At 40.6% G+C, this 72089-nt stretch overlaps 1 protein-coding gene and 2 pseudogenes across 2 annotated transcripts; all 3 read right to left on the bottom strand.

The window, feature by feature from the left end:
• Nucleotides 1-32815: 32815 nt before the first annotated feature.
• On the bottom strand, nucleotides 32816-44198 carry LOC148030200 (uncharacterized). 2 transcript variants are annotated; one of them, XM_087686465.1, is made up of 4 exons: nucleotides 44069-44198; nucleotides 33269-34195; nucleotides 33071-33172; nucleotides 32816-32978 (listed from the first exon to the last, which is right to left on the bottom strand). In XM_087686465.1, exons 2-4 carry the CDS (start codon nucleotides 33506-33508, stop codon nucleotides 32922-32924), a joined length of 399 nt encoding a protein of 132 aa, XP_087542591.1. In that variant the 5' UTR covers nucleotides 33509-34195; nucleotides 44069-44198; the 3' UTR covers nucleotides 32816-32921. The 2 variants fall into 2 exon arrangements, with proteins under 2 accessions (XP_087542591.1, XP_087542592.1); XM_087686466.1 differs by lacking the exons at nucleotides 32816-32978; nucleotides 33071-33172; nucleotides 33269-34195 and adding exons at nucleotides 34204-37031; nucleotides 37123-37769 and having other exon boundaries at nucleotides 44069-44140.
• On the bottom strand, nucleotides 44009-60989 carry LOC148030199 (ubiquitin carboxyl-terminal hydrolase 6 pseudogene; annotated as a pseudogene).
• Nucleotides 60990-67140: 6151 nt separating this feature from the next.
• LOC148030198 (autophagy-related protein 8C-like pseudogene) lies at nucleotides 67141-67499 on the bottom strand (annotated as a pseudogene).
• Nucleotides 67500-72089: the final 4590 nt, after the last annotated feature.

Genomic DNA, 72089 nt, shown 5'->3' with positions numbered 1-72089 from the left:
ACCAATTCTTTGGGTTTATCAGAAGTGTTGGGACATTTACTAGTGATATGCCCTGTCTTCTTGCATTTGTTACATTTCATCTTCTCGGGATACTTCTTCCAACAATTGTTTACAAGATGTCATTTTTTCGTACAGAAAGAACATCTAGTGAGAGCTGTATGTACCAATACTTGATCATGGGAAGTTGAAGACACCTGACTATTGCTGCTTTCTTTGTGGTTCCTCTTTTCTTCATCCAAACACGATTGAATGGTACTTGCCAATATAGGATCTAGAATGTTGGTGAGAGTGGTTACAAGAGTAGGAAACACCTGTTTTACGGCTTTTAGGAGAATAGCAATAGCATCTTCTTCATGTATTGGAGCTTGTACAGAGGCAAGCTGTGCCATAAGTCCCTTCATGTAAGAGATGAATTTTCGCCAAATCTTCTCCTGATCGATATTCCAAGCTAAAGAATTCAATTTTAAGGAATATTTTAGTATTTTTACCAGTGGCTCCATAGAGCTTTTCAAGCTCATCCCATTTTACTTTTAGCAGTGTTTAGTTGATCAACATGATGAATCAGGGATTCATCGAAGTGTAACATTATGATTGATTGAGCATGTTGGTCATCCTCTATATCAACCAGATTTGCAGAGTTTACAACTCTATTGCCTTAAATGAGAGGCCAATATCCTCTCTCCGTCATTTTGTATTTTATAAGTACCTGCCATGGGTGGAAATCTTTGCCATCAAACTTTCGAATTTGAGGACGGATATCAGCATATGTTGTGGTCATTGGGAAGGTCTTACCACTTGTTAAGGCAAGGGCAGTGCCTTGTCCCTTACAATTTTTCCACGGAATGCGGAAGAGGATCAAACAATTTGAACTCAAAGTTGCAATGAAGAGAAAGGCTGAAAATCATATAAATGTAATATTTCAAAGTATGAATGTGGTAGTCCTTTCTTATGTGCAAACTTCTTCCGAGGTTTAATAGTCTTTTTAGGTTTGAATGAAGTAAACCTAGATTGGATTTTAGGCTCCTCCTTGTGATATGGCTTAGTGGATGAAGCTTGTGTTGGACAAGGTTGGTCTATGATCTCAATGCTTGCCGATGATTCCGAGGAGAGTACAATGACACTCATCCTTTTGATTTCATTGACCAGTGTACTTGAAACAAATTCACTCAAGGTATGCAATACACTTCTAGTGTATGATGGTCTATGTGTTTATAATTGTACACATAACCTTACAACAATATACGAAGAGGAATAATACTCACTAGATTTTAGTAAATACCCAGCAAAAAAATGATTAGATGATTAACGATTAGTGTTTAGAAACACTAATGTCAAGCTTAGTGAAATGCTTGAATGAACCCGGTTGGAAGTCGGCTTCCCGATGCACTTAGTGATGTCCATTGAGCATGCCCAAGAGCTTTTAGATTTGGAATAAGATTTAGAGAATATGCTTCAGTGATTAGAATCACTGTTAATGAAGCTCAGAGTGAAAAAAGTGACAAATTTCCAAGCTTAGAGCTTGCTGGCTATGGCTGCCACAAGATACATAGTTAGGGTTTCACAGAGATCTCTCTCTATGGGTGGAATTTCCAAAAGCCCTATTGTGCGAAGATAGCCCACTAGGGGGGCTATTGAAGCCCTATGATGGTGATTGAGATTGCACCGCCTACTGCCCACGCCACGCCCGAAGACGCCACACTGTCAAAAACTATGCCATTTCTGAGATTTTGACAATGCTACCCACGATGTTGACTAATACCGAGGTTTATTGTACCAGACTGATTTGTCTTGGGATAGACAAGAAGTCCCCAGAAGAAATCAGAGGGAGATATGGCCTCCTTTGTCCTCCCCAAGTCCTCCAATGTTGGTAGGTTGCAGGCAGCTATGGAGGAAAGAAGGATAAGATGAAAGAGATGATAGCTCATGTGCACTTAGTGATAGCTGAGGCTGAGGGAAGCTGAGGAGATCAAAGATGTCTCTGATACCATGTTGGAAACTACAGTTACAACATTGGAATGTACACAAGAGGGAGAAGAGAGCTCAAAGTACAAGTACAAAATCTTGCTTACTAAGTTGCTTAGAGTACAACTTGGATACACTCTCCCACACATGATAGTGACCCAAAGGCTATTTATATAGCCTCTGCCAAGCTAGGGTTAGGGTTTCTCCTTCCCATAGGGCTATTCACACTCATCTGCCCTTATACTCCCTTGCTTATAGTGGGCTCCTATGCTTGTCTTCTAACAAGTTCAACTCAAAGGAGTTTGAAGACTTTTGCAAGAGCAAAGGGATCAAGTGTCAATTGACAAAGCCTCACACACCTCAATAGAACGGTGTTGTGGAATGGAGGAATCGCACCATTGTGGAGATGGCAAGATGCATGCTAAAGGGCAAGGCATTGCCTACTACAGTCTACATTTTAAATCGGAGCTACAAAAAGGCTCTCAAGAGAAAAACACCTCATAAGGCTTATACTGGTAGGAAACCATCTGTCTCACACTTCAAAATTTTTGGATGTGAATATTATGCACATATTCCAAATGAGAAGAGAAACAAGTTACCAAAAAGCAAAAAATGTATCTTCTTGGGTTACAGTGATGAGCATAAGGCTTACAAATTATATGACCAAGAGGCAAAGAATATCATTGCAAGCCATGATGTGATGTTCAAGGAGTAGCTACATATAGTGGAAGAGGAGAAGGCAAGCTCTTCCACTTTATCATCAAGCGAAGAAGTAGTCCACTATGAACCTGTCCCGAGAGTTGTCCCTGTCCTTGAGGAGGTGGAAGCATCATCTTCAGATGATGAGGAAAAAGTTCACCAACCTGACATCACCCCACTGAAAAATCCATTCCCGCGTTGGGTGAAGCAACTCTATGACCACAATAATCCTATGCCCACATCTATTGAGGAGAAGGTAGATGGACCAAGGAGATCTTAGAGAATAGAGGAGCAAAGGAGGGCTTCTGCTCACATAGTCAATATGGCCTTGATGGCTGAGATTATGAGATAAGTAAAGGAGCCAACTGACTTAGAAGAAGCACTTGCAGATCCATCATGGAAGGCAGCTATGCAAGCCGAGTTTGATAGCATAATGAAGAATGACACTTGGGAGCTAGTGGATCAGCCAGCAAAACGGAAGGTTATTGGCACCAAGTGGCTCTAGAAGGTAAAGTACAAGGCTGATGGTACCTTAGAAAGGTACAAAGCTAGATTGGTTGCACAAGGATTTTCATAGGTTGAAGGGTTTGATTTTCAAGAGTCATTTTCCCCAACTGCCAGAATGACCACTATTTGCACAGTACTTGCAGTGGCCGCTCACAAGCAGTGGCTAATTTACCAAATGGATGTTAAGTCAGCGTTCTTAAATGGTGACCTCAAGGAGAAGGTGCATGTGGCTCAGCCACCAAGGTTTGACGCTCCCCATTATGAGAACAAAGTGTGTAAGATGAAGAAGGCATTGTATGGGCTGAAATAAGCCGCCAAACCATGGTACAAGCGGATAGATAAGTTCTTTTTAAGCTTAAACTTCAAAAGATGTGCCTTAGATGCTAACTTATATGTTTATAGGGATGGTGAAAAGACTGTAGTGATTTTCCTATGTGTGGATGACCTTCTTATTACAGGTGACTATGAAGATATGATCAACCAAACTCGAAAGGCTTTGAGTTCTGAGTTTGAAATGACAGACTTGGGCCTACTACACTATTGTTTGGGAATTGAAGTCTGGCAAGAGCCATGAAAGATCATCTCTTAGAAGAATTATGTATGGGAGATCTTGAAGGCATTTGGCATGACCGAGTGCAAGGAGATAGTTATATCTATGGAGGTGAATGCAAAGTTATCCGTTGAGGATATATCAGCACTGGCAGACATTGGGAGGTACAGAAGGATGGTTGGTAGTCTGATCTACTTGTGTAATACTAGACCAGATATCAGTTTTGCTATTGGTGTTTTGAGCAGGTTCTCAAATAAACCTCATGAGAGTCATTGGAAGGCTGGGATGCGAGTGCTGAGATACTTAAAGGAAACTCTTGACTATGGTATCACATACAGTTATGGAACTTCTCTTGTGGGGAATTGTGACTCAGATTGGGCAGGAGATAGTGATTCCAGGAAGTCAGTTTCTGGTTATTGTTTCTCTTTGGGTTCAGGAATTTTCTCTTGGATTAGTAAGAAGTAGCCAATAGTGGCATTGTCTTCTACCAAAGCAAAGTACAAGAATGCAGCTTGTTTTGCTACGTATGAAGCAGTATGGTTGAGAAGGATCTTATGGCATATGGGAGTGCAGGATGAAGAACCAATTGTGCTGAGATATGGCAATCAGAGTTGCATCACCATTCCAAAAATCTAGTGTTTCATGCACGCACCAAACATATAGAGATCTAGTATCACTATGTGCGTGATTTGATGGAGGATGGGATAGTGGAACTGGTCTACTATACATCTACTGTCCAACAGAGGAGAATGGAGTAGATATCTTCACCAAAGCACTTACGAAGGATCTGCTTCAAGTTCATCTTCAGAGACTCGATATTGGGTCGAGGAGATAGTTCACCTATGGGTGGACATGGAGGGGATGTGTTAGATATGCTCAATGCCCCACCCTCATAAGGTGCCACCAATGATCCATGGTGCTCAAAGTTGTAAGGCCCCCATTATGAAGAGAAGCCAAATGTGAGCTCAAACATTGGTTGAGTCCTAACTTATATACCAGATGAGGTCTATGTGGCCGGATGGCAAAAAGGTGACCACTGTGGGTCTAATCTTTGTGTTGGACTGAGTAGTTAAGCTTGTAGCAACTTGAGGCGCATTGCATCAAGTTTCGAGGTAAGGGAGTTAAAAGGGGCCCCTATTTTGAGGTCTGGGGGCTACGGAAGCGGCCTTGGCCCCGATGGTGGAGTATTCCCTGGAATATTGCCTAGCCGACTAGTGGAGGCTCATATGGTAGGTTAGTCATGCCGACCTAACTACCTTCACGGGCTATAAAGAACCCCTTCACATCCATCGATTATCTATCTTTCACCCAGTCAGAGTTGTTCCAGCTAGCCTTAAGCTCTTCACCTATCTTCTGTCTAGATCGCCATCTAAGCTTCACTGTGGAAGCACACGGGTGGACAGAGCCATCTGTGTATCAATTGTTTGGAGCTAAATAAATTTTCCAATTCTCCTCTTATCTATTGTGTACTACGCCATGTAATTTTTACATTTACTTCCCTACTTGCTTGTAATGAATGATGCCTCTAATATAGGAACTATTATCATAGACAACAGATGTGGACAACTACCTCTATCTGAAGGGAAAACTTGGTACAACTAGGTTAGAGAAGTTGTGGGTGAGTGGGATGATATGAACAACACATGATATAATGCACATTTCCACACAAATAGTTTGTCTCCTATAAATTTGGTGGAAGGTAGATCTATAAGTCTAGCTATAATTGATGAACATACTCTATAGATTCTTCAAAAATAAGTTCATAAAATTCCTAGAATGAGCCTTGCTCAATTGATTGGGCTAGCAAAAAGGTGGCGTTGAAAAAAGAGATTTGGGATAAATGTAGAGGTTGTAAAGGATTACTTTGGAAAGAATATTACACCAATATGGATTCAGAAGCTAATCATAGCTAATCATGTAAGTATATGTGTATAACAAGTTAATGTCCTTGTTATAATCATTTTATGAGTTTCCAAAATAGTATTGACTCTATAATCTTATAATTATGTTTTTAGCAAACACATTCTAGTATTATGACGAGAATATTATTGTTACAAAGGCACTAATGGAATCCAATGTATTTAAGTAGAAACTTGATGTGAGCTTGTTGTAATTTATTTACATACTAACAATAACATTAAGCACTCATATGCCATCGGGCATTATATCATGAATGAATGCCTGCATGTCATAGTATTTTTGATGATGATACAAATGCTCATAGTATTGGTTTCCCTTATATTTATGTTCTGGTTGGTATCATATGTTAATGGAGTAAAGTATTTCTTGAATGAGGGGCTATATAGTTGACTACATCATCCATGTACAAAATGACAATTCTATTCATTGGTATATTTGATCTATGCATTATAATATAGATGCTCATGGTTTGGTTCTTTTTTTATTTTTTATGTGGCTTTCATAAAATTTTACTAGAGTAAAGTTTCATGAAATTGGTATATTTGATCTCAAATGAGAGAGGATTGATATAAGCTTGAGCATGTGGCCAAGATCTCCAAAGCATGTGGCCAAGCTTGAGCACATGCACTACAAGGATTTGAGCTAGTAGCGACGCCGATTAGTGACGGTGGATAGCGGCATCGCTATTGGCGTTGCTATTGGCGTCGCTAATAGCGTCGCTATTTGCGTCGCATTTGCGACGCAAATAGCGATGCTCCACAGGGAAAAAAAGTGGCCGAAACCGAGCGCAATTTTCATTTCGCGTTTACGACTTGTGAGTTTTGAGAGCGAGAGCGAGGGAGAGAGCGACCGTCGTGAGAGAAGGAGAGGAAGAAGACTTGCCGCCGCCGCCGTTGTTCGCGAAGGAGAGGAGGAGCCTTCATCGCAAAGAGCCGCCCCACGCTCGCCATATCTCATCAGTGAGTCTCCCTCTCTCTTTCTTTTGCTTGTTTAGGAGAGGAAATGAGAGAGAAAGAGAGGGAGAGGGAGAGGGAGAGAGAGAAAGAGAAAGAGAGGGAGAGGGAGAGGGAGAGGGAGGGGGAGGAAATAAGAGAGGGAGAGAAAGAGAAAGAGAGGGAGAGGGAGGGAGGGGGAGAGTGGATTCTCTCTCTCCCTCTCCCTTTTGCTTGTTTAATGTTTAAATCACTTTCTTTTTTGCTTGTTTAGGAGAGGAAATGAGAGAGAAAGAGAGGGAGAGGGAGAGAAAGAGAAAGAGAAAGAGAAAGAGAAAGAGAAAAAGAAAGAGAAAGAGAGGGAGAGGGAGAGGGAGGGGGAGGAAATGAGAGAGGGAGAGAAAGAGAAAGAGAGGGAGAGGGAGGGAGTGTGCATTCTCTCTCTCCCTCTCCCTTTTTCTTGTTTAATGTTTAAATCACTTTATTTTTTGCTTGTTTAGGAGAGAAAATGAGAGATAAAGAGAGGGAGAGAAAGAGAGGGAGAGGGAGAGGGAGAGGGAGAGGGAGGGGAAGGAAATGAGAGAGGGAGAGAAAGAGAAAGAGAAAGAGAGGGAGAGGGAGAGGGAGAGAGAGGTCTCTCTCCCTCTCCCTTTTGCTTGTTTAATGTTTAAATCACTTTATTTTTTGCTTGTTTAGGAAATGAGAGAGAAAGAGAGAAAGAGAGGGAGAGGGAGAGGGAGAGGGAGGGAGAGTGTATTCTCTCTCTCACTCTCCCTCTTGCTTGTTTAATGTTTGAATCACTTTCTTTTTTGCTTGTTTAGGAGAGGAAATGAGAGAGAAAAAGAGAAAGAGAGGGAGAGGGAGAGAGAGGGAGAGGGAGGGGAAGGAAATGAGAGAGGGAGAGAAAGAGAAAGAGAGGGAGAGGGAGAGGGAGAGGGAGGGAGAGTGCATTCTCTCTCTCCCTCTCCCTTTTGCTTTTGGAGAGTGTTAAGATATATTGTGAGAGGGAGAGGAAATATGAGAGAAAGAGAAAGAGAGGGAGGGAGAGGGAGAGAAAGAGAAAGATAACATATATTGGAATGATAGCATATCCATGATTATGGTAATGGTATCCACTTTACTTTTTTTATGGGTACCATTACATCGACTCCTTAAGGGGGCTAAAAATTAGTCATACCATTTATAAAGTCTAATTAGGAGATTTAAGATGCACGATAATGTCCAAGTGGGGGATCTAATTGTGATATGCATAATTCATTGTTTTTGTATTAACTTTATAGGCATAACAAATTAGAAATCATGCTAACTAGTCAACGGAAGGACTAAAAGAAGATGATACCCTAGCTAATGATTGTTACGGTACTTTATCAAAATGAACCCAAAAGTATTGTTATAGAAGAAGAATCCCTTAAATTGAGTATAGGATATTTTCCCTCAGGTCTTATGACTATGAGTATAATTGATTGAAATAAATTTTATCACTATAGTTGATAAATTTCATAGATGGCTTTAATTTTAATACGCGATCCTAGGACAAAAAAACCACATTTCTAAGATGTTTTTTGTTGAGACTGATTTATTATTAGACTAAGAGATCCTCAATGATGCTCATAAATGGATTACTTATACTCAAAGCCCTCTAGTGCAGTTTTTTACAATAACGAATAATTATCTACCGGGACAAACAAATCCTTGAGCATGATACAAGGCCGAGATATAACATCAATAAATCTCTCAACTACTATGTACAATGCAAGATTTATGGTCAACTTACAACTTGACGTACATCTCCATAAAGCTATCCATTTAAGCCTCGTTTGCTGTAATGTAGATAAGATGGAAAAAGAAGAAGGTCTTATTGTTCAAGATCGCGAGACGTATCTTAATCAGCGTGTCCCATGTCCTTGCTCTCAATGCAAGTTGGCAATTAAATGAAAACACCGATTGTCTATAGAACACATACGACGATTTGGCGAGTTTCAATCTGAGATCATTGATCAGGCGATTGCGGATTTTCAGCAAACGGTAATTTGAAGTTAATATTAATCATGCATTGTACTCGCAAGCTAATTGAAAACCATACACAATAAGATTGGGTCTTGTTGGCAAATTTTCTATCCAGGGGGGTGATGTCTCGACCCAAGGGGGAGTGCACCCTTTGCAGCCAATTAGAAGAGTTCATGGACATGCGATGGATGGATTGCAGAAGCCAATCCACCACTCGCAAGGCCCATCTATACCGTCAATGCCAGAGGAGACAGACAACCTTCCCGACCTACCTACAATCTTGGAGCCTGAGATGGAGGCAATGATCGATGCATTGATTTCCATGGATGTTGAGACATCTGACCCGCTTAGAGAGGAAGCATCCATACCATTATATGATGGGTGCCAAGTATCTCGGTTGAAGACATTGCTTGCACACTTAAGTGTGCAAGCAAAATACGGTTGGAGCGATATGAGTGTGACCGAATTATTCAGGTACCTTGCACATAGGCTTCATTGATTTTTTTTAACAGTATTATTGCAAACATTTGTGCTTTTTAAAGGTGTTTTATGATTTTTTTTAGGTTATTGAAATATTATATATTACCACTTGCAAATACCATGCCTAAGTCTCGTGACGATGCACGACATGTTTTACGGAAGCTTGGCATGGACTACAATAACATCTATGCATGTATCAACGACTGCATACTGTTTCGAGATGAATACGAGACTATGGAGACATGTCCAAAGTATGGTGCTCACAAGTATCGACAGGACTTGCAAGGGCAAACCATCCCTCAAAAAGTTCTCAGACACTTTTCGCTCATCCCCCGCATAAACCACATGTTTTGCACGTCTGGCATGGCAAGCTTGACAACATGGCATGTGCAGAACAAGTCCACGGATGGAGTTCAACGAATATCAGCGGATTCGCGCGCATGGAGCCACATTGACTCCACATTCCCAGGCTTCAGTGCAATCAGATGCTTCAGCTTCGAGCAGACGATCTCGACGCTGATGACTTGGGCCAAAGGGAGGGACTGCAACGGGATTAGGGGGATGCTACTGTGGAGACATGGTTGTGGTGTCTCCGTCTCCTCATTCAGCTGGAGCTGCGTCACCTCCAGGATTTGTCACACCTATGGGGACGTCTACTCCAGTTACTCCGACTTTTGCGCAGCCGTCAGCACAGGTGGCACCCGTTTTGGTGGCACCCCCTTTGGTGGCACCCCCTTTGGTGGCACTCCTTTGAGTGCCACTCCGAGAGAGGTTACCCCCGTCGGTACACCGGATGTAGAGGGGTCTCCTGGATATGCCCAGGAGCGTGGACGGAGATGGGAGAGGACCCATCTTAGGTAGACTCCTAGGGGTTATGGATACCTGGTTGATAGTAGGTCAGGAGCCATCATCATGAATGATGAGGGGAGGAGGGTGATGGCTTGCATGAGAGAGTTGTGCCAACAAGTTTTTTGGCACAACGTCCTGGATTATTGGAAGAACATACCAGAGGGGAGCAAGGACTACATAGTAGCATCCTTGCACGAGGAGTTTCCGGTGCCAACTGCAGTAGATAGATTCTCTACGGGTTGGATGATGGATTGCATGCGTGTATACATGTCACATAGACGATCCGACGCACGCAAGGCAATCAAGAGTGGGGCTGCAAAGCCCGAGTGGTTAGATGCAGACGACTGGTGCCGACTGAGGGAGGAGGCTACAGATTCGCCAGGACGTTGGAGTCAGCAGAGCTGGAGGCGGCGAGGGCACGACTCGAGGCGGAGTGGTCCATCATCTTGGGAGTGGCGGCCACATGACATATTTGGAGGACTTTGTTTCTCTTTTGTTTTGCTTGTTTGTTTTTTTGAAATATTCTTTGTACTGACAATCATGTTTCTAACAGTTAGCATTTTGTTTTCTTTGCAGCACTCCATTACAAATCGTGATCCACAAGGCCTTGAGACTCGATATGCAGAGAGGCACGGTCTCAATGCATTGATCGACCGATTGCATAGACGCAGCGGTCCTGTAAGTCACTCATCTTTCTTGTCTGTAGTTACCATGAGATATTTGAATGCATTATTGTATGGTGGATTGATGTGTTGTTTCTTTTTCTGCAGAATCCGTTCAATGCTCCTTTGCGGTGAGACGAGCTTTCGGGGGACGAGGATTTGTAGCTCGCCCTTGGATCCTTGGAGCTCACACACCTTTAGTTTTTAGTCGCCTGATCTATGTAGACATTTTCTATATATTAGTGATATCCTTTCATGATTGTACCAATCGCATTTTATGTGATCATGTATTTACTTCATGTATCAGTTTTATGATTTCAGTATACATTCTTTTTGTTTGCAAGTGCTTTGCATGAAGTAGTGCAGAAACTATTTTGTATGGCTCTCATACAGCACATAGTGCTATATGTGGCAGGGCAGCTTACTGCCCTGCCACATAATTTTTTTTTCCTTGTTACCGTCACTATTTGCGTCGCAAATTTACTGCTCGCCTCGCTATTGGCATCACTATGTGCGTCGCAAATTTACTGGTTGTGTTGCTATATGCATCACTATTCGCGTCGCTATATGCGTCGCATTTGCGATGCATATAGCGACGCCAATAGCAACATTTCTATGGCATCGTCAATAACGACGCTTTTTGCGATGACGGGGGAAAATTTTGTTGTTTGTATTTTCGTCGCTTTAAACTTCGGTATAAGGTCTATATCTTGTAGTGATGGTGAGTTGAGATAATCATTATCGCATGGCCAAGCTTTGTCCTAAAGAGAAAATCTACTAGGTCTAAGCTCTACTTGAGGACATGACAAACCTTTACCTCAAGCAGAACTTCAAAGGCATATGGCCAAGCTCTACCTCAAAGATGTCTCAAATGAGAGAGGATTTGAGCATGTGGCCAAGCTCTACCTCAAAGATATCTCAATGAGAAAGGGTTGACATAAACTTGGTCATGTGACCAAGCTTTGATTGATTAAAGAGAGAGCGAGAACTCTCTTCCCACATGGTCAAGTTGAAAACTATCTAGCCCAAGGGTTCAAGATCTATTTTAAAGAGATCTCAAAGAGAAAGGGTTGATATTCAAGCTTGATATTTCAATGTGCATAAATGCAACACTAAATTTGATATGCTTGTTTTCTAGGGACCCAAGGTTTGAATTTATGATATGGCCAATAACAAAGTTCGTTTCTTCATGTTGGTATTGGAAAATATTATAGAGACTCTCGATCAACTTTTTAATGCCATAATAATAGAGATACGTGACATAGATAGACCAACCAAAGTAGAGTTATGAGAGGTTCATGTACATATACTATTATCTAAGAATGCATATGTCTCAGATCCTATAATGTTTGCATATTTGAGATAATAATAGAAACATTGTACTTTCTAAATTTCACATGCTTGTTACATAAATCAAACTTTTAGATTGTGATGAACTGCATGGTTTTAAGGTTAGAGTTGAGTCTTGAGCAACAAAATAGTCTATTAGTTAAAGACCCATTGGCGTCACTACCTTTGCGATCACGTCTTGGAGTTTACTGATTTTTTCAACATTATAGTATCAAGAACTTTGATGAACTTGTTTTTACGTATAATGAGATGTACTATCATTTTATCTTTAAAATATAATATATATAATTTAGAGATTATTAGATGTTGATTCACAATTTTTGTGTGCATATTTGCACTAATTAAAATAATTTTGTCATGATCGTATTGATTAAATCACTATTGTTTTAGTGGAACTATGTAATTTAAAAAATATATTCATTCAAAATTTTTATATGCATGATGTAGCAATCATTGGAGCCTTGTTTCAGTGGATCTCTATGAGAAAAGGCTTACCTATTCAACTCACTATCAAACACACATACTAAGGGTATAAAGTTTTTTATTAGTTCATTACATATTATCATAATTGATTTTATGAAACAATTGCTAGCCAAAAAATACATAACCATTTTTTTTGGGTAATGCAATTGTGTGAAGACAATTCTAAATGCCTTGGCTGTAAATTAGGATGTGTCTTACTTTGATGTATAAGTATGTAGTCATTAGAAGATAAAATACCTTACATGCATCCACGTCAAGAAAGTATACAAACTTTGACATTGAACATCTAAAATATCACATGATATATTACAAGTTCATTAACAAAATGATGGCTACTCATGTGATAGGAGATCATTATGCAATGCAAAGCTAATGTTAAGACACTTTTACTCAACATCTAGAAGAGCTGTACAATTTCTTCAAAATCCTTTAGTAAGCAAAGTTGTATTATAATCACAAACAAGGGCATTCTACTGATTTTCCTTGACATAGTAATCATACACATGGTGTTCTGACTTGACCTATTCTAAGGAGACTTGACACGGACTTGTTGACATGAATTACATTGACAAAATACACTTATTTCTAAGTATCATTGATTTTTAAGTGTGTAACTGAATAGTAATCCAAGAGCAATGTTAAAGTGATTCTTATGTCAATGTTGAAGTGGAATGGTAAAAACTTGAAGGGATTCTTACATGATCCATCCATATATGTTAATGTTGAAGTGCAAAATGATGACAAAAGCTACTAGAAATACATCCCCGTAGATTTTAAATAGGTCATAGTGCTCATCCATGTTGTTAGGGTAGTTGACTTGAATTAAGTCATTGAATTGAAGTTGTTGATAGATGAATGGTTCTAAAGACTCAATTAGTATCTCTAGTTGAAAGCACATTCTCCACTTTTAACAAAATAAAAGTGAAATACATACTTGATCTTAAATTGCATCCTATAGTATTGAGAAGAGGAACATCAAGGTGCATCTTGTATCAACAAGGAAGTGCATCCTCTCATGTTGAGAATAGAGAACATTGAGGTCAATTATTAAATTTCATCTTATAAGGTTGAGAAGAGCAACACTAAGGTGCATCTTGTATCAACTTTAAGGTGCATCCTCTGGTAGATCAATTCTTAAACTGCATCAGACTCTTGTAGTGTTAAGAACAGTAACATTGAGGTGCATCTTGTATCAAAATTGAGGTGCATCCTCTTGTGCTGAGAAGAGAAAACATTGAGGTCACTCCTTTAGCTTGACAAGGCTAGTAGAACATATTTTAACCATTATCATATAAAAGCACAATGCATAATATCATGAATGCCAAAGATTCTTAAGCTTAATACACATTGTCAATATGCTTGAGTATAGTATGGCCAACTAAGTGTTGAGAAGGGACAACATTGAGGTTCATCTCATATCAATCTTAATACATGACCCAATAGCTTGGTCTTATGGTCAAGTTAATGTAATGCACTTAGAATGATAAATGACAAGTTTCCATAATACACCAAAAGACTAACAAAGTGTCAAAAGTGAATTACAAAAGCTAACAAATGAACAAACTATTAGAGTATTCTTACAAGAAATAACCTAACCATTTAAAAAATTATCAATGCTAGGAATGAGACTTTTTTCACTTTATTTAAAATGATACTTGTTTTTTATTTGAAAGTGTCATTCAATATATAATAAATAGATGAGTTTGTATCGAGGCAAGGAGGACCTTGGCATGCAAATCGATGGAAGGATTCAACTCTAAAGGAGTATATTGGCAACTTTGTTGTCGATGTGGTGGTCCTTCATAATAAATGCTCACTACAAGGGGAGAAAACAATCGTGAAGATTTGGGCCTTAACTAAGTTTAGATCTTTTTGAATAATACTTATAATATCTAGCTTGTAGAAGGTGATACTAGTCAAGCACTCAAAGCTTCTCTACTTGTTTGACCACACACATGGTGGAGCAATATATATGTTCGCTAGGTGATGTGAGCTTGCAAAACTGTTAGTCATGCTTCTCCTAGAGGAATAGTTGAAGCGAAGAAGAAACTTCCTCTTAGCCATTGAAAAAGTCAAGGAACATATGAGAGTCATTATTGGCTATTGGCTCTTTGTACTAGTCATTTCTAGATTCAGCTATTGGATTTATTTTCCTTGATGAATACAATATATTTTATTTTATACAAATAAATTTAAAATTGTTAAATAAATGTGTGGTTTGTAATACAAGTGTAAGGATAATATGTGATACATGAACAATGCATCTATATACATTGATGTAATCTAATTAAATTATATAAACACATGCTATCTACAACTACGATTGTATATAGATAATAAGGTAACTCATATCTTTTCTTGTTACTACATCCAACACATGCCTATGTTAAACACAAATTAATGGCCATACATTTCAAGAAACAAAACAAATTACTTGAATTCAAATGAATTGAGTACATATCAAATGAGACAAAAAATATATGTTATACTTTATTATTACAAAGTATACAAAATGTTTTGGCTTTTCAATGTATTATGTCATGCCATTCGTACATCACTACTAGCATAAGTTTATGGAAGAGTTCCCTTGATATGTCAAAGCTGAATGATAAAGTTCATATCATTGTTAGTGATTCTGACATGCTTTACATGGCCACTAGCTGAGTATCATCAAACAAGTCAATGAGAAACCCCTCCAAAACCATTTGCAAGGCCTTCATATTTGAGCTTGCGATAGTTCAATCCCATGGCAATCAAAAATCAAGTATTCATGCTCAAAGCCTCTCTAGTCCCTTTAGTTGCAAGTCTTACATAACTTTTGGATCACCTTCTAGAAGGATACTCTATGAATTAACAGCTCATACCCTTATTGGATATGCCTTATCTTCCACATAGCAATAGTACCTAGTCTCCATCTCCTCTTCTTCTATGGTGATGTTCATACTCCAAGGGGGACCACTTGCTCATGCACTAGAGGAGCCTTTACATTGTGCACTAGATGGAACTTGGTGTGTAGACTTTGTAGAGAGACAGCCAATAACTTGCAGACTTTGTAGAGAGACAGCCAATAGCTTGCTTAGTCCACATCATGCAAGCTCGAAGAGGATGGGATGGAGGAGAGATAGAGCTTGCGGGTGTGAGAATGGAGAAAACTATGAAAGAAAAATGTGAACATGAGAAGAAGAATGAGCTTTTAACCCATTTAAACCTCTACACTGAGTTAATCCATCTTTATGTGCACAGGCCATCATGTGATTGTAAATCCATAACCTTTTATCTAAATGTGATGAAAATTTACATGCACACTTGTGTTTAGTGGCCAAGCACCCAACACATATTCTTTGGTTTAAAAAAATGAATGTGTATGCTCTATTTGAAGTTTGGCATCTAGAGCCATTTTTCTCACAAAACAAGAGCAAAAATTCAATTCATACTTTTACGTGAGTACAATAACTTTGTAGTGGAACATAGTTACATTTCTAGTGTGTATAGAAAATACTATTTCAAAAAAGATAATATTACAAATATTATTCATTCAGTTAGAAAATGAGCATTCTTAAACTTCTCAAATATTTCTTACAAGTTGGAAATAATTGGGTGTAAAAGTAATGTGTATTACATGTATGTCACATCATTGATCAGTTGTAATTAAGTCTACCAAAAATGCCTCTACATCCCATTATAGAGTATGAAGAAATTCTTCTATGAAGCGATCAGGTCTATCCTAGCCTTGAATGAGAAACCACATTCTACTTTTTGTTTGATAGAGATCTTGCACAATCTTGCAAAAAAGTCTCCAAAAACTAGCCTTTGGAATGATGAGATAAAAAACCATTCATACTTACTAATTTCTCTTAGGGCCACTATATATGGCCCCCACTTGTGTTTCTTGTGAGGATGTCGAGGAGGACCCCTCCTATAACAACTTGAGGAAGCTAAGTTAGATTGAGAAAGGGATGGTCTATTGGCATGGTCTATTGGCAAGCAATGAAGTATCATTGTCTAGGACTGCATGTGTCGAGGGAGTAGATACTCCATTGAGCTAAACATGATATGGGGGTTTGAGAGGAAGCTTCTTTGCATCTATGTTAGGTCCTCGGGGGGTTCACTATATATACATTCTCTATATAACGTGCGTTCATGGCCTATTTATAAATATCCTAATTTGTGAATTTTTCTTCAATAAAACACAACCCTTTTCTATTCAATATGTAAGTAGCCCCTTTATATGACACCCTCCTGTATGTAAAAAATGTATAAAAATGGTGTTTTAAAAACCCCTTATTTTGAACTCATGTTATATATACATATATTCATGATTGACCCCCCCGAGGTTAGGTCTAGCCATATTTCCTACATAGCAAGAGATTTGAAAATTGAATGAAGACGATAGAGTGAGAAGCCATGATATATAGTGCTTAAACTTTAATGAAGAAGATAGAGTGAGAAACCCTAATATATAGTGCTTAAACTTTAACACACACACACACACACACACACATTTAAACAATAATTTTTTTTGCACTAAATGCATTCTTAGCTCTTTTTGAACCCATTTGCTAGCTTCTTGAAGCCTGAAACTCTTGAAATTTCATTTTTCTTATTTTTTATTAAAAATGAATTATGTTGTATCTATAAATCATTTTACATTAAAAACTAACTACCACACTCTCGTAACTAACTCATTTTTTAATGTAAAATTTTGTTTAAAAGGGTTCTTGAATGAGAAGAGAGAAAAAATCTAAGAAAAACCTTTGTGGATAATATGAAAAAGGAAATTGAGATTGCAAAAGTGGAGATAGAAGGGAATTATTTTACTATTCTTTTCTCCACTTTTCCTTGTTTTTAAGGAGGGGAGGGGGAGGGGGGGACTAAAAGGCCCATTTTTGAGTTCATCTTTCTTGTAATGTAAAGACAATGTTGACTAATAGCAAATGCAACATCCAACTTACAACATTGAATATCTATTTTGGCTTTAATGATAAGAATTTTGATCCCCTCTCCTTTTCAAAAGCTATATTCTTAAAGACTTGGCCTATTCAAGATCATTGGCCAAGTGAATCAAGTTACTTACTATCACCAGCTAGCACAATCCATAAGAATTTACTCCCACTTTTGTCAAGTAGTTGCTTAAGTAGAGGAGTTTCATTAACAATGTTCATTGAAGCCAAGAGTCTTACCAAGAAACCCCACCAATACTAATGGAACTCATTGCTAATTGAGGCGATAATGTCATGGACACCAAGAAACCTAGTATCCTCTAGAAACTTCTATAAATTTTGAGAAAGTTCTCAAAGATTCTAAGAAGGTTCTAGAAGTTACTTTCAAAGGTTCTAAAATAGTGCTTACATCATGGCTTGCATCTACATTTGCTTATGTTTTCACTTATGTTAGTGATGCCTATGACATCAATGATCTCATCATCTAGAAGCTTCTCCTTAACCTCCTAAACTCCAGTATCAATGGAGATCTTAGGATAGAGACTCTGAGTCTGCTGGCCAATGCAAGTTGTGAGGCTCCTATGAGGAAAGTCCTCTAGTTCAAGTTTAAGTCATGTATCTCTAGTTCAAGTTCAAGCCATGTATCTCTAGTTTTTGTCTTGTCTTATCTTGTATTGCACTTGATCTAGTGCTATATGAAGATTTTATCTTGTAACAAGAATCTAGCCTTATTGTAAACACCATTATATCAATGTTGTACCAAGAAGTATATTCTTATAGTTCCTTATCTTGTAATAAAGAATCAAGTTCTTTCTATTCTTATTCTTCAAGTTAGTTTCTTATAAGTTGTGAGGCAACAATACTTATCTATGCCATGATGTTGTCACCCTCATAATAACTTATGCCCTAATATCCCTTTTTTAAGCCTTTGAGTAAGAGGGTGAAAAATTCATGTCCCTATTGGCACTTGTGAGAAATGGCATCCTCCATTTACAAGGGATCTCCCCTATCTATCCCCCCACCAAGGTTTGAAGACATATACCTATACTAGTTTTCAATCTTATAAGCTACTTTGCCTTCATGTTCATACAGAGAGGGGTTGTATAGGTGTTACATGTCATCTTGTGCTTGAAGAGTTTATCATGTAAATAGAATTCATGAGGATTGGATGCATGTAGGGCTAGGGCTAACAGCTCATAGTAAGGCACTACTTGCAATGGTTGAGGTCCTAGAATAGTAGGGGTTTAGCACAATTGTATTTGTATGACCCATCTTCTTGCACTTTTAGGATAGAGTGTATCACAATATGATACACTCATGCCTAGAATGGTTATGTCTACATTTTAATTAGATTATGCCATCATACACATGATCATATAAGGTCTTTTGCCATGATTGATAAGTTTCTATCCATCTTGCCCATTGATAGGATCCCTTCTAATAAGAGGGCCTTCACATATAGACTATTTCCTCATTTAATGTTTTCTTTTCTACATGTTTCTATGAGAAATGATTCCCTCACTATCAAACATTTTGTCTTTAAGTACAATTATAGTTCTAAAATTGTCTCTATTTTTAGGATAGATCCACAAAATACACCCTATGTCAAACCCGTTTTAAATGGTCCTCAATGTGCATGGAATCCTTAAAAACTAAAATTTAGGGTCCTTGTTGTTGAGATTTTGATTCCTAGTTAAGAGAAAGTAGATGCATTCTCCAATGGAGAACTAAGAGATATCATAATCTATAGAGATTTTGTCATATACTATCCTCTTCCCGATATTACAAAGTCAAAGGACACAGTCTTGTACAAAATTTGTAAACTTTTGTTGGGTTTCTATTAGTTGCACTACGAAGTTTTCATTATAAGCATAGAAAATCATTTGGCAAAGAGAGGTTTGATCTTAGTGTTATTATATATTTTTGTGTAATGAAGCATGTCAAACCAAGTACATTCTAATTGGGCATATACCTAAGGTTTGATTCATATGAGATGGAAGCATACATTGCTAGTACAAATATGTTTATTCAAATTCATTTGTAAAGTCATACATGATTTCACATTGATCATAATTATTAATGTATGTAGGAACATGGGAATCTAAGCACATTCACTTATGCTAGCTCACATATTCTACCTTGGAGGGATCTTTAGCCTATGTATTTGTTTATAGATTTAATGTGTGTATACACATATAAATTAGGTAAATGATAGTTAGAGTATTAATATAAGGAAATGATCAAATTCTAATAAAAGGATTAGCTACATAGTATCTATTACTTAGTTGAAATTGGTTTTTTAAATATCAAATAAAATATTTCAATTAACTAAGCGAGCTAGTTTAGTTCTCAGTAAAGAGTTAATATAAAGTAATCCTTAGCTTCTTAATTTTGTGACTTAAAGGACATCAAACTAATAAAGGATTAGTTGGTCTCCAAATAATGGATGAGATTAAGGCATCTAATGGAAACTACAATGTTGGCCTAAATGGTGTAAAAAGACTTCTCAAAAAAGTTGAAAAGAGAACTAAATTATTGAAACTTCCAAAGGACAAAACCTAAGGAAACAACAATCACGTGCTAGAAAACATAAATAACTCTAGGTTGGCCCCTAAATGCATATTGTGATTGGAATGCATAAATAGCATTCTCTTCCTCTTATGTAAATGTTTAGGTTTAGGATAACCTAAGTATGCAAGGTGTGTCCTCTTTTAGATATTTAGGTCCAAGATGGTTCTCTATATACAAGTAGCTTCAACTTGCACCCTCTATAAGATATAATTAGCTACCATCCAATATTAAGTGATTTGTTCTATATGTTATGTTGATTATCAATAAATTCCCATCATCCATTAAAAACGATCCTTACATCTCTACATGTATCCCCTTTTGCATAGATTTCATTGATGCATAGTTTAAATTCATGAACTGCAAACAATACAAAATATTGACTCATTGTGTGTGTAGGTATCCAAGAAATACAATTTCTTCACATACACCTTTAAGTAATTTGACATATTCCATCCATCAAACAGCTTTACCCTTTCAACACCTGTAGTGCTCTTGTCACAACTCACTCATATTTAGCTTAACATTGCTGCTACTACAAATACATGGTAAAAGTCTATAGCAATTACCTCACATAATCAATTGGACTTGCATATTGTAGAAGCCTTCCTTTGACCATTCATGTTGGGTTTACCAAATATATCATTATATTTATCATGTTTGGAAGAAAGTCATCAGGCTTCAAGTAAGAAGAGTTTGTAGCATAGAGAGAAAAAATTTTGTAAAAGTAGAAGGTATGAAATAATAAAAATTTAGTAGTCACATAATTCTTAATTGTAAAGTAGATTTATTTCATAAGATATTGTGCTTAACCCTTATACAAAAAATGCATTATCATAAAGATCATAAATTGAGGCTATGACTCAGTATAACCCCAATTATGTTGAGCCCATATGCATTAAGTTCACCATACATGAGTTTAAGCATTAAAAACAATGTGTCTGGCTTAATAACATGCACCTATATGTCAGAGTGAAGCAGTGTAGAAGGAAATGACCAAGACAAAGAGTGAATAGAGAGAGAAGTGAGAGAGAGAAAGAGAGAGTGAAACACAGAAAATCTATAGTCATGAAGAATGATGTATAAGAATGTAGATATATACACAAGTGTAGAGAGAATGTCTGTGTATGTCTCCACCTTGAAAATCTCACTTTCTATGAACCCCGAGGGTAGTGTCCACAGTTTGTAGCCCGAAAATTGGGAGCACAATTGGCTGAGACTATGAAGATTGGGCCAATAAATAGGCTATAAAGAAAATGGCCAGAAATTCCAGATCAGTTGCATTAAATGTAGTCAACTGGACATAAAAGCTATCCCACTAGATGTCTGCGACCTACCATGTTAGCTACCACATGGACCCCTACTATGTTGTCATGCAAACTACAAGTTTAGGGAGATGCCAAGCTCTAACACCACCTCTTAGATCCTAGACATGGTAGAAGGATAAGAGATCTAGAGTGTCGTCGAAGTAAATCCAGAGGAAGTGCCTTCATACACAAGTTTGCAAAATTTTCCTTTATCTTGCAATAGACTAGGGAAATAGTCTCTTCTAGAATCTTATTCCGAGTGAAATGGTATTGAATCTCAATATGATTTTTCCAAGTATGAAACACAAGGTTATTGGCCAACACAATGCAACTCTCATGAACACACCGAGGAACAATAGCACCTCTATGCAATGGGCAACCAGGCTTTTCTAAGAGCTTGTGAAGCCACACTGTCTCACATATAATAGAAGACGCTGCCTAATACTCTGCCTCAATCAAAGATAGGGAAACCCTTGGTTGCTTCTTGTGCTGCTCCATGAAACAATACTAGCACCTAAGTTAAAGCAATATCCTATTGTGGGCCTCCAATGATCCATATCATTAGCCCAATGTAAAAAATCCATCATCTTGTAAGTACTAAGTCTATATCACTTGTACTTGTTGGATAATAGATCTTGAGATCAAGAGTCCCCTATGTAGGAATAACAAAATCCTCTGAGTAGTCTGCCAATGCACCATCTTGGGTTCAATCATGAACCCAACCAACACACCTAAAACATAACATAAGTCACAATGAGTATTAAGAAGCCAGATCAAGGAGCCAATCAACTGCCTATAATGGGTAGCATCGACAAAGGAGAATCAGAATGAGCAATAGCCTTCCAATTTGGGTCCATAGGAGTTGTAAGAGACTTGCATCCCTCCATCTCACATGTATTCAAGAGCTCATGGACATATCACTGTTGGAAAATAAAGATCCCCTATGGACCTATGGAGTTTGATAGATTTCATGGACGTAGAAAGAAGTGAAGTAGTCCCATATCTATCATCTCAAACTTCTCATGAAGTGCTACCTTCATTTGCTCAACCATCTAAGTATGGTCACCTCTCACAATCAAGTCATCCACATAAAGGAAAAACAACACATGATCTCCACTTGAGGTGTGAACATAAAGCTAGGGGTTAGCTTTGGAATGCCAATATACTGCAATTTCTCCTAGAGGAACAAGTCAATCTTTTCATTCTAAGCACAGGGAGCTTGCTTAAGGCCATAGAGAGCCTTCCTCATGTTGTAAACCTTACCATAAGAGGAACCAAATCTTGGAGGCTACTCAAAAATAGATCTCCTCATTCAACTCCCCATTTAAGAAGGTGGACTTCACATCAAGCTTATAGACCGATCATCTCCTATGACTAGCCAAGGAAAGAATGGTGTGAATAGTAGCCATCTAAGTTGAAAGGGGCCAAAATATCATGGAAATCAATGCTGGGTGCCGTGCAAAAACTTTAGAAATAAGGTGGGCCTTATGCTTGTCCAACATGCCATCACTGTGGCACTTGGTGTGTTGAAGACCCATTTGACTCCAATGATCTTCTTATGAGGAGTCTTTGGCACAAGATACCAAGTGCCATTCCTCTCAATCCACTCTAACTACTGCTCCATTATTGTTTACCAATGATGATGCTGTAAAGCCTCCTTCATGTAGATGGGCTCCCGATCGTGCATGACAAAAGTCATCAAATAGCAAATAGTGTAAAAAAGATCGGTGTGGTGTGCTTGGTTCCTCTATGAATGTTGCAAACCATCCTATGGCCTCCACTCCTTAGGAACTTGCTCAATCCCATCACAAAGAGTGTCACAAGACCAATGAAGAGGAGGCTAGATTTTACCTCATCACTCTCCATCTGTTGAAGTTTCAAAAGGTCCATTGATAGTTAAGGAGCAATCAACAAATCTGGTGGTGGCTAAGAAATAAGCTCCTCATATACGAAGTGTCCTCAAGAGACGTAGGCTGCAGAGGAACAATCACTTCTGCCTAGCTATCATCACTAGAATCTCCAAGAACACGGTGTTCCTCCCCTCCCCTCCGAGGCCAAAACTTCCACAAATCTAACATAAAATCATAAGGTCTTCAGTTTTTTGGCATGATTGGTTCTCCTCAAAGAGAAACAAATCCTTAAAGTTGGAGAAAGCCTCCGACTTCAACTTCAAGAAATAAGCCCATGACATCTGGCTATAATCATCCACAACTAGCATGAAATACAAGCTTTTGTTTAAGGGATTTCATCCTCATTGATCCACATAGATTGGTAGAATAAGCTCCAATAGGCTAAAGACAACCTCAAAGCCTTGTTGAGAACAACACCACAAGTCTACTTCCCATAGATACAGGATACACAAGGCTGCTAGCTCACCACAATATCCAGCAAACCTCAAACAAGGTGTCCCTTTGATGCCTTCTGAAGGTAATCATAGTTGAGGTGGCCAAAACTAAGCATGCCAAATCTTGGATTGAGTTTGTGAGGTAAGAAGAAGAGAAGTCAAGGTAGAAGAATATCGCAACTTATAGACTCCATTCTCCTCATAACCAAAAGAAAGGACCTGTCTCAATTCCACAATCAATAATCCAAAAAGAATTCACATCAAATTCCACCAAAAGTCCAAGGGTACAAATCTTGTGCACAGAAAGTAGATGAACCGAAGGCCAACACATAAAGCACTTGAGATGTATGGGCATTAGCTTTCCTATCTAGAAAAGATGCATGTCACCCCATCCCAAATAGGAATAGATAAACTATCACCAATGAGAATCTGGCCATGCAAAGGCCCCAAATGAGCAACACTTGCTCAAGAAGGAGTCATGTGCCATGAGGCACTGCTGTCATACTGCTACACATCCGAGGTGTGGAATCCACCAAAAAGTTGTATGTGTGACATTTGTTACTTTGTACATACTTAGTCTTTGTGTTTGCATTTTGTTCTTCGTGGGCAGTAAAGTAGAGAGAGAGGTCTTCTGCTGCCTTTCCTTTCAGCTGTTGCACCTGATAGATCCTCCTTCAAAAATGGTGGGCATGTGATGTCTTTTATGGCTTTTCTTGGCTTCCAATTCCCAGGCGAAAAGAAGGAATGATCACTCAGTCGATGAATTCAAATGCATGGAGTGCCTCATCAGGTCAGCCATATGGAAGGCTATGTGCTACTTCTTTCTACTAGGCCTAGTGCTAGCTGTTCTAGGTGGACGAGGATTGGAACTTACAAGGGTTCATGACTATGATGATGGCTTTCAGTACAACCATACACTTACTCAAATACTTGTGGAGTACGCGTCTATGGTGCTTATGTCGGGCTTGTTGAAGACTTGAATGCAATTGTGATCGCATTCCATGGAACATAAGAGAATAGTATTCAAAACTGGATGGAGGATTTGTATTTTAAGCAGCTTGATCTTAATTATCCATGAGTTACAGGTGCAATGGTACATCGTGGATGTTATACAGCCTATGTACAGGAGTAGTTGGTGCAGATATGTCCATACTTGATGAAGTGGAAGGATTGGACATTACGATTACAAGACATTCTATGGAGGAGTGCACTGTAGGCTTTTGATCATTACGGACTGCAACTCCAGGAGGGCTATTGCTCAAGCATTGCCTAGAGGAGTTGCTAATAGCAGGGCATTAACATGGATGTTATGTTCAGCATCATCATATTGCAATAAGTGGGAAGCCATCGCAAACATAATACTTGAGCCGTTTTGGAAAGTGTGTATTGTGCCATCTTTGCTGCTATCCTAAGCAACAGCAACTACTGTCAATTGTCAACTAAACACACTCGTGTAATTGCTGGAATTTTCATCTTCATCTTCGTCAGAACTATTAAGACCTTACTATTTTCTACGACTGAGGAGAATATGCTGTTTCGGTTCAAATATGTTTTGTTTGAACTCTAATTACCGCCAAATTGGTCTACCCAGGATAGCTATTGTGGGAGGAGGCCGCCTTTCTGGGGAGAAAGGAGGCGTGTTTTAGGCTTGGGGGGGACAGACATCAAAGGGGAACCTGGAGAAAAAGCAATGTGCAGACATTATGAGAAAAATACCTATGATCGAAAGGGATATTGGAACTTTATGCACCTGAAGAAAACAAGCAGAGAATGGAGGTGAAAGCTATTTGGAAATTACAGAAGGCAAAGGGTTGATGAGGCACCAGGCAGAGGGCATCATGATAGTAGTAAAAAATGGCATTCTCAGAGGCACAATTCGGAAGAAAATGGCCATTATCATATGCACTACGTCAGAGATGATAAAAAGAGAACAAAAGTTAATGCAGAAGATGGCTATCCACATAGGTACCATGACAGAGATGGTAAGGGGAGGTCATATCGGGAGGGTGCAAAAGAGCCTGATCAATCTAGCAGCAGAAAAGACAAATGACATAGGCATAGAGAAGACACAGAAGTAGATTATCATGTTCACAAGGGGTTCAATCGAGATACCAGCAACTTGGAAAACATTGAAGGGGTAGAACTTGCAATTCAGACAACCTCGGTAAGAGGAAAAAAAAGCTCAACAACCTGCAACAAGGGCGGCATGGAGGATTGCATGAGTTATGTTATTTCAGAGCGAGTAAAGCACCGCAGTGAGATTCTAAATACACAACTGCCATCCAACCAAACTTGCAGACATTTGTCGAAGGAAAAACCAGAGCGGTAGCACAGGAGGGTAAAAGGAGGGCCTCCAAGAGAACCACTGCCCAGTCATATTGTTGTGAGGGTTCCTGCCTTGACAGACTTAAACAATTATCCAATGAAACAATGGGAGGGTGTCCTTTTACAACTTGTAGGCTCAGCCTTCCCAGAGAGCGGCCATGAATTGCAAAATCCTTTTGTGATCCAGACATTTCAGCGTGCTAGTCTTTTATCCAAAAGTACTGAAGTTGCAAAATTAACAGAAGCAGGCTTTCAATTCCTGTTAATGGATACAAATTACCAACTGTGGTAAATTGTTCGAGAATACATCTCTGTTGCTGAGATTTTCAGGACAGAGGGATCAACAATGTGGAGCTGATTCGGTTTCTCCTTGAACTTGGATTTCATATTGTTGGGGAGGAAGAAAGGCGCAGTGTATCTGATAGGGAAGAAGCTCTACAGAACCGCAGACCAGAGGTGATGGATGTTTTGTGTTACTACTACACTAAGCTGGCCTGATGTATCTGGTCTACAGCCAACAGGCTTTTGTCTTGGGAACTGTCGTGGTCATGAGGATGGGTTACCTGTATTTGTCCTGAAGGGTTATACAAGTGCAGTGACAACAATTACTTTTAGTCCACATCTGGGTTGTGAGCATCATCTTCTTTCAACTTCTGATGATGGCACTTGTCGCATTTGGGATGCACGCGATTCATTGGTAAATGCACGGATTTATGCATCAAAGTTAGAAGGTCAGGAAACTGGATCAAAGACACACTTGTGAGAGTTTGGGATGCTTGTAAACACCATGGGGCTCCTAATCATGAACTTGGGCTACTATTTGTCAAGGCTGTTTGCAGAGTGAACTGCATACATTGCATGCCCAAACAAGCAAGCTTTGCAAGAGGCTACTTGTTTTAAGATAAAATTTTCTGTGGTCGTGTGTACTCTAATCTACACTGGAATCTGTTCCACTGTTATTATAATATTATACTAAACAACCAACATTTATCCATGTTGTCCAATACCTATTTGGCATCATGCTGTTTGTCTCATTAGTCTTCTAAAGAGTTGTTGGAATGTAAGCATGAACCAATTTGCAACAAGAAAGAGAAATCAGTTCTAAGTAAGAGCAGCTCCTCTTTAAAGAAGTCAAGGCTTTGCAATTCTTTTGGAAAATTTCTGATGCAGGATCAATCCAAATGAGTAGAAATCATGAAACTGGTAGTGGAGAACGTGTTGTGAAGGTTGCCACTGCAAGCTAATTTGGCTTTCTATTCATCTTTAGTTATTGGCAGAAATAAAAACAGAGACTTGACATCATTTTCTCATCTTTCTTATTCATAAGATGGATCTTCTATCTTGAAATTCGTGAAGGTCCTCTGTGGACGCGACTTTGCTTTCGAAAACCCTTCGACATCTTTGGTGAACCGGACGTGAAAGCGTCGCATTTAAATTTCAGGATGGGAGATACTTCAGCATCAATTTCAGCCTCTTCTACGATTCGTGCTTTGTCCTCTACTTCAACTTCATCATCAACTTCTGCTTCAAGTACTTCTACGGATGATTTAAAGCAGATTTTGCAGAATATGTCTATGTATATGCAGCTTCAAAATCAGCACAGACACAATTGTATATGCAGCAACAACAACAGTTACATCAACAATAATTGTCTTAGCAAAGGCAACTATATTCGGAGCAAGAGAATGCAATCAACGCAACTAAGGCAATTGAAGCAGTTGAAAATGAAAAGAAGCTATTTGATGGCCGTAATGTATCAGCTTATTTGAAGACATATGAGATCAAGATGGAATTTTTTGGAGTACCAACAATACTTATGAGTAAATATTTCCTTTGCCTTGTCACACCTGCCTTGAGGGTAAGAGTGATTGATCTTTTCCTTCAAAATTCGCATTGGCAAGATTTTAAGAAGGCCCTAAAAGAGGAGTATTTTCTTGAGGACTTTGGGATGGCTACACGACGATCATTCCGAGAGTGGGTCTACATGCTAAACAAAGGTCTAGCTGCTTCAGAATTGATATAAGAATTGGAAGAGAGGTAGAGTCAGCTTGATGCCATTGAACAAAGAGCATTGGATATTGAGAAAGTTGAGCTTTTCTTGCAAGCTGTAGATCCTGCTCTTTAGGAAGAATTATGAGAGATTCTTGAGGATCGTACGAAGCCTATGGGTCTTAAAACATATTGGCAAGATTCCTAGGATGCAGTCTCGACTTTGACCAAGCGGCGGATATGGAAAACCTGCCTACAGAATGGATTTATGACACCAACGCCATCTTCTGCTCCTATGTCTGCTTCTACCCCTGGTATTTCTTCTCTTCCTCAGCTAGTTACTTGGCCTATGCCAATGCCTACTGTTTCTAATCCACTTGTTCCTCCTGTTCCAAGACCAATGTCGGCTCCTTCTACTCCAGAACCATCTGCTCCATCCGTTCCTTCCTCTCTTGATGACATAATCAAAGGCATAACGGATTTGACACTGGAGTTAGTTAAAGCAAAATTGGTGGGAAAATTGAAAGAGCAGTTTGCTTCATCCACGCCTACTATTTCTTCTAGTGCTCCTAGTGTACCTAGAAGTGCTCCTAATGCACCTAGGAGAGATCGAAGATGTATTTGGTATGATAGTACGGACCATCAGCATTGCAGGGATTGCAAATCTTTTCAAGATGTAAGGAGAAAGAATTTGGTATTTTGGGGACAAGATGGCAAGATCTGGTTGACTGAAACAAGAGCTCCGCTTGCTACCAATTTTGGGAAAGGCGAAATGAAGAAATTAGTAGATGATATGGCTACACGTACTTCTTATGTGGCACCTAGAGGAGATGCTTCTACATATGGAGTCCAAATTGAGAAAAAGTTCAGATTGTCAATCAGCATTATGGACATATGCTAAGGAGATGGCAAACAAGGGGAAAATTTAGCAAATTGTTTTGACTAGTGCAGATTCTAGCATCAGATCTGAGAAAGGTTGGGATTCGCCTGTTGACAGGCACACTATTTATGCCTACTTGGCTAAGTCTTAGGGAGCAGATGTACTTGTTGAGGAGAAGCGTAAGAGAGATGAAGAGAATCCAAATGCAGTTAAAAGACTAGAGGGGGTGAGTTTGTTACTCCACCTACTACAGGGCCATCTTTGAGACCAGGACCAGACAACAGATGGAAGATGCTCAAAAGAAAGAAAAGAGGCAAGAGCCTAGAGAGAGAAAGTAGCCAGGGTTTAGATTAATGTTTGATATTGAGACATCTACGGACATGAAGAAAATCTTTAATGATAAGATACTTTGCCGTGACGTGACTTTTACTATTTCTGAGGTTTTGGGCATCTCGAAAAGAGAGATTCAAGATCAGTTCCAAGAAGTCTTGAAGAGGAAAAGACATATGTTGCCCACTACTGATACACATGGAGTTTTGATTGGGGAGTTGGATGAGGATGAGGATGAGGATGAGGTTATGGTTGAGAATGCTTCTATTTTTCCGCAAACAGAGAAGAGAGTTCAGCCTATGCATTATGCTGAAACTGATGAGCCTATTTTTGTATCGTGCAGTCACTTTTCGTGGAGTCATTGGGCTAGGGCAACTACAGAAACAATGGTAAAAATTGGAGAGAAATAGGTGCCTTATGTTGCTTTGGTGGATCATGGTTCAGAGATTAATCTCATAGTTCGTGGAGTTTATGAAAGTAATAGATGGCCTATGGATGCAGAGCATGGGTGGCATATGAGAGCCGCCAACAACAGTGCAGGTGATTTGTATGCTGCCTATCCCAGTGTCAGGATTTCTATTGGAGATGTAGAGGAGGATTTCCATTTCTTTGTGCAGGATTCATGCTCTTACCCCATAATCCTAGGACATCCATTCATCACAGAGATGCGCATGGAGACAAAAGAAATGGATGATGGATCTGCTTATGCACGAATTTGCAGTAAAGATGGTATGAGAGCAGTCCAGTTTATGACGGGGTGTGTAAACCATGCTAGAAATAGGGATACTCTTCGAGATGCACCTTTGCCCAGTGTGAGGGATTCGGGTTTTCATTAGGTACCGCTGTCCCGCGAGATGATGGTGGTACAGAGCAGAGGAGATTAGAGTTCTCGCCTCCTGTGGCAGTAGTGTTTTCTCCTCCAATTTTGTTGGAATTTCAGCAAATAGTTTAATGAGTTATCAAAAGATTTCTAAGTTGCCTAGAGCTGCCAGGCAGTACATATGCAGGAAGAAGAAAGATTTGAAAAATGCAGGTACTTTAGAGGATGATGAGCATATAGATTGGATGTATGATAGTATGGTTTGTGCAAATACGATGTGACAGAGATGAAAAATATGTTGAAAACTGATATGCAGAGTTGTCACAATAATGTATCAGTGCAGTGCCTAGACACGTTTCATAAAATTTCAGATTTTGTGTCACAGGCAGAGTTAGAGGCTGAGGTGACTCAGCAAAAAGTGTTGAGTGCTGAACAAATTCAGGAAACAGAGTTTCTGGCTAATTATGATTAGCCTACAAAGACACAAAGGGCTGAAAACTTTCAGCCAACAGAGTTTACTGCTGAAATATTTCAACATCCAAAGTTTAGGGATGTTCCTATGTAGTCCATAGAGCAGAGGGCTGAGGATATTCAGCCACCAGAGTGCAGAATTGCTGATTTACAACAAGATTTGAGTAATGTAGAGGATCATAATGAAGTCAGGGTTGACACGAAATACAAGACTGTGGATAAGAAGGTGAAGCCGCTAGCTGGACTGCTTCCACCTAACAGTGATAAGCAAATAGAGAGCGCTGCCAAGCAACCAATTTTGAGGAATCCAGAGCATATAGACCATAAATTTTCAGCAGAGACTCTTTTTGAATTAAAAATTGGAAATTGTAATTTCTTGTTATCCTCAGAGAAGCAGTGCTTTCAGGATATGCTTGAGCGACATGGAAGGGGGTTTGCTTTTTTCTTGCATGAGATTGGATGTGTGAATCTAGATATTGTTGCCCCTATGGTGATCTTTACTATTCCTCATATTCCATGGAACCTCCGACCTATTCCAGTGCCTAGGGCACACTCTCCAAAGCTAGTTGACTTGTTGAATGAGAAAATCAGGATGGGAATCCTAGAGCCGTTTTCTGCTCCATACTCAAATAGGTGGTTTACAGTTCCAAAGAAGAATGGTACTCTCGGATTTATACAGGACATGCAGCCAGTAAATAGGGTTACTATCAGGAATGTTGGTATAGGTCCAGTTGTGGATGAGTTTGTAGAAGCATTTGCTGGACGTGCCATCTATTCTTTAGGTGATTTGTATTCAGGATATGATCAGTTTCAGCTGGCTTTGGAAAGCAGGGACAACCACTATGAGAACTCGTATTGGACTTGTCAAGATGTGTACCTTGCCTCAAGGTGCCACTAATTCTGTTGCACATATGATGAACGCCATGCATAAGGTCCTTTGTGAGTACATACCTCAGCTTACCATGCCTTTCTTGGATGATGTGCCCATTAAGGGGTGTGCAGAAGAAGAGAAGAATGAGAGTCTAAATTAGTAGGGATGCAGATACTTTGTGGCTAATCATATTTCAACTTGTGAAAAGATTTTGACCAGGTTAGAAGAAGTGAACTTGACACTATCATGGCAAAAATCTATTTTTGGAGTAAATGAGGTTGTCATTGTTGGACATATGTGTGGGTATTATGGCAGGAAACCTTCACCTGAGAAGGTGGATGCTATAGGCAAGATTACGGAGTATTGTTCTACCACTTCAGAGGTACAGAGATTTATTGGAGCCTGTGTGTTTTACATTATTTGAATACCCCATTTTGCACACATAGCAGATTGTTTATATCAATTGCTTCGAAAGGGGCATAAATTTTATTGGGATGAGAGCCACACTAGAGCCATGCAGAAATTGAAGAAGTTATTGCAGATTGCTCCTACTCTCAGGAAAGCGGATTATAATTGCGGAAGCCCTATTGTATTGACAGCTGATACTAGTCCAATTAGCATAGGTTGGACTGTGGGTCAAGATGATGCAGATGGAAACAGGTATGCTATTCGGTTTGGAGCGAAAGTCCTAAACGAGAGACAGAGGAGGTATCCGCAAATCAAGAGGGAATTACTAGGAATTGTTACAGCTCTCAAATGTGACAAGGAGTACTTTATTGGAGCCCCAATTGTGGTAGAGACAGATTTCTTGCTATTGACAGGTATGATTACGAGTTACTCTACTCCGGATATAGCTATGTTGAGATGGATTGCATACATCAAGTCATTAAATCTAGAATTTAAACACATAGCAGGGAAGGATAATCCAATGGTGGATATAATGTCTAGAGCTAGATATGATGATGAGGAGACACTACTTGCAGAAGAGGATGATGCAAAAATTTCAACCGCTATGGTTGATCATGTTTGTCATGTCTATGATATTGTGGCTTTCATAGAAGAATTCTATGTTAGAGATTGGTTTACAGATTGGCAAATACCTTAGTACACTAAGCAAAAGAGATGAATGGATAGATGAAGAGTTCAAGAAGATCAGAAAAAAAGCCTACGGTTATTTTCTCAAGGATGGACACTACAAGATATAGAACTTATAGCGACGTTTAAAGCGACAAAAATACAAACAACAAAATTTGCCTCCGTCGTCGCAAAAAGCGTCGTTATTGACGATGCCATAGAATTGTCGCTATATGCATCGCTATCTGCGTCAGATAACGACGCATATAGTGACGGTTACAAAGAATTTGCGACACTCATAGCGACGCCAATAGCGACGCGAGCAGTAAATTTGCGACGCAAATAGCGATGGTAACAGAGAAAAAAAAATTGTGGCACGACGAGCCATACAAAATAGTTTCTGCACTGCTGTATACAAAGCGTTTGCAAACAAAAAGAATGTATACTGAAATCATAAAACTGATACATGAAATAAATACATGATCGCATAAAATGGAATTGGTACAATCATGAAACGATATCACTAATACATAGAAAATGTCTACATAGATCAGGCGACTAAAAACTAAATGTGTGTGAGCTCTAAGGATCCAAGGGCAAGCTACAAATCCTCGTCCCCCGAAAGCTCGTCCCGCCGCAAAGGAGCATCAAATGGATTCTGCAGAAAAAGAAACAACATATCAATCCACCATACAATAATGCATTCAAATATCTCATGGTAACTACGGACAAGAAAGATGAGTGACTTACAGGGCCGCCGCGTCTATACAATCGGTCAATCAATGCTCTGAGACCGTGCCTCTCTACATATCGAGTCTCAAGGCCTTGCGGATCGCGATTTGTAATGGAGTGCTGCAAAGAAAACAAAATGCTAACTGTTAGAAACATGATTGTCAGTACAAAGAATATCTCAAAAAACCAAATAAGCAAAACAAAAGAGATACTTACAAAGTCCTCCAAATATGTCTTGTAGCCGCCACTCCCAAGATGATACGCCGATCCAGCCTCGATTTGTGCCCTTGCCGCATCTCGCTGCTGACTCCAATATCTTGGCGAATCTGTAGCCTCCTCCCTCAGTCGGCGCCAGTCGTCTGCATCTAACCACTCGGGCTTTGGATCCCCACTCTTGATTGCCTTGCGTGCATTGGATCGTCTATGTGACATGTATGCACGCATACAATCCATCATCCAGCCCGTAGAGAATCTATCTACTGCGGCTGGCACCGAGAACTCCTCATGAAAGGATGCTACTATGTAGTCCTTGCTCCCCTCCGGTATGTTCCTCCAATGATCCAGGAGGACGTTGTGCTGACCAACTATCCACTAGGTATCAATAACCCCTAGGAGTCTGCCTAAGATGGGCCCTCTCCCATCTCCATCCACGCTCATGCATATCCAGGAGACTCCTATACATCCGGTGTACCGACGGGGGTACCCTCTCTCGGAGTGCCACTCAAAGGGGTGCCACCAAAGGGGGTTCCACCAAAAGGCGTGCCATCTGCCGACGGCTACGCAAAAGCCGGAGTAAATAGAGTGGACGTCCCCACAGGTGTGACAAATCCTGGAGGTGACGCAGCTCCAGCTGAACGACGAGACGGAGACACCACGTCCGTGTCTCCACAGCAGCACCCCTCTGATCCTCCTGCAATCACAGTCCCTCCCTCTGGCCCAAGTCGTGAGCGTCGAGATCGTCTGCTCGAAGCTGAAGCATCTGATCGCGCTGAAGCAGATCTAGCAGAGCGCCTTGACGAAGAACGAGACAGCTCCTGGTCTGCCATCTCTCTGAATCTCGCGAGCTGATCTGGAGACATGCGTGCCATCATGTCCTGAAACTCCTCATCGCTCATCCCTCGACTCATCCTGAAAATGTCGATACTTGCACAGATAAAAAATGATGTTAGAATAATCAATTTAAACTATACAAAGCACATTAATATAAATCATTTTTAAAAAATCCCTCTTAAAATACATATCTTATGACTATTTGCACATGTTCACAATGGACCGGCAACATAAAGGTGTCGCGCAAATCCGTCCATTTTTTTTCGGAATCTATTTCGAGAAATCCAGATGGACCTCGTCGAATTGTTGCTCCAGCTCCTCCAAGTACCACTTTGAACCACTGTACATCGAATAGTATCATGGAGAAGCTACGGTAATCCACCGTAATAATACTTTGCAAGTTCCCAAAATACTCCATCTCATCCACAACCGTGTTCGGATCCGTCGCTCGTCGCTGGCTCTCTTGCTCAAACCTTGCCATGACACCACAGTCCATTGTGGAGCGCATTTTGTCAATACGCTCCACCCGAAAATGCCGTCCGCGCAACCACGCTGCACTATATATTTTTTACTGCACATTGAAACACTCAAATTAGATGTAGCAAGCAAATTTAGATACGATACATTCTAAACCTCTCATTACCTTTGGACTACATCCCCTCGAGAACTCCCACTCCTCCATTGAAACCTCTGTCCCTTTACTGGATGATACGGTCAAGGCTCCATGCAACCATCGTGTTGACATAAACCGCAGCATCTCCTCCATGCCTTCGGGATATCGAATCGGTCGGTGATGCATATTGCGTCGGAATTCAGCTCACGCTTCCTCTCAATTTTGCCTTGCAATCTGGTACTTGGCGAGCCACATCTCCATGGAGGCATGGTGCAACATACAAAAGCGATTCACATTCTCTTCCATTGAGGCATCCATTCTTTTTTCTACCCCATTTCCAACCACCACATCTCCAATCAGCCTATCATCGTCCTTCAGCGTCCATAGCATTTCATTGTGTGGTTCCACCGTTGGTAGCCATTGTGAGATATGCACTAATGCCTCTGACACGAACCAACATTCCGCCATGCTACCTTCTGGACGAGCTCGTTGTCGCACAAAGCCTTTCAGGGTTTTCATGAAGCGCTCCAGGAAGAACATCCATCGCGTATGGACAAGTCCAGCAATCTCCACTTCATCCACAAGATGCACAAGAAGGTGAACTTGTATCGTGAGCATGCTAGTGGGCAGGTATTTCTCAAAGAGACAGACCGTCTCAACTGCTTCCTGCCTTGTGGATTCAATAGAGGACGTCTTAATCTCTTTCTGTGAGATCCATTGCACCAAAGTCGACAACTTGTAAATGGCCCTGCGAATTTCTGGAGTAAGGCATCCTGCGATCGCGATCGGTAGGACAAACTGCCACAAATGAGAAAGCATTATGAATAATGGTCACTTTTCAAATTTCAAAATGTCCACACTAATTAAAATCCATCTATTTCACAAACTTAACATATCTTATGTCAATCATGAGATTTTAACCCAGACATTTGGTCATCTTTAGAAAATGCGGTCCTGAGAGAACGCATCATACCCGTCGAAGTGCGGATAGACTTGATTACTTGCTTCACAATGCGCTCTTCTTTGGTAGACAAAACCTAGGGAGCGTGAGAAAGCTGCACTCCCCCTTCAGCACTCGACTGCGGCCAAAGTGCCTCTATCTTACCTACCTCCTTTAAATCCATTCGTGACCCTATAGTATCTCTCTTTCCTGTGATGTGGTCCCATAGCAAGCTGCCCACATTCTTGAAAATATGTATGGGATCCAACAAGTGGTTGACCTATAAGTGGGTCCAATATGGCAACTTGTAGAAAACTGAGAACCATCACATTCCATTTGGATGTGATTCCGGGTTTACCGTTTTCAGCTCATACAAGCTTGCGGCGTTCATACGTGTTGGAGGTCGTCCAAGAAAACCTTCCCTGAGTTCATGATCCTCTGGCAAGAAAGCGGCGTGTCCTTGATATACCATCTTCTTCATGGTTCGTGACCTTTGGGAGTCTAACTGTGGCCCACACAATGGACATGCATGATAACCTGAGGTAACCAGACCTGTAAGACGAGCCACGGCCTAGTGAATACTTGATTGAATGAAATAAAATATAGATATTACCAGCGAGAACAAAGGTCTGCTCACCTGAGCACTCTCCCACTCCCGGAAAGTCATGCATCGTCCACATGAGAATGGCTCGAATGTTGGCTGACCGCCGACCATCGCGCCTGCTCATATCTTGCACCGTGACCCCCTTCTCCCACAAAATCTTAAGCTCATCGACTAATGGACAAAGATACACGTCCATATCTTTTACTTTGTAGCGGCCCCAGACGAGCAAGCTAAGGATGAGATGTCCTTTCTTCGTAGAAAGCCATGGAGGGACGTTGTAGTTGACAAGCACTATAGGCCACACACTGTAAGAAGTCGAGCGCAGACCGAATGGGTTCACACCATCCATGGCGAGACCGAGCTGAAGATTCCTTGGCTCTCGTGCAAAGCCTGGGAAGGTAGAGTCAATGTGGCTCCATGCGCTCGAATCCGCTGATATTCGTTGAACTCCATCCGTGGACCTATTCTACACATGCCACGTTGTCAAGCTTGCCATGGCAGACGTGCGAAACACGTGGTTTATGCGGGGGATGAGCGAAAAGTGTCTGAGAACTTTTTGAGGGATGGTTTGCCCTTGCAAGTCCTGTCGATACCTGTGAGCACCACTTTGGACATGTCTCCATAGTCTTGTATTCATCTCGAAACAATATGCACTCGTTGATACATGCATAGATATTATTGTAGTCCATGCCAAGCTTCTGTAAAACATGTCATACATCATCACGAGACTCAGGCATGGTATTTGCAGGTGGCAATATGATATTTCAATAACCTGAAAAAAATCATAAAACACCTTGAAAAAACACAAATGTTTGCAATAATACTGTTTTAAAAAAAATCAATGAAGCCTATGTCCAAGGTACCTGAATAACTCAGTCACACTCGTATCGCTCCAACCGTATTTTGCTTGCACACTTAAGAGTGTAAGCAATGTCTTCAACTGAGATACTCGGCACCCATCATATAATGGTATGGATGCTTCCTCTCTAAGCGGGTCAGATGTCTCAACATCCATGGGAATCAATGCATCGATCATTGCCTCCATCTCAGGCTCCAAGATTGTAGGCAGGTCGGGAAGGTTGTCTGTCTCCTCTGGCATTGACGGTATAGATGGGCCTTGCGAGTGGTCGATTGGCTCCTGCAATCCATCCATCGCACGTCCACGAACTCTTCTAATTGGCCGCAAAGGGTGCACTCCCCCTTGGGTCGAGACATCACCCCTCTGGATAGAAAATTTTCCAACAAGACCCAATCTTATTGTGTATGGTTTTCAATTAGCTTGAGAGTACAATGCATGATTAATATTAACTTCAAATTACCGTTTGCTGAAAATCCGCAATCGCCTGATCAATGATCTCAGATTGAAACTCGCCAAATTGTCGTACATCTTCTATAGACAATCGGCATTTTCATCTAATTGCCAACTTGCATTGAGAGCAAGGACATGGGACACGTTGATTAAGATACGTCTCACAGTCTTGAACAATAAGACATTCGTTTTCCATCTTATCTACATTACAACAAACGAGGCTTAAATGGATAGCTTTATGGAGATGTACGTCAAGTTGCAAGTTGACCATAAATCTTGCATTGTATATAGTAGTTGAGAGATTTTCCGATGTTATATCTCGGTCTTGTATCATGCTCAAGGATTTATTTGTCCCGGTAGATAATTATTTGTTATATCTCGGCTTTGAGTATAAGTAATCCATTTTAAAATTAATGTGCGCCATCTATGAAATTTAATAACTATAGTAATAAAATTTATTTCAATCAATTCTACTCATAGTCATAAGACCAGAGAGAAATTATCCTATAGTCAATTTAAGGGTTTCTTCTTCTATAACAATACTTTTGGGTTCATTTTGATGAAGTACGGTAATGACCATTAGCTAGGGTATCATTTTCTTTTAGTCCTTCCGTTGACTAGTTGGCATGATTTCTAATTTGGCATGCCTATAAAGTTAATACAAAAACAATGAATTATGCATATCACAATTAGATCCCCTACTTGGACATTATGAAGGAATTGACCATTTTTAAGCCATCTTAAAGAGTTACCAATGTACGTGGCCCATGGCAAAGCACATTTCATACCATTATCAATAAGTCTATTATCTTAAATTTCCTTCCCCTTCCTCTCCCTCTCTTTCTCTCCCTCTCTCTCCCTCTCTCTCTCTCTCTTCCTCTCTTTCTCTCTTTCTCTCTCATTTCCTCTCCTAAACAAGCAAAAAAGAAAGTGATTCAAACAACAAACAACCAAACCTGTCGTGAGAGAGAGAATGCACTCTCTCTCTCTCACCCTCTCCCTCTCCCTCTCGTTCTCTTTCTCTCCCTCTCTCATTTCCTTCCCCTCCCTCTCCCTCTCCCTCTCTTTCTCTTTTTCTCCCTCTCCCTCTCTATCTCTCTTTCTCTCTCATTTCCTAAACAAGCAAAAAATAAAGTGATTTAAACATCCTCCAAGCAAAAGGGAGAGGGAGAGAGAATGCACTCTCCCTCTCTTTCTCTTTCTATCCCTCTCTCATTTCCTTCCCCTCCCTCTCCCTCTCGCTCTCTTTCTCTCTTATTTCCTCTCCTAAACAAGCAAAAAATAAAGTGATTTAAATATTAAACAAGCAAAAGGAAGAGGGAGAGAGAGAATGCACTCTCCCTCCTTCTCCCTCTCTTTCTCTTACTCTCCCTCTCTCATTTCCTCCCCCTCCCTCTCCCTCTCCCTCTCCCTCTCCCTCTCTCTCTCTTTCTCTTTCTCTCTCTTTCTCTTTCTCTTTCTCTTTCTCTCCCTCTCCATCTCTTTCTCTCTTACTCTCTCGTTTCCTCTCCTAAACAAGCACAAAAAAAAGTGATTTAAACATTAAACAAGCAAAAGGGTGAGAGAGAGAAAATGCACTCTCCCTCTCTTTCTCTCCCTCTCCCTCTCCCTCTCCCTCTCTCTCCCTCTCCCTCTCCCTCTCCTTCTCTTTCATTTCCTCTCCTAAACAAGAAAAAGAGAACGATTTAAACCTTGAACAAGCAAAAGAAAGAGAGAGGGAGACTCACCAATGAGATATGGCGAGCGTGGGGCGGCTTCTCTTTGCAATGAGGGCTCCTCCTCTCCTTCGCGAACAACGGCGATAGCGGCGGCAGCAAGTCTTCTTCCTCTTCTTCTCTCACAAAGCCTTCGCTCTCTCCCTCGCTCTCGCTCTCAAAAGTCAAAGCAAAAGAAATGAAAACCGCGCTCGGGTTTCGGCCGCGTTTTTTTCCTTGTGGCATCGTGATTGGCGCCGCTATTGGCATCGCTAAAATAGCGACACCATTTTAGCGACACAAATAGCGACGCCGATATCCACCGTCGCTAATCGGCGTCACTAATTGCCCAATTCCTTGTGGTGGGATTTCTTTGGAAGCACCCGAAGAAAAGAGGTGGATTACCTTTGCGAGTTGTCTGCAATAAAGAGACCCAGTTAATGAGAGAGTTTCATGAGAGTCCTTGGGCTGGTCATAGAGGAGTGTGGGCTACTTATGAGAAAATCAAGGAGAAATATTGATGGAAAGGCATGTACAGAGATGTTTCTCACTTTGTAGAGACTTGCAGAGAATGTCAGATGTATTTCGTAGTGCGTCATCGAGATAAGCTTCATCCGACCTATCTACTATGCATTCATTATAAGTGGGTAGTTGACTTGATTACTATGCCGATGGGTCTATGGCAGATGAGATATATTGTTTTGGCTAGAGAGGATCTTACCAATCATGTTGAGGATAGACCTTTGAGAACTAAGATCACTAGTGCAGTGTGTAAGTTCTTATTAGAAGAAATTTTCTGCAGGTATAGTTGTGCTGGTAAGATCACTGCAGATTGCGGTGAATTGGATGTAGATAAAGCTAGGGAGTTTTTCTCTCAACTAGGAATCAAGTTGGCTCTAACCACAACATACAATCCAAAGGGAAATGGAAAGAGTGAAAGAGGGCATCCACCGATAATGAAAGCATTAGCCAAAGCATGCAAAGGACGGATTGGAGAATGGCCGAGACTTCTACCATTTTCTTTGTGGGCTGATCATATGACTCACAGTGTTACCACAGGATATATGCCCGTAGAGTTGATGTATGGTCAGAAACCGGTTATACCGACTGAGACTTGTGCTTTAACTTGGTCAGTTTTACCTTAGCAGGAGGATTTGACGAGAGAGGAGCTCTTAGCTCTTCGCATCTGGCAGTTGGAGAGAAAACCAGAGGATATTCAGCTAGCTATTGACAGGTTGAAGGTTACTAGACTTAGAAATAAAGACAGGTTTGACAGCAGACATCCCTTACGGCCTAGAGCAATAGAAGAGGGAGACAGGGTATTAGTTTTTGATAGCAGCGTTGAAAATCAGCATACTGCACTTTGGAAGATGGTGAAAAGATAGTTTGGGCCATACACATGTCTTTGATAATGCAACATACAACCGACAGAATTGGATGGGACAGTGCTTAGAGTGCCTATTGTAGGAAAAAGAATCAAGATTTTCAAGGAAAGAGATAATAAGGATTATGCATTGGAAGAATCTGCAAGAGAAGAGCAACGAGAAGAAACTCCAGTAGAAGAGACAGATGATATGACAGATAACCTTGTTGATATACCATAAAAACACAATGAAGAGATTGATCTCTTTGTGGATCTTGACGATAATGATCATGGGTAGTTGGCGCATCCGGAGGATGCGCAGGATCAGAGCGGGTGGATATCATACTGCTACGCATCCGAGGTGTGGAATTCACCAAAAAGCTGTGTGTGAGACATTTGTTACTTTGTACATACTTAGTTGTTGTGTTTGCATTTTGTTCTACGTGGGTAGTATAGTAGAGAGAGGGGTCTTCTGCTGCCTTTCCTTTCAGCTGGGGTTGCACCTGATAGATCCTCCTTCAATAATGGTGGGCATGCGATGTCTTCTATGGATTTTCTTGGCTTCCAATTCCCGGGCGAAAAGAAGGAACAATCACTCCGTCGATGAATTCAAATGCATGGAGTGCCTCATCAGGTTAGCCATATGGAAGGCTTTGTGTTGCTTCTTTCTGCTACGCCTAGTGCCAGCTGTTCTAGGTGGACGAGGATTGGAACTTACAAGGGTTCATGACTATGATGATGGCTTTCAGTACAACCATACACTTGCTCAAATACTTGTGGAGTACGCATCTGTGGTGCTTATGTTGGGCTTGCTGAAGACTCAAATGCAATTGTAATTGCATTCCGTGGAATGCAAGAGAATAATATTCACAACTGGATGGAGAATTTATATTTTAAGCAGCTTGATCTGAATTATCCATGAGTTACAGGTGCAATGGTACATCGTGGATTTTATACAGCCTACGTACAAGAGTAGTTGGTGCAATTATGTCCATACTTGATGAAGTGGAAGGATTGGACATTACGATTACAAGACATTCTATGGAGGAGTGCACTGCAGGCTTGTGATCATTACGGACTGCAACTCCAAGAGGGCTATTGCTCAAGCATTGCCTAGAGAGTTGCTAATAGCAGGGCATTGACATGGATGTTATGTTCAGCATCATCATATTGCAATAAGTGGGAAGCCATCGCAAACATAATACTTGAGCCATTTTGGAAAGTGTGTCTTGTGCCATCTTTGCTGCTATCCTAAGCAACAGCAACTACTGTCAGTTGTCAACTAAACACACTCGTGTAATTGCTGGAATTTTCATCTTCATCTTCGTCAGAACTATTAAGACCTTAATATTTTCTACGGCTGAGGAGAATATGCTGTTTCGGTTCAAATATGTTTTGTTCGAACTCTAATTACCACCGAATTGGTCTATCGAGGATAGCTATTGTGGGAGGAGGCCGCTTTTCTAAGGAGAAAGGAGGCGTGTTGTAGGCTTGGGGGGACAGACATTAGAAGGGAGCCTGGAGAAAAAGCAACATGCAGATAGTATGAGAAAAACACCTGTGATCGAAAGGGATACTGGAACTCTATGCACCTGAAGAAAACAAGCAGAGAATGGAGGCGAAAGCTATTTGGAAATTACAAAAGGAAAAGGGTTGATGAGGCACCTAGCAGAGAGAATCATGACAGTAGTAACAAGTGGCATTCTCAGAGGCAAAATTCTGAAGAAGATGACCATTATCATAGGCACTACGTTAGGGATGATAAAAAGAGAACAAAAGTTAATGCAGAAGATGGCTATCCACATAGGTACCATGACAGGGATGGTAAGGGGAGGTCATATCGGGAGGGTGCAAAAGAGCCTGATCAATCTGGCAGCAGAAAAGACAAACGGTATAGGCACAGAGAAGACACAGAAGTAGATTATCATGTTCACAAGGGGTTCAATCGAGACACCAGTAGCCTGGAAAACATTGAAGAGGTAGAACTTGCAATTCAGACAACGTGGGTGAGAGAGGAAAAAAAAGGCTCAACAACCTGCAATAAGGGCGGCATGGAGGATTGCATGAGTTATGTTATTTCAGAGCGAGTGAAGCACCGTAGTGAGATTCTGAGTACACAACTGCCATCCAGCCAAACTTGCAGACATTCGCTGAAGGAAAAACCAGAGCGGCAGCACCGGTAGGGTAAAAGGAGGGCCTCCAAGAGAACTACTACCTAGTCATATTGCTGTGAGGGTTCCTACCTTGACAGACTTAGACAATTATGCCATGAAACAATGGGAGGGTGTCCTTTTACAACTTGTAAGCTCAGCCTTCCCAAAGAGTGGCCATGAATTGCAAAATCCTTTTGTGATCCAAACATTTCAGCGTTGTCGAAGGGTTTTCGAAAGCAAAGTCACGACCACAGAGGACCTTGACTAATTTCAAGATAGAAGATCAATTATACAAATAAGCAAGATGAGAGGATTTGTGAGGAGCAATAGATCTACCAAGCTCCCAATGAGACCTCGTCTATGTAGCGACAACAAGATCAAAAGCAAGCTTTTAGCTGAGCATAGAATCCATCCTTCAACATAGGTACCTACAGTATAAATCTGGTTATCAACTACAGACAGAAATTTCAGCGTTGTCCTTTCAGCAACATCAACCAAAGGATGGATCCATGGACCCACAGTCTTAACAATAAATCCACACGGAAAGGAAAATAACTGATCTTGTCAAAGCAAGAGTGTCTGAATCTTATCAGAAATGATGCAGCCCTCCAAACAATTTACAATTCTGTGCCGTTTAGTATCTGCATATGAGAATATCCTAGTATTAGCAGAATCCCAAGAAGCTGGTCTTCTTTGAGATAAGTGACGATTAGGTTGTTTCTATAAGCAGGACATGTGTACTTGTTTATGATTATAGATAGCGGAGAACCTCCACGGTATATTTTCCCTTCCGAGTTGTTGTGATTTGTCCAATCTGTACCCTGCCTTTTTGGTTCAGTGAGATAATATCTCCTGTTTTGACCATATGGCCAGTTTTGGTGACTTCCTTTCAATTTACATGGACATCCCTAGCACTGATCAGGTCAACCAGCTTAGACTAGGATATCTTGAAACCAACACTTGCTAGTGCATCCACTCTAAGAGACGCTTCAACAGATTTTATGATCTGAACAATTTTGCTACCTCTCACTTGGGAGGTTGAATTTGGATATCTGCCAATGGAACCACTTTACAAATAACTGGAGTTCTACGAACTTGAGTAATAGAAGAAACAAGGTAATTGGCTAGATCAGGAACAATAATCACTTGTGCACCAATGTCACCCTGGATAAGAATGTCACCAGTTTTTTTTTTTCGAGAGATTCCAATTTTTAGAATAGCACCAAGAAAACGCTGTGTGCAGCTTGATCTAACATAAAATCACCTACTATGCTAAGTGCAGCAACTGACCAGGGTATCCAGAGCCATCATTCTCAATGTTGGAAGCAATTATCTCCTTGTTCCCAAAAGAAAGTCGGCAACGTTCTGCCTGAGGATAGCCACCTGTTCAAGAACTCGAGCTACTGCTTCCACGTGGGCTTGGTCCACCCTGGCGAGAAGATCCTTCTACACAGTAGCCGCCAAGCATAGCCCTGGGAACACAAACCCAATCCCCTTATCTCAGGCAAACCCCCTTTCGAGCTTCAGAAAAAAAACATCCCCTGATTCCAAGATGTGCCTTAGTGCCTCAATAAACGTCCACGACTCTTCTTCAAGACTCCAGCTATGTCAGCCTTCCTCTCGAAAAACACCTCCTGTCATGACTAGCAGTCAGCTGCCCGCAGATGATCAGCCTCTACAAAACACGCTCCCTTCAACAGTAATCAAAAGCAGGTTGAAAGCCTCCTCCTTGTTCTTCGATGGCAGACTCATCGATCACAAAAAGCTGTTGTATTTTTTTTTTCTCCGTTGCTTTTTTTCTTTCCCTCTTTGTTATACCTACTTTGGCATCATCCTTCTCCCTGAGAATCTGGCGTGGTTCCTTGATCTTACTTTTCAAATCCTGAGAACAGAGATCCCAAAATATCCAGTAGCACAGGATATTCTACTTTTCGTAAAAATTTATCTTTTTGATTAGACTCTCTCTTCCAGAAAAACCTAACAAAATGGACAGTCAGATACTTCGGTAAGTCACTGATCTCTGATTCTTTTACATAAATAGCACTTCTTCCTAAAGCTGATGATACTTTTTCCAGCTCTGACTTCATTGCTATTTTCAGCCCTTCATGTAAATGGTTGACATCTTGTGAAATGTGGCATTTCAAAGAGTACACTCTCTCTTTTTCTGTTTCCAGCTCTCCACTCTCAGCACAAGCAATCTTGTTGGTTAATTCAATGCTGAAGAGCTCCTTGACAACTGATGAAGATAACCTGCCATCACCCGTCGGCTGCAAACACTGAGACAAAGTGTAAAGCAATTGTGTCCAGCATTCTTCAGCTTCCTGTTGCATGTATGCACCAGTGTTTGTCTGTTGTGCAAATTGTGGATACTTTCCTCTCAGAACCGTCCGAAACCGAATAGGAGCTATAGCCCTGTGACTTGCATCAAGTTCATTAAATAATTCACGGGTAGCAAGTGTTAAAAGAGGAGATGAAGGATCCAATTCATTGGCACCTCGCCTAGAATATTTTTGCAAGGCATCCTTTAGTCCAGTAACAACATGCAAACATTGTACAGTAGAGTTCATATAGCAAGTGTTCCCCAAGTTAAGCATCCCTGATGTATGACCCTTAACTTCTTGCACAAAAGTATCATCACCTTTGCTATGATCTGCCCATGCAGAACAAAATGCAAACACAACGACTAAGTATGTACAAAGTAACAAATGTCACACACACAACTTTTTGGTGGATTTCACACCTCGGATGCGTAGCAGTACGACAGTGTGCTGGTCTTTTATCCAGAAGTATTGGAGCTACAAAATTAACAGAAGTAGGCTTTCAATTCCTATTAATGGATACAAATTACCAATTGTGGCAAATTGTTCGAGAATACATCTCTGTTGTTGAGATTTTCAAGACAGAGGGATCAACAATGTGGAGCTAATTCGATTTCTCCTTGAACTTGGATTTCATATTGTTGGGGAAGAAGAAAGGCACAGTGTATCTGACAGGGGAGAAGCTCTATAGAATAGCAGACTAGAGGTGATGTATGTTTTTTTTTACTACTACACTAAGTTGGCCTAATGTATCTGGTCTACAGCAATAGGCTTTTGTCTTGGGAACTGTCGTGGTCATGAGGATGGGTTACCTGTATCTGTCCTGAAGGGTCATACAAGTGCAGTAACAGCAATTGCTTTTAGTCCATGTCTAGGTTGCGAGCATCATCTTCTCTCAACTTTTGATGATGGCACTTGTCGCATTTGGGATGCACGCGATTCATTGGTAAATGCACGGATTTATGCACCAAAGTCAGAGGGTCAGGAAAGTGGATCAAAGACATACTTGCGAGAGTTTGGGATGCTTGTAATTGGACGGATGAACACCATGGGGCTCCTAATCATGAACTTGGGCTACTATTTGTCAAGGCTGCTGGCAAAGTGAACTGTACGAAGATACAATGCATGCCCAAACAAGCAAGCTTTGCAAAAGGCTACTTGTTTTAAGATGAAATTTTCTATGGGTGCGTGTACTCCAATCTACACTGGAATCTGTTCCACTGTTATTATAATATTATACTAAACAACTAGCATTTATCTCTGTTGCCCAATACCTATTTGGCATCATGCTGTTTGTCTCATCAGTCTTTTGAAGAGTTGTTGGAATGTAAGCATGAACCAATTTGCAACAAGAAAGAGAAATTAGTTCTAAGTAAGAGCAGCTCCTCTTCAAAGAAGTCAAGGCTTCGCAATTCTTTTGGGGAAATTTCTGATGCAGGATCAGTCCAAATCAGCAGAAATCATGAAACTGGTAGTGGAGAACGTGTTGTGAAGGTTGCCACTGCAAGCTAATTTGGCTTTCTATTCGTCTTCAGTTATTGGTAGAAATAAAAACAGAGTCTTGACATCATTTTCTCATCTTGCTTATTCACAAGATGGATCTTCTATCTTGAAATTTGTCAAGGTCCTCTGTGGACGTGACTTTACTTTTGAAAACCCTTCGACATCGCTGTCAACAATTTACTCTCGACTGTATGGGGCCATCAACATAGCATTAGAAGCCATTAGGGTTGAATTCTAAACCACCTCCAAGTGGAGGAAAGTAGCTGATGAGGAAACAACCATCACGACTCCAAAATCCTTTGAAGATTTCTTTTTCTTCTCCTTATTGAGGTAATTTTTGTTCCAATAACCTTTCTTGCCATAGATGTGACAAAATGACTCTTTTTCTTTATCCTTGTTGGATTTTCCATCCTTCTTTTGGTCCTTCCCCTTTTTTTGAGAGGATTGACCAACCAAAGCCTCAGATTTAGAAGCATTGGTCCCTTTCAATTGCTCCTCTTGATCTAAGACCATAGGAACCAACTCTTTCCACCACCGAAGAGTTTTAGACCACCTTGAAGCAATCAAGGTGGAATAAAAGCCATTGAAATGGGGCAGTAATTGTGAAAGAAGAGTTATCACCATGTCTTCAAAAGTGATCACCTTCCTTGCATTCTATATTTGCATCTGAAACTAACGCAGCTTGTTAATATGCTCCGGCATAGAAGATGACTTGTTGATACTCATGGTCCTCATCTATAGTCACAAGAAAACTTGTTTCATGATGATCATGCCTTATACATTTGATCAATCTCTAGCCATATCTCTCAAGCCATGCTCAAATGCACAATATGAGAGAGAACTGTTGTAGTGCATGAGAGAAATAAAAACAAGCAGATGCAAGCATTGAGTTTATCCCAACGTGTTTGAGCCTTTGCCAACTCCACCTTATCATTGAGCCTTTGCCAACTCCACCTTATCATTGGAAGAGAGTCGAGAGTCATCTCATGAACATGGATGACGAATAGCCTTTGTACGACCAAACCATAAGACTCTAAAATAGCAAACATCATTACATGCTAGATGTAGTAATTCTCACCATCAAGCTTTTGATCTAATGGAAGAGCCGATAAGATGGGCACCTTCCACCTTCCAGTCCATGATCACCTGAAACTCTATTTTGGCTTGAGAAGACATCTTCATCGACAATGCCTACCCAAAATACAAAGAGAAGCCCCCTCTGACTATGAGGATGCAGCTTGTCAGGGCTTTTCAATTCTTGTCCACTCCCTCTTTACCCACTAGAGGCGATGAAAAGGTGAAATCTATAATGGAAGGTACAAAGCATACCCTTCTTCCTTTTCTAGTAACAAAAACCAATAGTAGCTTCAATAAATCTTCACCTTTCTCCTGGGCCCATGCTTGCCTCAATCTTGTTCTAATGCACAATCCTCCTGATCACCCTTGAACGCACTAAAAATTTAGCCTTATGTCATGCTAAAATCTCCTCTTCATGTAGGACTTCAATGCTGTGATACCATGTTAGAGTGAAGCAATGCAGAATAGAATGACCAAGACAAAGAGTGAATAGAGAAGAGAGAGAGAAAGAGACAATGACATGAAGAAAATCTATAGTGAAGTATGTTGTATAAGGATGCAGATATATACATGGGTGTAGAGACAATGTTTGCATATGTCTCCACCTCAAAGATCTCACTCTTTGTGAACCCAAAGGCAGTCTCCACAACCTATAGCTTGAAAACTAGGTGCACATCTGACCAAGATGATGAAGATTGAGGCCAATAAACAGGGCAGCAAGAAAATGGCTAGAAATACCAGATCAGTTGCATTTACTAGACAGAAAAGCTATCCAACTAGCTATCCAACATGCCACATCAGCTCATATGTGGACTTTGTAGACTGCCTATCTAGGGAGATGACATGCTCTAACACTATATACATAAGAAGAGTCTGGAGTCTACCTAGTCCACAAAGATATATGAATCCCTATTCTAGGACTCCAAATTACCATTCTTTTAGCCCAAAGCTTCAATCTTTCAAGCTAGTGTAATAATATATCGAGATATATCAAAATAATCCTCAATATTCCTCTATTGTGGACATCCAAGAGTAATCTTTAGATATAGACTAGCAATAAATCAAAGAAAAGTCTTCATTAACAATAGTAGATAGCATTAAATCCCTACTTATATTAGTCCACAACAATGAGAATCCACTTGTATCAATCCTCTACCACATAGAAGGTTATTCTTCTAGCTTTATTCAAGTAATCTCCTTGCTTTTCCCCTTGATTTCTCATGCCCAATCAGAGTCATCTTCCCCTCTTCTTGTTGTCCAAAATTATTAGCAAATTTTCTTACAAAAAGAGGCACAAATGTTTGGGGCTATGTTGTTTCACACTCATACTGTATTTCAACTTTTAATCTTGTCTACTAGGATCCATTTAATGGTCTAGACTAACGCTCTTTACAGACGCTTGAGACATTGCAATGTACTGAGGTGTGAAACCAACTTATTGTTTATGGTAGATGCTCATAGATAGTATGTAATCAACATAAACACAAGCAATTTGATCCCATAGGGAAATGCCAATTACTATCACCATTAAACTTCCCCAAAGTTTTCAACTATTGGACATGCATCCATATGAAAATGGGCTTTCAAGGACTTAAATTTAAATTGTGAGTCAAGATAAGATATGGAAATAGTAAAGAAAGCTCACTTGATTGTGATGAGGATGATGAGTTATGCATGGCTATCCATAGGAAAACTTGTTCCCTTTGAAGAAGGTGTTACTAGTGATGGTGGAAGTAGAAATTCTAGACACGTAATGATATCAAATGATATATCTCTAGAGATAGTGGAGAATGTAAAGAAGAAATGGACTTCTGCATGTAATATTTTGATTTAAGAAATAAATGAGATATTTCCCTTTCATGATGTGATATTTTTTTTTTCTATAATTTAACCATAGTTTTGGTATTTGAGCTCTTGTGAGATAGATTTTGAGAAACATTTAAAGATTTTGTAGGCCACTTATTGTGTTATTAGAGAGATCCATGGTAAGTGTCATGCATGCATAGGTGCCCTACCACCTTCCACGAATACAAAAAATAGCAAAAACTCAGTTAACCTCCTAGCCACTCAAGGAAATAGCCTCTCTTAGCACCTTAGTGGCATCTTTAGGTAGATCCATGGATAACTTTTAGTAAGCCCACTCTCATTGATTGCCTATTCTTTGCCTCTTTGGTCCATATACCCTTATGCCCTAACACATACTATCTCTTGAGGAGCTCTTGAGTCCTTAACCCCATCATCTTCTTAGCATAATGATCCATTACCTACTATTAGTGCTATAATCAACCAACCTATCCTACTGAACATGTTTGCTCATGACCCTACTTAGGAGTGAGTTTTGATTGAGTGCGGAAGTAGTTAGGGCCCACTGATCAATCTTGACCCTAGATCAACTAGCATATCAATAATGGTGCCACTTCTTGATTGCATGGAGTGGAGCCAATAACTCCTAGTCATACACATTCATAACCATCTCTTTCTTTCTCAAAAGCAGCAACACCATGTTTCTATAATAATATAACACCTATGCCTCTGCAACTAGCATCACATTGCATTGTAAACTTCTTAGAGAAGTTTGGGCATAGTAGAATAGGAGCAAAAGTGAGTGGTTCCTTCAACTAATTGAAGCTTTTATTTACAATGGCATCCCAAAAGAAATATCAATCAAAGGAGCTACATGGTTGCATAACATTTTATGAACATGTGGTTGTTAACCCCAACACGAAGAAAGCAAAGCAAAAGGAAATAAAAAAGACGCAGGGCAAAGGCAGAAAAAAGGTAGCCCGATTGAAGAAAGAATAGGAGAAAAGGCCAAAAGCGCAAGGGCAATCTTAAAAGTCCAAGGCAAATGCAAAAGGGGAAATGTGCATTTTAAAATAAAAAGGCGCACCTTGAAATCTTGTAAAAGAGCGCCGGGCTCTCACCCGTGCAATTTGTAAATGTAGATGGGCGGTGGAAAGGAAGCTAGGAAGATCGAAGGACAATCGAAAAAAGGGGTCTAGGCCGGCCATGTAAAAAAGGGGATGACCGCCCAAAAGGGATTAAGGGTTTTGTATATAAAGTTGAAAAGTGAATGAGAAGCTCATTCTTGTGTGTGGCCAAAAGTAGCTCTCCTATTCTTCTTCTTCTTCTTATTCTTGCTTGCTTGAGCTTGTGCTTGAGAGAGGGAGTGTGGGAGTGTGAGGGAGTGAGTGTGTGAGGGTGAGGGACTGAGGAGGAGAAGCTCTCCATCTTCTCCTCTCTTCTTCTCTTCTCTTCTCTTCTCTTGTCTTGCTCGCGGCAATGGAGCTTGGAGCATGGAGCTTGAGGATGGAGCTTGCTTGAAGCTTGCACTTGGATCGTGGAGCTACCGGAGTGTGTAGGAGAGAAGGTAACTCGATCAGCATGGAGGTAAGCTCACTACACCCATAGATATGGATGGCGCGTCAGCTATGTGAGAGGTAGCCATTAGTGCTCGACTTGGAATGCTTGAACAATAAGCGGTCCGTGGGTCTTGGCGGTTGAGCGAAAGCTTCCACATTTTGGTTCTGTTGTGCCAGGACCAACAGATTCAAGCCTTGAGTGCTTGCACGCTTCGAATAGAGCATTGGAGTAGGGTTTTCCCCGAACCGGTGCTTGAGGTAGATAGATAGGAAGCGAGGGAGTTTGAAGAGGTATTCGATCTCCTTAGCAAGTAGGTTTTTGGTTTTTTGGATTTGGAAAAGCATGTTGAAGTAGTGTAGATGATTGCTTTGTGATTTGTATGCATTTAGGATAGGAAAAAACAAAGAAAAAGAGCAAACAGTAGGGTTTTTTGTTGCTGTATAACAGGCTAAAACAGGGAAATAGGGGCACAAATCCTTGGAGTGCCATTTGATTCGAGCACCATAGTGATTCTAGGCATGTCTGGCATTTCCTTGTAGTGTTTTCTACCTATTTGGAAGGCGCTAGACGATTCGGTGTAGTAGACGTCAGCTTAGAGGCATCGCGTGCAACTCGCGGACCGTCGGTCGTGTAGTCGGACCAGGCCGTCCGAGTCCCAGAATCGGACCAGTCCATAATCGGACTAGTCCATAATCGGACAACCGTCTGATTGGGACCATCCTGTCCGATCGGACCACTCAGACCAACCCGTCCGATTTTGAAAATCAGACCACCCGGACCATCTTGTCTGATCCGATCGAGGCAATCAGACCCACCCTATCTGATTTGATTACCAGAATTGAACCACTTTTTCGATCCAACTCCCAGAATTGGACGTGACCAAAATCGGACCAACCCAAAATCGGACGTTCGATTATGATAATCGCACTCCTGAAAATCAGACATCTGAGAATCGGACAGAAAATTGTCAAAATCGGACAGGTATCTAGAACACAAAGTTTGACACATCTAAACCCCGAGATTGACCCCAAAGGCTACGTAGAGCTAAAGGCATATCACAAATCCATCACTGGGCTAAAATTTAGAGCAGGTAGTTCAAAATTTGGATATAAACAATCCTCCAAATTGCACATGGTGTTTACCATAACGGCCCTGCGGGCCGGGGGGACTGCCCCCCCCGGACCCCCATAGAGGGGGCTCTGCCCCCCTCCGCACCTCCCCTAAGTAGGTTGGAGAGAAAACGCACGCTGTGATAGGTCCTCCAAATTGGACCCTAGTGTAGTAATGGCTCTACATAAGCATGGATTCTCACTTGCAAAAGAGCAACCAAAAGCCCATACCCGAACAGAGAGAAACAGAGACCCTAGAATGTCAATGGGCCAATCTAGCCATCAAGGACAAAAAGGCCACACCACAAGAACACAAAGACATTGTGTTCATACCATGTCTAGTCAGAGCGAAATGCAACATCAGCAAGCTACAAATGCCAAGATGACTAGACATGACACTCTTGATGAGAGATGTACCTTGAGCAACACTGCACAAACAACCCAAGACATTGGTGGAGAATCCACGTCTGGTCATGCAAGTGGGGACTTAAGAGCATCTGTTAGAAGGCTTAAATTTACAAGCCAGGACCTGGAAGATGAAGACATAGTACCACCTGCTTATCTTAGGGTCAAACTCACCGCGAAACAAGAGTATACTATCAATGCTCTGATTGATGAAGGAGCAGATTTTAACATCTTGATGAAGGAGCGGATTTTAACCAGAGCTCACACTGACTAGTGCAACTCTTAGCCCTTATGGGGGACACCCACAAACACTCATAGGGAAGTGAAAAATCCTTGCGACAATTGAAACAGAAAGCTTGCCTATCGTATTTCATGTTTCTCTAAATAGTGCTAGCTGCGGGAAAGAAACCCTCCTAGGAAGACCCTTCAAAAGGGCGACCAAGTGTGAGGCCGACTATGTAGCATAGAGGATACACCTGACACTACCGGGTGTGAGGATAGTCACAACCTTTAGCAAGGGTGACCTCATCAAACCTCGAGGGAAAGGCAAGCAAGGTGCTGACATAACAGTCAATCTTGCTGACGAGAGCAAGGACTTGTTGGAAGAGTTAATACAAGCATAGGTCGAACAACGAGAGCCAGTGAGTGAGGCCATTCCTGAACCAAGAAGTCCAAGAGACAATGCCAAGAACGAGCTTTGGACTTACAAATATTGTAGAAGACCCCAAAGGAAGTCCAAGCCTTATAGACGCAAGCATCGATGGAGGGTCAGCACAATGCCATGATGGATAGCCAAAGCATTGGTACGTGCTCAAGGATACTATGCAGGTAACCGATGGATTTGGGTACCAAAATCCCTTGCTAAACCGCCTCCATCAGCTGAAGACCAGAGTGTATCAAAAGCAATGAAGCACAGGAGACAATCTAAGAGAAATTCTAGGTGTTGAGGCAAGAAACTAGACATGATTGTTCGAAAGAAAGAGCCTCAGCCTATCATGTGAAATAGATAGATGTCATATTTAGCCATTGAGCATGCACAAAAATCATTAGTGCCCAATGAGCCTTTGATTTCCCAAGGGGAGAACAAACATCATAGGCACAACATTGCTCATGGCATGGCTACTCGCTCAACAAAGCAAATGGCACAATCGTCTAATAGCCTTGAGAAAATCATTCAGCTAGTGCCACATCCACCTATGAGTCCTAGATCTCCTACGCCCTCTTCTCCCAAACAGACACAGGAAGCACTACAGTAGTTGTCAAGGGTGAGTGCTCAATTCCAATCTCTATCTCCATCGACGCTTTCAAATATCCAAGAGGGGGGACATGACACTAGCCGTAGCTCTCGGCCCAAGGATATGCCTGTGCAACCCAATGTGATCGGATCAACTCATGCCCAATCTACACTGACGAATGCCCAAAGGGCAACAAAAGACACGACCACTTCCGATCGCCCTAGGGACTTGACACCACAATCCACCAAGGGTAGCCAGCCCACTAAACGAGCTCCTACTACTTCCAATCAGGAATGACAGCAGTCACAACCCTTGGCCGTAACAATGCCCCTTGTGGAACGTGTCCTTAGTAGTTTACCTATGGAGAAGGTGTCGCAACCAACTTTCTCGACAGCTCCAACACTTTCAAAGTGCCTAAAGCCTAGGCTGGAGGAGTTAAACTTAAGGGAGTTGGCTGAAGAGCTAGACTCTTCGAAAAGGGAGGTAGTTGTGCTCTCACAACCTAGCGAGGCTATTCAGCAGGCCACGGCCATATCCCATAAGGACACACTAGAGAAAGAGAATGTTGAGGCCCAACCAAGCACATCAATGGTTGACCTAGCCCAGGGTCCTGAGTCGTTGAGAGATGCACCTTCACTAACTAGGAAAAAGAGGAGAAAACAACGAAGACAACAACAATCACAGGTGGTTGTGGACCCCAAGAACGTTGAGACCAAGAGCACTAGAGAGCTGGGGAATAAAGCGTCAAGTCCATCCACCAGTGAATCCATTGATGTCTCTCCTAATAGCAGTGAAACCTCAGACACATCCGTGTGCTCTGAAAAATCAAAGCAGCTGTTGCCATCAACAGTTGCTTTCAACACTCAATCCACTGACAATAGAACTCACATTGACCAATTAAGAGTGGATACAACACGGTCACAATGGGATGACGAATTTACACCAGTCACACCCAAGGAGAACCATGACGCAATAACGAAGCCTCAAGAGAAACATGCAAACCCCAAGAGCATGAGAAATCCTAGCATTGACCAATCTTGCTCATATAGGCCTGAACCCCCAGCTATGCTAAAGCCTAGACAAACTCCTAGAACCTTGCATGAGATGGCAACCGAGTAAGCCCTCGTTGAACATAGAAGTATCGCAGAATGCTTAGCTAAGTTGGATGCTAAGCTCAAGGTGTTCGCACGAGTCTACGTCCTTCCGGACGTGGGCACAATCTCCAAGGAGCAGCTTGGAGATTACTTGCCCTTTCCTCTATCCTGGGAAGAGCAAGAACATCTTAACGAGCACTATGACAGGCTCTTGCATGAACGCATGCAACTCATCTCTGACAAGGAAGCCGACGAATTGCGCTTAACTGTCATGTTCAATGACGTGCTCTGCCAACCAAATCTCTTAGAGATAGAGCAACTAAAGCGACTAACAAAGGGCCACCAAGTCAATTTGAACAGTGTTGGTGTGAGAACCGCATTGCAATGGCCGAACTAGGGGCTCAGATCATGACAGTCTCTGAGGAGCGATTGGCCAAATGGCGATCCCAAAGGGACCCAACCTATGTTGCACCAACTTCCCTTCGAGTGCTGACTGCCATTTAGGGTACAGACTTGGCTGAACCTAGCCAAGAAAACTCTCTGTTTGATAAGGTTCTCACTAAGGAGGAGCTACATGTTGCCAGTAGACTCGGACAAGGGTCCATGCTGCTTGATGTATATAAACCCCGAGTTCTACAATTGGTTCTTATCCTCGTGAAGTGACATGGATTCATAAATATGTATATAAATAAACATTGATTTTTGTGTCACCGTATATAAATAATATCAACACACACAAGCAATGATAGTCAAGCGCAGGGAGAAGAGTTGGGTCTGACAGGCTAAGCTTCTCAAGTCCTCCTCTCATCACGCATATAAAAGCCATGTGACCATCCCCACCTCCAAGGGAAGGGCATGTAACCCAAATTACTGCCATAGGAAGCCTTCACCAATAACTCAGATGGTGTAGATAGGGTGCAGCCCCTTTTCTATACACCTTCTTCCCTTTCTAATCTATCCTTCCAAGGTTGAGCCCTGCCTAACTTCATGACCACCAGCCGACATAACTCGGCATGAGCCAAGATATGCTAATGGCAGGAGGCTAAATATACATAATGGGGGCCATCCCTCTACAACAAGCACTGCATGCCCCACCCCTCCCCTTCTCGTCCTATGCGCTTGATAACCTGCACTGTAATCCTTTACATATGAATGGTCTTATCATGTAACAAATCCTAATCCTTGATTCGCATCTTACACGCCCCCTGTGAGGAAAACATGGAGAACCAAGGGTAGCTAGCTTGCAAGGACGCTCTCCACAGCCAACGGGAACATGCAGCACACGCCTCTCCGCTGGTGCGCTACGTGCCCACTCTTAAAAGGTACGCCAAGAAATGCGGCCCCAAGCGACACCGCCCCGGACGAAGACCGAAGAATCTGCAGGCCAGGGGAGCAGATGCTTGAGGAGGCGCACACAATGTGGCAACACCGATGGTAGAAACCCCCAATGTACGCGCAGGCACCAGATGCTCAAGGGTAGAAAGGGTAGCTCGGGATAGGGAAGAATTCAATAAACTATTTAAAGGAATTTTGGAAATGGTGGCGGCCCGAGACTACACCATTCATGTCCTGGCCGGCATGTTCCCTGCCCAACCCCATAGGAGCCCCGCACTAGCAGAGCCCCAGTCACCTGACCACCCAAACTCACCCTGCCTCGTACAAATGGAGTAGCCCCATGTTGAATAAAGGCTTATCAAATGCTACCTGGCTAGGACTTTTTGCCTTTAAATGGTTCAATGTTGACATGTTCCCGAATTGTGTGAACTTTTCATATCTGTGTTTAATATATTTCACATCTTTAGCAAAAGAAAAAGCTAATCAAGCGCAGGTGATAAATATCTAAGTCAACACCATAGAATTCAGATAAGTGATGTCTCCTTGCTTTTCATTGGTTTATTATAGTTGCGGCATATACCATGCATGTACTCTCATGAAGTGACAAGTGGATACAGGATGATACAGGTCTTTGTGAGAAAGTGTTCAATGCCCAATCACCGCAAGACCATCGACCCCACAAAGAGCCGCGACAAAGCCACGCTGTCGAAAGCAAAAATCACCCTTGCCGACCGCCCACATTGCATAGCCCAAAGCATATTCATGGGCTACGCTCTCTTTCTGGGTCAAGCTCTATAGTTGGCTCACGGCAGTCATTACCTCAATTGTACTAACATCGCGTGTGTCGCAAGGAGGTTTGCAATATCTCAAGTGTATCTCCCCTTCTCAACAACTACTTCTCTAACAATGAGGCTAGGGCACAATCATCACTATAATATCCATTTCTTGAGCCTTCGAAGCTTGACATTTTCCAACCCACTGAAAGGCTCATAGCCTCAACATATTGCAATGGTTGTACTTAGGCAAGTCCCAAAAAAAATGGAAAAAAAATTAAAAAAAAGAAGAGAAAGAAAGAAATAAATAAATAAGCACAAGAAAAAGAAACAAAAAAGAAAACAAAAAAGAAAAAAAGAAAAAAAGAAAAAAAGAAAAAAGAAAAGAAATGAATGAAAAGATAAGAAGCACCCACAATCATAGCACAACACCTAGGGGTCCTCAAATTAGGTATGTCCACTGACCTTGGTCGACTGGCTCCGTCCCTAGTCCCCTAGCCCTTTAGCATCACCCACAATTGTTTAGGGCACATCAAGGGCAAGACACACCTAGGGAGCTTGTCTCACCTATGGTTAGACATATCACCCTGACCCACTTGCACAATTCTCTCTTGCACTTTGCCTTAGTACCATTGAGATCAGTGGTGGTAAGCACCGCACGATTGGCCATGAAAAGTACACCATCCTCATCAAGCAAGTCCAATAGCTTCCAGCTACCAAAAGTGCGGTGTCCCTGTATTCAATTATGCTACATCGTGCAGTCACAATGCAAAGGATGTCTCATATACCTTCACGTGTACTTCTTCTCAACATGGACAACTTTGCTTCATCCACACATTGTTACGAGAAACTAGCCCACGGTCTTCTAACTACGTAATATCTAAGTATGCACAAGCACTTACATAGTATCTGCACCGAAGTATATACAAAGTTTGGGTCCTCAAGTGCAGGACAATACTCTGAGCTTGCTTAGAGTTCGACCTGTCTCCCAAACTAATCAAATATGTCTTGTGCACGATAACAAGACTAGCACTACCCCTTAGGGAGAGACCACACGACAGGTTTTCAAATTGTAGGCATTGAAGCCTCCAATGAAATTTCAATCACTCTTTAGCGACACCCAACTTTGAATGCTTATCCCTTACCATCCGACAAGCCCACAAAGAATCGTCATGTGCAGAATCCCCAACAAACCTACACTCGTGCTAGCCATCAATGCAATCCCCAACACAGAACAACCCTACCACCAACTCCAACAACCCTTCCACCAGCCACCTTGGCCAACAACAGGCCCCTAGGACCTTCTTTCACACCACCACCAACACTCCTCCACGAAAACCACAAGCGTCCTTGTCACCCACGTCTTCGGTGCATGCTACAGCCTGCTACCTACGACGATGAGTGCCATGGGACTGGCACTCGTCTAGGAGGGGGGTAATGTTAACCCCAACACGAAGAAAGAAAAGAAAAAGGAAATAAAAAAGATGCAGGGCAAAGGCGGAAAAAAGGTAGCTCGATTGAAGAAAGAATAGGAGAAAAGGCCAAAAGCGCAAGGGCAACCTTAAAAGTCCAAGACAAATGCAAAAGGGGAAAGGTGCATTTTAAAATAAAAATGCACACCCTAAAATCTTGTAAAAGAGTGCCGGGCTCTCACCCGAGCAATTTGTAAATGTAGACGGGCGGTGGAAAGGAAGCTAGGAAGATAGAAGGACAATGGGAAAAAGGGGTCTAGGCCAGCCATGTAAAAAAGGGGATGACCGCCCAAAAGGGATTTAGGGTTTTGTATATAAAGTTGAAAAGTGAATGAGAAGCTCATTCTTGTGTGTGGCCGAAACTAGCTCTCCTCTTCTTCTTCTTCTTCTTCTTCTTCTTCTTCTTCTTGCTTGCTTGAGCTTGTGCTTGAGAGAGGGAGTGTGGGAGTGTGAGGGAGTGAGTGTGTGAGGGTGAGGGACTGAGGAGGAGAAGCTCTTCATCTTCTCCTCTCTTCTACTCTTCTCTTCTCTTCTCTTCTCTTGCTCGTGGCAATGGAGATTGGAGCGTGGAGCTTGAGGATGGAGCTTGCTTGAAGCTTGCACTTGGATCGTGGAGCTACCGGAGTGTGTGGGAGAGGAGGTAACTTGATCGGCATGGAGGTAAGCTCACTACACCCGTAGATATGGATGGCACATCGGCTATGTGAGAGGTAGCCATTAGTGCTCAACTTGGAATGCTTGAACAATAAGCAGTCTGTGGGTCTTGGCGGTTGAGCGAAAGCTCCCACAGTGGTAGAATGATGATAGACCAAGAAACCCTCTAAGAGAGTTACTATTTGTAGGTGTTGGCCAATCTCTAACACACTTCCTTCAGGATCTTTGATAATGAATGAGAGTCACCTCTATTTTTATCTCTTCCCTCTCATCCACCTTTTTCCTTGGTGGGAATATTCTACATGGCAAGAGCATACTAATCTAAGATATTAGGGATGATATACATTTCTAGAAATAAAGCTTTTAGCATTGAAAGAAGTGCAAGAATCAATTAAAAGGAGAGAGTTGAAATGAACGATTGGATGAGGGTTCTTACCATTGTAATTTATTAACTTGATCACATTAGCTTACCCTTTACAATATGTTTTGGGACCAATAAGAATCCAAGCACAAAGTAGGGTTATTCAATCAAAACTTGAGGCAATCGAAATATGATTACAATCCAAATAAAATTTATGCTAGAAATTGATTTTAAAAAATCCATCAATCTAAAAAGAGGTATCTCTATAATTCAGAATGCATTAGAAGCCTATGGATGCAATAATATCTCATCAACAAGTGGATGAGGCCAACACAATTGGATTAAGAGAGATTTTACATATTAGATGAGTGGATTACCTCTTTGAAATATTGAAGAAAATTGGTAGATCAACATGGATCAAACTTCATCCATTAAGATAACATGAATGCTCCCAATTGTTCCATAATGCTCTATAGCTTCAATGTCCATTGATTGGTCAATACCAATTCTTGTAGATTGAAATAGCCTCCAAATAGAAGAGTATGTGTTCAACCCTTTGTAAAGCTCAATAATAAGAAATTTGAGCTGGAAACATAAAATCCTCAAAATATTGGCCCATAATGCCCTTTTGTGGTTCAATCTACTTCAAGCTTATGCAATCTTGGTCTAAACTTGGAGTAGAACCATTGTAGAGAAGTGTTGACAAATAAGAGAGATTTAAGATGTTGGCTATGGCTACCTTGCTATCATTTAGGGTTTTAAGAGAAAAAGAGCTTTAAAGATTAGTAAAGAAGGGTCAAATCCATAAAACATAGGAAATATTTGATTGCTTAAAGCATCGATGAGTACTTCAAGTGATAATCATTACTAAAAATGGAATTGGAATGAATATGTGATTAGTGCAAAATACAATGTAATCTTGGGCGTGATCTATGTGGTTTTCGCAAGCGATGACTGTCATAAGTGTTGTCTACTTGTTGAAGATACTCCATAGAATGCTTTTTATCCCATGGTTAGAAGGAAAGATAATGGATTTTCTTAGCAAGAAAAGAGATGGAAGGCTATCTACCATGGACGATTGAAATAAAGCTTGTAGGAAAGAAGAAAGAGAAACCCTTTCCCAAAATGCAACTACAACTTAAACTGTGACTAACTCGTGAGACCTCTTCTTTTACCAAAATACCTTTCAAAATGGCTTATATCGTGTTATAGACATTTTTGTCTTGCCTCCACCTTTTCTTGCATGTCTTGAAATAGCCTTCAACAAAGTTTCCTTTTTCACTTGAAAGACCTTTGGTCTCTACACCAATCTCCCTCAAGATGAGTACCACCTTATTTGTGTAACCTTGGATTGACTATCTAAATGGGTTTTTCTTTCAGTTTTGCAAGCTTTAGTTGTAAGACATGCATATATTTTACTATTTCATCCATCACATCTTATTTCACTAGACTTTATTTAGAAATTAGTTGGTTACTTACTTGTGCACTTGATTTTCTTGAAGTAGAAGGCATAGCCGCAATACGCATCCTAGCTTTTCTTCTTTCTCTCTTAATAAGCAGAGATACAACATCTTCCATATCGTACCAATTTCTCTTTAGTCCTTTTTCTATGCTTTCATCCTCTAATATTCCTTGTTTAAGAGCTCTTTAAGGCTCAATTGTAATGTAGGATTTATCGAGTGAGAGTCTTTTCTGATGCTAGTTCTTATTACTATGTAAAATACAACCGATTATATCTATGTTCAAACTAGCATAATAACTCTATGGTAACTAGCTCTTTATTAGTGATGCCAGGAGGCATATTTCACGATGGATTCCGTGCCACAGTGGATTCTGTGAGGTTTTACGGTGGATTCTGTAAACTTTGATGACCGGGGCTCATACACAAAGTGGATTCTTTGTGCGAGAAGTTGATGGGGATGCCTATTCTTTTCGGGCATTTCATTAATTTAGTGTGTACATGGGTGATTCCATAGCGGGTGATTCCGCAAAATGCATATTAAATTAATAAACGTTTATGATTTTAGAGTGCGCACTCGTAATAAATTAAGGTTAGGATTGATTTCTAACCAGTTTATTTATTTATGTAGCTGAAGACTGCTAGGTATTCACTTTTGTCGGTTTAATTGTATTATTTTACTAACGATTGTGAATGCTTCAGTTGATGTGTAGAGATAGCAGCAGTGGCGGAGGAAAGCATTGGAGGACAGCGAGTATTCAATTTATCATTTATATTTTGATGGGCGCATACCTTAGGCATGGTGTCTATATTTTGTCATGCCTATTTATTGAGGCGTTGGATATTTATTTATTATTTTGTATGCGCATGGGTGCACGATTATGTTATTTGTACTTGGACATTGTATTGGGTATGCCAGACTCTTTGGGCACCGCCCATTAGCTTTATTTCTATTTTGTGCTAAAGCAAACTCAAAAGCTAAAAGCTTGCTATTTTGTAATTTGGGCTATTATTTGAGCTTGAAGATGATTAATACATAAAATACATGCTTTATGGAGCGCTCACACAAGGCATGGGAGAAGATTGCACCCAATTGGTCTCTTATTCATGTCGTTCATACTTTTTACCTTGAGTTTTGTGCAAAAAGTAGAGTTCTTTTGTTCTTGGGGACCTTCCGGCATTCACTACGCGAGCGTACAACGGATCTGTGCGCCAGTGGTATCAGAGCAAAGCTGAGATCAAGAGCTTCCAATCGCTATCCATCTTGTGCGAAGGCGGAGCTCCTGGAACGATCGAGCTCTATAGTCAATCTCATCGCAAAAGGTCGATACGGGTGGATTCCTAGTGATCAAGAACCTCTGTTTTCATCATCAGATCGCGAAGGACCAGCTTGTAGCAACAGAGGACCACTCCTACATCCTCTTCTTCAAGTCGTCAAGAACCAGAGATAAGTCTCAATTTCCATAAGACTTAAAAGCTTAAAACTAAAGCTTTATAAGCTTAAAGAAGCTTTAAGCTTCAAAATTTCAGCGCGATGTATCAGAGGAGAAGTCCATAATTTTTGCCGGGCTGAAAAAACGGCCCCCCCCTAAATTTTGCCATTTTGATTCACTTAAAGCTCTAAGCTAAGTCTCCAAAGCTCCAAATCACATAAGCCTCACAAACTCAGCAAGTACTGCAAGTCTTCCAAGTTTAAGTTCTGCAAGTCTGATAAAGCAACCAAGTTCTGCAAGTCTTGGTACTTTGCAAGTCAGACAAGTCACCTGAAGTCAAAACTGACTTGTGTTCAAAACTCATAGAAAGGCTGTTCCTGTGCAGAAACTCCGAACTGCAAAGTTGTTCATTGGAAGGTACTCTTCGCATACGCAGGTTTGCTAAAGCATTTTCAGCATACGTAGAAGGATAAAACATAGATTTATCAAAGATTACAAATCCCGCAATAGTCAAAGACGAAGATTGTGAAACCCACAAAAAAATATATAAGCCTTGTACACCCGATCTTGAGCTACACTCATCCCGCTAATTTGATTTTGAGAGTGTGAGGTCTTTTGAGTTTTGCAGGATGACGGAATCACATATGGATGATTTAATGGCTGAAGGCAACCTACCTGAACCTACGATGGAGCAAAAGCTGGACTTAATTATGATGCAGTTGGATGAAGAACGACGAGCTAGGCAAGCATTACAAGTTCAATTGGCTAATTTACAAAGATCGACTACCGATAAAGACGAACCTCAATCTGAAGATCTTATTCGACGTACCATCAACACAACTCTCGAAGCTCAATCTATCTGCAAGGAAACAAAGATAAGTAAAAGAAATTTCAAATTCCGTACTTTCAATGGCACTCGAGAGGGAAAAACTATTCTTGCATTCATTAGTCAGTTTGATGACTACTTTTATGAGGAAATATATCCAGAAAAAGATAAAATCAAGTGTGTCACTAATCATTTAGTGGATAGAGCATCTCTTTGGTGGACCGTGGTTCGCAAGAGTATAGATTGTCCCACTACCTGGGAGAATTTCAAGAAGAAATTTATGTAGAATTTCCTTCCTCCACAATTTCATGAAAAAGCCATAAAGCAATGGGACCTTCTTCAGCAATGAGATCATGAGCCTATTCCTCAGTACACCAAGCGCTTTTGGAATGCATTACTCCAGTTACACATGCTTGAAGACGTACCTGAAGCGACACACAAGCGCAAGTATATGTCTGGACTACTTGGGCATTACTATGCTGAAGTTAATATGTTCACGCCTACAACTCTTGAAAACACAATTTCATTAGCTCATGACACTGAAGACAAGCTGCGAGAAAGAGACAAGCGTCCACAGCAATTCCAAGCCAATGGTAACTATGGATCTAAGCAATTCAACTCCAATTTTAGAAGATTTAATCAAGGTCGTTTTCCTTCATCATCTTTCCGTAAGAATTGGGCAAAACCACCTGCTTTACCATCCAATGCCAATCAAAACCCCAAGCCTATTCCACAGCCAAATCCTAATATCCCTAGACTTCCTGCCATTGCAAACAATGTAACCAAAGCCAAACCTATAGTATGTTATAAATGCCACCAACCTGGACATCTAGCAGCAAATTGCCATTCGAAGAAGCCACCTCTCCATATCAACTACCTTGGAGTAATGGAAGGAGATGAATATGAAGAAATGCCTGATTTCACGGAAGATGAAGACGACATTACTACTCCTTCGGATACTTTACCAAGTATGCCAACTCCACATTCTTTATTGACAATGAAATGTTTAGTGCATGGAAAGGAAAAGATTATTTTGCATGATGATGGTAGTACTCATGATTTTATTTCTGCAAAGCTAGTAAAAGAATTGAAATTACAGACTGTACCTATGCATTATCGCATCAAAGCAGCATTCTTAGGCACTAGGTATAATGGTACATAGGAAGTGCATGACTTAGAAATTCAAATTGGTGAATACATTGAAAGAAGAAATTTTCTAGTTGTACCACTACAGTCCAGTGATATTATTTTAGGTATGCCTTGGCATCATCAGCATAATCCGGATATAGATTATTCCACGCATTCGCTTAATATTCAATTTCAAGGAAAACATATTACATTGTATGGTATGCATGCATCTAATGCTTTTCCACTGCTTTTGCATACTCAAGCTAAATGTGCATTACGCAAAAGTAGTAAATCTTATCTCATTTGGGTGAATGAATTGCAAGTTAAAGAAAATCATATGCACCCTAGGCATAAAGAATTTCTTGCACATTTTAAAGACTATTTTGCCGAAGATCTACCACCTGGTTTACCTCCTTCACGTCCAGAAGACCATAAAATAGATTTGATTCCTGGTACCCAACCACCTTGTAAAGCACCATATAGGCATAACCAGATAGAGCAAAAAGAAATTCAAAGTCAAGTTGAGGAATTACTAAATAGATGATTGATTAGACCTAGTAGTTCTCCATTTGGTGCACCTGTTCTGTTAGTAAAGAAAAAGAATAATACCTATCGTATGTGCATTGACTATCGTGCTTTAAATAAGATCACAGTAAAGAATAGGTATCCAATTCCTAGAGTCGATGACCTTATGGATAAACTGCAAGGTTCTGCCATATTTAGTAAAATAGAGCTTAAGTCTGGTTATCATCAGGTGAGACTAGATAAGTCTGATATATTCAAGACTGCATTTAGGACACAATTTGGTCATTATGAATTTTTAGTGATGCCTTTTGGATTGACTAATGCACCTGCTACATTTAGTAGAATTATGAATCGTATATTTCTGAAATATCAGCATTGTGTAATTGTCTTCTTTGATGATATTTTGGTGTTTAGTCAAAATGAGAAAGAAAATTATGAGCATTTGTCATTGGTTTTCCAATTATTAAAAGATAATCAACTGTATGCCAATCCAGAAAAAGAGTGAGTTCTTCAAAACAGAAATTGAATATTTAGGTCATATTGTATCATCTGATGGAATTAAAGTTGACCCTAAGAAAATAGAAGCAATATTGAACTGGCCTATACCTAAAAATGTGCATGAGTTACGATCATTCCTAGGTCTTGCTAGTTGCTATAGGAAGTTTGTTCATAATTTTTCATTACTTGCTTTGCCTTTGACCAAACTTCTGAAGAAAGGTATTGTTTATCATTGGTCCAATAATCAACAGAAATCCTTTGACTTATTGAAACATACATTAACCCATGCTCCTATCTTACAATTGCCTGATTTTAATAGACCATTCTTTTTAGTAGTGACTGATGCTAGCGGATCTGGAATAGGAGCCGTACTTATGCAGGACAATCATCCCATAGCCTATTCTAGTTGTAAACTGAAACCCTCCAAACTTAAATATTCCACATATGACAAATAATTATTAGCTGTAGTACAAGCCTTAAGATAGTGGAAACACTACTTAATGGGCTCTGAATTTATGATTAAGACCGATCAACAAAGTATTAGACATTTACTTAGCCAACCCCAAATATCTAATCGACATACCAAATGGGTAGCCTCTATTCAGAGTTTTCATCCTATCATTCAATATCAACCCAATAAAGAAAATGTAGTGGCCGATGCATTAAGTAGAAGACCTGCTATTCATAATATTTCTGTTATATCTTTTGATTCTTTAACTCCTATGAAAGATACTTATCATCAGGACATTACTTTTCATACTGATTGGAATAAATTAGTTCAAAATAACTTGATTCCTATTGATTCACTATCTTATAATGATGGATTCATGTTTTATGAAAAGAGATTATGTGTTACAGTTCCATTCAGATCTTTTGTTTTGAATGAGATTCATTGTCCTCCATATCAAGGTCATAGAGGTATCCTATCTACTTTACGTACATTAACTAAAGATTTTTATTGGCTGCATATGGACACTGATGTATCTAACTTTGTTTCTGAATGTTTGATTTGTCAAAGAGTTAAGAGACATCATGGTAAACAGTATGGATTCCTTATGCCTTTATCTATTCCATCAAGACCATGGGAACAAATTTCTATGGACTTTATTACTGGTTTACCTAATACTAAATCTAACTATGATATGATTTGGATAGTAGTAGACAGGTTTAGTAAACAAGAATATTTCATTCCATGTAAGAAAACTTTAACAGCATCACAGGTAGCACAATTGTTTTTGAAAATTGTTTTCACTAACCATGGATTACCAAAAGTTATTATTTCTGATCGTGATTCTAGATTTTGTAACAACTTTTGGATTACTTTGTTTGCTAACCTTGGCACAAAAAGTTGATTTCTCATCTACATTTCATCCTGAAACTAATGCAAACAGAAGCTACTAATAGTACTATACTAGATCTTTTACGTTGTCGAAGGGTTTCGAAAGCAAAGTCGCAACTTTAGAAGTCCTTCATAAATTTCAAGATAGAAGATCCATCATGCAAGTAAGCAAGATGAGAAAATGATACCAAGTCTTTGTTTAACTTCTGTTAATAACAAAACAAGGGTTCAAGATGAAGAAATCGGTTCATTCAGTTCATCCTCCCCGAATCCAAGAAAGAAAATAGAAAATCCATTAACTCTTTATCTTCCAACGTTGTTCTAGCCTTTGCAATTTTCCCTTGATAAGTTTTGGACTTATGGGTGATGATAAGAATTCAAGAATATGCTGTTATGTTATGACTCCAGTGTCTTGCGAACACCCTCATCATTGTATGTTCTTCATATGTACAGTTTCAGCACAACCCAAAGGTGTTCTCTCCACTGTATGTAACTTAAAGAAAGTCATCTCATCTTTGTGCACTTCATAGATAGTTGATATAATTGCAGCAGTAGGCGGAAGAACATTGTCTACAAGGATGAAGATTGCTTTCTCTGCATTTAATTTGATCCTCTTCCGAATAACATAGACAAATTGATCAACAATAAGATCAACTGGTACAAGGTATTTCTTCTTATTTATGTCTGGAATGTCACTTCTTTCAGCTTTCTCAACTATTACAGGAATCCTGTTAGGATACTTCTCACGAATCCTAGAGGCTTCAGTTTTCCTCTTCTCTAGATCATATTCCTTTTTAAAAGAGCTCTAGGCCATTTCACTCGGCCACTTCTTTGCACAGATAACATCTGATGATGATTCCAATGAAATGTTTTACAAGATGGGGTATTACACATCCTATAGACAGTCCCTCCGGAATCCGCATTGCACGCATTCTTGTGAAGACGTTCAGACTGAGTCTGTGAGATGTTCGGTGGTTTGCGGCTGCTGATGACGACACAATGGTAAAAAAAAGAAGGTGTGAATCTGTATACTCCTTCCCGACGATTAATCAGTCACAATAAATTTTATCAGGACATGGCAATTTGCGTGGGCGGTAGCGTGTGCAGTATCGCTCCCTCCAGAATCCTGTGCGATATCTTTCCGTTTAGCTATGGTGGCCAATCTCTGGGAGCGCAAAAGCAGTACAGCTCCTCTTCCTCAAAAACGTTTTTTCTGGGACCTTGCACTCTATCGATGATCTGAAAAAGATCTGAACCCTTCTTCTTTCTTGCATTCCATCTTCTGGTCCGAGAATACCTTCGCTTGGATGCGTTAATACTCCATTTCTTCCCTCCTTATCTCCTCAATCCCCTTTCCCCCAGTTGAAGCATCATGCTAGTCAAAATAGCCGAGAAAAAAGAGTCGCCAGGGAGAATTTTTTTTATCTATCGTAGTTCAGAAAGTTTCCGCCATCACCAACATAATTCCTCCTTGTCGAGCAGCAGAGTACCTTCCTTCCAGTCCAAACCTACTCCTCCTCGCAGTCACAGAATGCAGAGCTCGCCCTGTAAAATCCAGACGACGATCCTCCCCTTCCCACCTAAATCAAACGTCCCTTTCTTTCCGATTGCAGAACACTCTTTTGCCTCTCATGCTCTGTTCCTCTTCCCCCTCCCAGATTACCAGTGGCCTCCTAAATTCGCCTTCCGCTCAGAAAAGCAACCTCTATTTTTTTTAAAAAACCAGAAAAGCAGCCCTTTCCTTCTATAAGAAAAGCGGCCCTTCTCACAATAGCCCCATTTCATTACATCACAGTCCAGCCATTGATTAAACATGCAATACTTTTCATTAATGCATCCAGACTTTGCATACAACTCAATGATAGAATTACCAATTATTCTCTGTGTACTAATCGCCCAAGCTCCACAATGCATAGAAGGCTACAAGCACCATGCGAATAATCCATGGTGAGTCAAAATCACGTAATGCCAGCTGCTACTGTCTGCCTGCTCGCCTGTATAGTATAATAACTATGGCTCTCTCAGTCATCTCTATGTTTCTCTCTCTCTGTGTTGCTGTCTGCTCACCTTGAAGTGGAAGTACAGAACAAGGCCCAAGCACATTATTCCAGCCAATGAAGAGAAAATTATCAGCATGATGTCCATTATGTCTTCAGCATTTATCTAACTTGGATCTTCCTGACCGAGTGACTGATCATATAGACCAGGCAATTCCAGAGACAGAGCACTTGTCTCCTTACAAAACACACGAAGTTCATTTACACAAATGTCCAAGTAAAGCTTTCTGGTCTTCTGAATATCAGTATCAAACTTGATAAATGGATATGGTCTTGCAACTGTGTCAACAATGGTCCCCTGTTTGATCTCCCAAACATTCCTGTAAACTGCTTTTAAATCATCACGAATCTGCTGAACTTTCTGTATAGAGCCATCTTGAACTCTAAGTTCCAAAGTCCCATGTCAGTTAGATCATTCAGAAGATGCTTGTTCACAACCACAAATTCACCACTGAGTACTCTTCGGCTGTATATATTTGAGGTATATGATTCAAAACACTCATTATTGTCAAGTATCTGACTTGAAAACACATCCCAGAAATCATCACAACTAATAATCATAAACTTGTCTTCTTTAGTCATCAACAAAGCTTGTCTCAATTTTGGCTCTGCACTGAGAAGACAGTTCATGCTCTCCTTTAATCCCTTGATATGCCAGTTTCTAATGGCTCTTGCAAAATTGATCTGTCCATTCAGATATCCATCATCCACAAAGCCTCTAAGGAACTCTATTCACCATCTTTCAAGTGAACATGAGGCCGTATGATCCCTTGTTATATCAATGGCCTTGCCCTTCCTGCAGAGGACAGCTCTACAATCTCTTGCATTGGCCACAAACAACTCTCTTCTGAGCACTAAGACAGTTAAATCTGTTGTGCCAGATGACAAGCCAAGATTAATTGAACAAGCTTCTGCAAATGCTTTCTCAGTCTGCAGAAAGGTATGATAAACAACCTTTTCTATTGCAATTGGAAATGCCACATCTTCAACAATGTAATTGAGTAACTTGTCTTTGACAAACTCTGCTACTATGGTCATCCTCCAGGATGCCTTTCTCTATTAAACATGCTCCTTCGAGAGAACTTGTAGCTTTGAATGTCAACAAGTAGGTGACTTTGTTTGATTTAATGCCCGCATCAAGCATTTTGTCATACTCGGATACGCAGCAGCACGACATCCACCCCCTCTAATCCTGCGCATCCTCCGGATGGGCCAACTACCCATGATCATTATCATCAAGATCCACAAACAGATCAATCTCTTCATTATGCATTTCCGGTAGATCAACAAGATTATCTGTCATATCATCTGTCTCTTCCATTGGAGTTTCTTGTCGTTGCTCTTCTCTTGAAAATTCTTCCAATGCATAATCCTCATCATCTCTTTTCTTGAAAATCTTGATTCTTTTTCCAGCAATAGGCACTCTAAGCACTGTTCCATCCAATTCTGTCAGCTCATATGTTGCATTATCAAAGACATGTCTGACTATGCATGGCCCAAACCATCTTTTCACCATCTTCCGAAGTGCAGTATGCTGATTTTCAAGGCTGCTATCAAAGACCAATACCCAATCTCCCTCTTCTATTGCTCTAGGCCGCAAGCGATGCCTGCTATCAAACCTGTCCTTGTTCCTTAGTCTAGCAACTTTCAACCTGTCAATAGCTAGCTGAATATCCTCAGGTCTCCTTTCCAACTATCGAATCCGAAGAGCTAAGAGCTCCTCTCTCGTCAAATCCTCCTGCCAAGGTAAAACTGACCAAGTCAAAGCACAAGTCTCAATCGGCATAACAGGTTTCTGACCATACATCAACTCTGCAGGCATATATCCTGTGGTAACACTATGAGTCGTACGATCAGCCCACAAAGCAAATGGTAGAAGTCTCGGCCATTCTCCAATCCGTCCTCTGCATGCTTTGGCTAATGCTTTCACTATCGGCGGATGCCCTCTTTCACTCTTTCCATTTCCCTCTGGATTGTATGCTGTGCTTAGAGCCAATTTGATTCCTAGCTGAGAGAAAAACTCCCTAGCTTCATCTGCATCCAATTCACCACGATCCGCAGTGATCTTACCCACACAACCATACCTGCAGAAAATTTCCTCCAATAAGGACTTACACACTGCATTAGTGGTCTTCGTTCTCAAAGATCTGCCCTCAACATGATTAGTAAGATCCTCTCTAGCCAAAACAATGTATCTCATCTGCCATAAACCCATAGGCATGGTAACCAAATCAACTACCCACTTATAATGAATGCATAGCGGATAGGTCGGATGAAGCTCATCTCTATGATGCACTACTGAATACATCTGGCAGTCTCTGCAAGTCTCAACAAAGTGAGAAACATCTCTATATATGCCTTTCCACCAATATTTCTCCTTGATTTTCTCATAAGTAGCCCATACTCCTCTATGACCAGCCCAAGGACTCTCATGAAGCTCCCTCATCACCTGTAACTGTGTCTCTCTATCGCAGACAACCCGCAAAGGTAATCCGCCTCTTTTCTTCGGATGCTTCTAAAGAAATCCGTCCTTGAGAAAATAACCATAGGCTTTCCTTCTGATCTTCTTGAACTCTTCATCTGTCCATTCATCTCTTTTGCTTAGTGTACTAAGGTACCTGCCAATCTGCAACCAATCTCCAACATAAAGTTCTTCTATGAAAGCCACAATATCATAGACATGACAAACATGATCAACCATAGTGGCTGAAATTTCTGCATCATCCTCTTCTGCAAGTAGAGTCTCCTCATCATCATATCTGGCTCTAGACAACATATCTGCCACTGGATTATCCTTCCCTGCTATGTGTTTAAATTCCGGATTTAATGACTTAATGTATGCAATCCATCTCAACATAGCTATATCCGGAGTAGAGCATATCAATGGCAAACAATTTGTCTCTACCACAACTGAAGCTCCAATAAAGTACTCCTTGTCACATTTGAGAGCCGTGACAATCCCCAATAACTCCCTCTTGATTTGCGGATATCTCCTCTGTCTCTCGTTTAGGACTTTCGCCCCAAACCGAATAGCATACCTATTTCCATCTGCATCATCTTGACCCACAGCCCAACCTATGCCAATTGGACTAGTGTCAACTGTCAATACAATAGGCCTATCACAGTTATAATCCGCTTTCCTGAGAGTAGGAGCATTCTGCAATAACTTCTTCAATTTCCGCATGGCTCTAGTGTGACTCTCATCCCAATAAAATTTCTGCCTCTTTCGAAGCAGCTGATACAAACAATCTGCAATGTGTGCAAAATGAGGTATCCAAATCATATAAAACACACAAGCACCAATGAATCTCCGTACCTCTGAAGTAGTAGAACAATACTCCGCAATC

The sequence above is a fragment of the Lygodium microphyllum genome, chromosome 10 (assembly GCF_053477565.2).
Source record: "Lygodium microphyllum isolate KBCC chromosome 10, Lygodium_microphyllum_v1.1.10, whole genome shotgun sequence".
Lineage (NCBI taxonomy): Eukaryota > Viridiplantae > Streptophyta > Polypodiopsida > Schizaeales > Lygodiaceae > Lygodium > Lygodium microphyllum.
This window is presented reverse-complemented; position numbering and strand designations above follow the sequence as displayed.

Excerpts from the sequence above, each read along its gene's own strand:
- LOC148030200 (XM_087686465.1), bottom strand. The coding sequence starts at position 33,508 with ATGATGGATTGTATGCGTGCATACATGTCACATAGACGATCCAATGCA. Across the intron at positions 33,173-33,268 it reads AGACATATTTGGAGGACTTT|CACTCCATTACAAATCGCGA; the intron begins GTAAGTATCTCT and ends TTTTCTTTGCAG. Across the intron at positions 32,979-33,070 it reads TGTATAGACGCGGCGGCCCT|AATCCATTTGATGCTCCTTT; the intron begins GTAAGTCACTCA and ends CTTTTTCTGCAG.